The 72,089-nt window shown below is 40.3% G+C and overlaps 3 protein-coding genes and 2 long non-coding RNA genes across 7 annotated transcripts in view; 4 read left to right on the top strand and 1 right to left on the bottom strand.

Annotated features, from left to right (window-relative positions):
- Positions 1-14,580: 14,580 nt before the first annotated feature.
- On the bottom strand, positions 14,581-17,599 carry LOC121395728. Its single transcript, XR_005962647.1, has 4 exons — positions 17,541-17,599; positions 15,882-16,061; positions 14,979-15,040; positions 14,581-14,781 (listed from the first exon to the last, which is right to left on the bottom strand). It is a non-coding gene; the product is annotated as an uncharacterized LOC121395728 (long non-coding RNA).
- A 1,628-nt stretch (positions 17,600-19,227) lies between these two features.
- LOC108696211 lies at positions 19,228-35,501 on the top strand. Of its 3 annotated transcripts, none has more exons than XM_041568781.1 (19): positions 19,228-19,408; positions 26,534-26,586; positions 27,248-27,355; positions 27,467-27,547; positions 27,665-27,736; positions 29,206-29,277; positions 29,646-29,696; positions 30,322-30,369; positions 30,827-30,880; positions 31,092-31,148; positions 31,255-31,332; positions 31,439-31,516; positions 31,623-31,670; positions 32,284-32,334; positions 32,457-32,567; positions 33,101-33,163; positions 33,503-33,559; positions 34,161-34,208; positions 34,472-35,501. In XM_041568781.1, the coding sequence occupies exons 2-19, from the start codon at positions 26,541-26,543 to the stop codon at positions 34,537-34,539; spliced, it is 1,191 nt and encodes a 396-aa protein (XP_041424715.1). In that variant the 5' UTR covers positions 19,228-19,408; positions 26,534-26,540; the 3' UTR covers positions 34,540-35,501. The 3 variants fall into 3 exon arrangements, with proteins under 3 accessions (XP_041424715.1, XP_018080846.1, XP_041424716.1); XM_018225357.2 differs by having other exon boundaries at positions 19,229-19,408; positions 33,101-33,166; XM_041568782.1 differs by lacking the exon at positions 31,439-31,516 and having other exon boundaries at positions 19,229-19,408; positions 33,101-33,166.
- Positions 35,502-47,170: 11,669 nt separating this feature from the next.
- Positions 47,171-61,718, top strand: LOC121395391. The gene is made up of 15 exons (XM_041568783.1): positions 47,171-47,287; positions 55,199-55,251; positions 55,931-56,038; positions 56,169-56,249; positions 56,344-56,415; positions 57,885-57,956; positions 58,325-58,375; positions 59,048-59,095; positions 59,547-59,600; positions 59,815-59,871; positions 59,978-60,055; positions 60,162-60,239; positions 60,346-60,393; positions 60,859-60,909; positions 61,014-61,718. The coding sequence occupies exons 2-15, from the start codon at positions 55,206-55,208 to the stop codon at positions 61,316-61,318; spliced, it is 1,149 nt and encodes a 382-aa protein (XP_041424717.1). The 5' UTR covers positions 47,171-47,287; positions 55,199-55,205; the 3' UTR covers positions 61,319-61,718.
- A 739-nt stretch (positions 61,719-62,457) lies between these two features.
- Positions 62,458-63,126, top strand: LOC121395390. The gene is made up of 2 exons (XR_005962450.1): positions 62,458-62,750; positions 63,014-63,126. It is a non-coding gene; the product is annotated as an uncharacterized LOC121395390 (long non-coding RNA).
- Positions 63,127-70,229: 7,103 nt separating this feature from the next.
- The window catches only part of LOC121395462, a 5,920-nt gene continuing 4,060 nt past the window's right edge, over positions 70,230-72,089 (top strand). Inside the window, exon 1 of the mRNA XM_041569026.1 lies at positions 70,230-70,282. Coding sequence (XP_041424960.1) covers positions 70,230-70,282 — 53 coding nt within the window. The remainder of the gene's footprint in view (positions 70,283-72,089) is intronic.

Genomic DNA, 72,089 nt, shown 5'->3' with positions numbered 1-72,089 from the left:
AAAATTTTTTCTAAGTCCCAAAAAACGCTGGCGTGTTTTCTACATGATGGCTGATAGGCTGAAAAAGATCGAAAATTTTTTGGGGCTCCCCTTCCTCCCCCCTACATTTCCTGACTCATGGCAACTTACCTAGACAGTGGGCACATGTGTAGGGCAAAATAAAAATTTTATTTGCTGATTTGAAGGTTTTCTAGGCATTTGTAATGCAGATACGTGTTCCTCCATTGAAATTTGAATTTCGCGCCGTATGCAAATTAGCCTTCGCTAGCGCAACTTCGCTTTATATAGCGGATCAACGCTAGCGCAACTTCACAACCTTACGCTACCCCTGTGCGCAACTTCGGATTTTAGTGAATTTGCAGAGCCCTGGTGAAACTACGCCTGGCGAAGTGTGGCGAAGTGCGGCGAAGTTGCGCCTGGCGCAACTTCACATCTTAGTGAATTTGCCCCATAGTGTTTCTCTGCTAAGAGCACTACTGGTCTCACCTCAATAACAATATCTGAGAATCCGTGGCCCAACATTCAATCAATCACTTTTCCCCAGGAAACTGGGGACCTTTTTGTCACCATAGCACAATATACAATCCCTTGTAAAGGTTGGGGTTAGTATTGAACTCAATCTCCATTGTTTATTTGGTGTGGAAAATGGTCTCTGCTTTTATACATCATTATAATAGAATCCAGGGAGCTCAACGAAATATTTCTGGCAAGCAGTAACAATATTAAATTAGAATTTAGTATTTTTGCTTTTTATTCCCTTAGCTCCTGGAGAGGGATCCAAATCAGCGCCTTGGTGCTCATGGCAATATAAAATACCACCCACTCTTCTCTTCCATCGACTGGGTGGAGCTGGAATGGAAAAAAGTACCACCCCCTTTCCAGAAAAGAGCATTAACTACATGATTGCTGAATGCTAATTAATTAGAAATATAGTCCTGGATTAATATCATTACATACCCACATGTTAGCATATTCTATATCATCCTGGCTCCAGTGGAGCCTCTCATGCCATCTGAGGAAAATCCTCTGTCCTTCCTGTTGAAGGACCTTTGCTTTGTATATAATTATATTAAAGTTTTTTTTATAACACATTTTCCTTCCTACAGGTTCAGGTAAGTATAATTATTATAGTTACAGTTATTAGTTATAGTTACTGTTAAAGGACCAATAACACGTGCAGAACTAGCCCAGGAGCAGCTCTTTGGGAATTATACTTCTCATTCTGTATAGAAACATATAATGGTTTGGCATTATAACTGCAGGCTGGAGCCGGAGGTGGTGGAGGAGCTGGGCAGGGACAGGTTCAGTGTCCGCAGTGTCACTGTGGCCACGTCTGAGAGCGGCATGAGCTGGAGGAGAGAGAGAGGCCAGGGAGGAGAAATCGAGCGCCACAGGATGGATGGTCGCCCTGTCGCCTTTTCTGAAGAGGAGGGGAAATTTACTTTCTGTAAGTTATTTCTTAATAAAGGCTTTGCTATTTTAAAGTTTAATATGTCTTGGTGTTTTTTTTTCTTTGTATAGTAACAAATTTTTTTAAAAATGTTTTTGATGTTACTGGTCCTTTAATTGTCTGAAGTGAATGGTGTGTGAATGTGTCAGTGAATGTGAGATATGAAAGACCAAAGGTGTAACAAGAGGGCAAGGGGGTTCTAACATTTAACATTCAGCTTTGCCTTCATACACATATCTGTTGAACCCACGCCCTGATATTAATGCTTATAATTCAATCATCTATGCCAGATTTTTTCACCCTCCTGCAGATGAACTAGAAGTTTATTAAGAATATTCTGAGCAAAGGGTAAACTTCACAGACATGAGTAAGTCTCACTATTTCCTTATGATGTTATTTATTGACTGTTGCTAGAATATTATTAGGCCCCCTGAGGAACATTACACCCGGAGTGAATGGACAGTAACAGGGTTGAATTCAACCAATTATGTGACAGTTTGAGTGGTTGAATAGTCAGTAATAGTGACTGTAGTATCTTCAGTCAGAGCAGAATTTATTTTGGTGCAAATAGAGCTGTAACTGGTGACACTGTACATTTCCTGACCAATTTTGTGGTTTGTGTTTGAAGTTTTAATATGCATTGAAGTGGAAACATGAATACTTTGCAAACAAAATTTGTGTTGGGGTAAGAAATGAATAAGGAATATGGCATGGAAGATATTCCAGCAAACTCTGCTTTCTAAAGTTCTTTAAAGGGGTTGTACACTCAAATGTAACATTTCACATTATAAAAATCATATCTGATTCTAAGCAACTTTTCAATACAGTACAAATTAATAATGTTTTATGATTTTAACAGAATTGATATTGAAAGCATTATCTGTTTGTCCATTACTATATCCGCACTGCTTGTTCTGACTACATGCAACAGTAAAACAATCCTACAGTAGTGAGCTCTTCTCCAGTCAAGGCACAAGGCATTGTGAGAAATGCAGTTTTGGCTAGAAGGGAGTTGATTATTGAGACACTGTTTGCAGGGCCGGAACTAGGGGTAGGCAGAGTAGGCATGTGCCTAGGGCGCAAAGCTTAGGGGGCGCCCAGCACATACCTTTAACTGCTACCTACCCCTGTCCGATCTTCATTACTGTTCTTTGTGCGCATGCGCACGCTCCGTTGAGACAGGAGCGTGGCATGCGATGTCTGCGCGCATGTGCATGCGCGTGCCTAAGTGATTGAGAGTGGCGTGCGCTGTGACACTTTTGTCAGCGTGCCTGCGCGCGCTCAGTGTATGGGGCGAGGCGGCAGGTCGGGTTGCCTTGGGCACCTGCCCAGGCTGGCCCAGCCCTGACTGATTGGGTGGTAGTACAAATAGTCAGAACTAGCATTGGTGGAAATAGTAAAGAAGAGACCAAAGCAACAAAAGCCCTATAGCAGGAACTATCTGTGCCTTCCAAAATGCCCCAATAGTTCCATCTTCTTTTATGCTGATTCACTGCACATGCTCTGTGTTGCTGTCAGTTTCCAGACAGACATATAGATAGATAACTGATATATAGAACTGATATATACACACATACAGATACAGAGACACACTATTTAAACAAAAGGTAAGTGTCTGATACCTTATTATGAAACAAAGGATATTATTATCAGGTAGGTCCTCACATTGCTTCTATAACAGCCTGTAATCTTCTGAGGAGGATTTCCAAATGTGTTGTAAAATTGTGTGATTTGGTTGAAGTTGTACTTTCAGGCCTGGATCGTTATCAGCATTTCAATTGATCCTACAGGAGTTCCTTTGGGTTGAGAGCAGGACACTGTGCTATCTCAGTAAATTGCTGTAATTCTATATAGTCCTTGCTTTGTGTGTGAGGATATTATCATGCTTAAAGCGGAAAAGGCCTCCCAAAAACTGTTACCGTAATGCTGACATTGTCAAAATTGTCATTCTACACTGTAGAGTTATAGTTTGTTTTCAGTGGAACAAGAAGTCAAGCCATGGGAAAAAAACCAAGACCAGTATTCCTCCTCCTCCACCACCAACCTTTACAGTTGGCATTATGCATGCAAGCAGGTATTCTTCTACTGATATTTGCCACAACATAGAGGTAGTTCATGCCATTTATTGCTCCAGAGAAGGAGTATTCTGACAGCAGCACAAACACAGTTGGCATTGTGTATATTGACGTTGGGTTTGTGTGCAGCTAAATATAAACACATTAAGGGTTAAAAGGGGCAGAGAATCTCCTGTGGAATGCACAATCATTATTACAAGGTATATGTACAGGTGTAACTTGATTTAATGTTAGGATGATTTGTTTAGGAGGAGCTAAACACAAATAGATTAAGTTTTCTTAGATAAAATATCATGCAAAAGACAAAGAGTCAGATTCAATTTAATAAGTTATTTCATGGTTTATCATGTGAAAAGTCATCGACAAGATTCAATTCAAGGAGAAAAAACTTTTCTCCTAACTTAGTTCCATTCTTTTCCCCATACACTTCAATAGAGTTTTCATGTGATAAACTGTGAAATAAGATTATCTGAATTGAAATGCCTCTTAAATCTCATGTTTTTCACAAGATAAACCTTTTCCTCAATGAATTGAATCTGGCCCAAAGTCTGAAAACTGTTTAAGGGCAATGGCACACAGGAAGATTTAGACGCTGCTGCGTATGACAAATCTCCCTCTCTATTGCTGGGAATACATCATCATATCAGAACCTATGGCGAGGGGTGATTTCATCTTCATGAACATGCCCTCATCTCAAGGTATGTACTTATTGTATGTATATGGCTCCCTGGGCATTGAAACTGCTCCTCTTTCTTTCTGTAGGCTGGAGGTGCAGCTTTTTGTCACATGGGAGAATCTATTCAGATATGAATATGAAAGTGTGATGTTTTTGTTTGGTGATGAAAACTGGAGAAGTTTGGTCCAGGAAAGACTTTTCTGGAATGCTCATTTGGGTTGGTGGTGGGGGAAGGAAGGCCATATGGACAATCCAAGACTTTGCAAACTGGCCTTTGATTTGGTTTGTTTCATGGAAAAGGTACCAATGGACAGAGGGATGGACTCCAGGGGCTGGTGGGTGTATGGGTGGGTTTATGGGATTTTTGGTTATTTTTGTTTTGTTGTATGAACTGTTTATGAATTGATGATTATTTAATGTAAAGTGATCTTTTAAATAAAAAAATTTTCTATTGCTGGGAGTAGGAACTGCTGGTGGTATGTCCAACTTATATATCTGATATGGAATGGAAACAAAATTTTCTCTGGGTGACAATGGATGTAACAGCATTATATTCATCCATAAGACATGAAGAGGGATTGCATGCACTATATTACTGGTTAAGAGAAATTGATTTATACACATATGAACAGAATCAATTTATTATGCAAGCTGTGGAATATCTTCTGACCCATAATTATTTCATGTTTAACGGGGTATACTACCTACAAAAGTGCGGTACCGCGATGGGGGCACGCTTTGCGCCCTCATACGCAAATATATTTATGGGTTGGTTAGAAAAACATCATATTCTTAATGAACATGCCCCACAATTTTCAAAAATTTTAAAATATTATCGCTATATCGATGATTTGATATTGGTGTGGGGTGGGAATGAATTGCAATTACAAGAATATGTGAATTACTGTAACAACAACGGAAAGAATATTGCATTTACATACAAATGTGACCCTACCACCATTGAGTTTTTAGATATACAGTTTATTTCACAGGATGGTGTAGTACACACAGATGTCTATAGAAAAGTCATAAGTAGAAATTCTCTCCTACAAAGACAAAGTAGCCACCCGAGATCTTTGCTGGAGAGCATACCGACTGGACAATTCATACGTCTGAGACGGAATTGTTCCACTTGGGATGCTTTCCAGCAGAGATCTATGGAGCTATGGGATAGACTTCTAATCAGAGGATATAAAACAGATAATATAAAAAGAGCATATGAAAAGGCAGTATCAACTAACAGAGAAAAATTACTCTCAACCTATAGAAGTAAAAAAGAAAAACATTCAACACAAGGAACAGGGAGAATGAGATTTATTACTGCACATAACTTAGAAGCTGAGGAAATACGACGCATCATTCTAAGACATTGGAAGGTATTGAAGTTAGACCCGGTTTTATCTAGACTCGAGTTACAAGATCCACAATTTGTCTATAGACGTGGGTATAACCTCAGGGATAGAATATCACCAAGTATGTTACCCGAAAAAATCGACAGAAAGAATTGGCTACAGACAATAGGGACCTATAAGTGTGGGGCCAACATTTGTAAATGTTGCAGATTTATGAATGTTTCCAAAAAAATACAGAGTACAGTGACAGGACAAACATACCAAAATAAGACATATGCGAATTGTCGTACTACAAATATAATATACCTTGCTACATGCAGATGTAGAAAACAATATGTAGGAAAAACATCTAGGAAAGCTAAAGACAGAATATTAGAACATATAGCCTGCATAAATAGATCTGACATATCCTCAGCTATAGCAGCACATATAATTAATGAACATAGTGCTAATGAGAATTTTATCTCTTTTCAGGTTATAGAAACTGTAAGACTGGGAAAAAGGAAAGGAGACATAGACAAATTGTTATCTAAGAGAGAAATCAAGTGGATGTCATTATTGGAGACTGTAGTACCACATGGTTTGAACAAAGACTGTGAGATTAGGTTCTTCATTGATTAAGAGAAGTAAACCATATTCAATATATCTACAACCCGATGAAACAATTTCCGTAATAGCGTTAGGTAAAGAGGAATTAAAAAATACCAGAATTTGAATATTAATTAATACAATAAATGTCCTCTGAATATATTATTCACAAAATAAGTTATGAATTAATATAGAACCTTATCCATTGATATTATATTATATAAATTATATTTATTTTACAACATTACTACTTGAACGTGTTAAGAAATAACAACACAAAAACTGCATGATGGGTGTTTTCATTTCAACATCTTTATTTTTTCAAATTGATTATCTTTAAGATGCGGAAAAATAATAATTTAAACAAATTAAATAGACAAGACAGATAGATATGTTTATTGATATTAAATTCACTGTATGTACATATAACTTTGATTATGAACAATTATATGGGAATTCATGTAAAATTAACAAAAATTTTTTAACTTTTTTTTATATAATTCATAAATTGTGAACACAAATCAAATCATTTTATTTACTATATACAATATAAGCACTTGCACTTTAACAATAGATTTTATGCATCTTGATGTATTTTCATGAATGTACACATTATTATTAATTAATTGCACTATTGCACTTTTAGTCTCGAAATGATATGCACTTTGACCTTATTTGACCCTATTTAAACACTGAGACACGTGATGTAATTGTAACCCTGAGGAAGTGTCGTTTACCTAGACACGAAACGCGTAGGTTTGCACAGCACACCCACTGAAATTGTAACTCCGCACTGTGTGTACTAATAAAGCCGAATGATATTAAACAGTGGTATTCCTTCCGTTGAATGGCCGGCGCTGCTAGCGAGGAATCTATAGTATGTCCAACTTAGGCCCGGACTGGCAATCTCTCAGTTCGGGCAAATTCCCGAGGGGCTGCTGTATATTTTCTATAAATTGGCCGCTCCTGATCTTATCGCGGTATTAGAAAGTTCCTTTCAAAGAATCTGGCGGGCTCTAGGACCGCTCCTTCATCCTCTCTGCCACTGTGGCTCTGCCCCTCCCACTCCTCTGTTATCGTGCTGCCGTGCTGTGTGTAGGCCAAAGGGGGGGCCCAGCTGTGCGGCTATTTTAGGATTAGTCGGCCCCCCTGAAGATCGTGGACATCACTGAAGCTGAAGACCGGATCTCTCTCTGCACTCTCTGTGAGTCTTTGTCACGCTCTCTTATCTCTATGCACTCTCTGTCACTCTGTCCCTCTCTCTGTCTCTCTCTGTCACTCTCTCTTCCCCTCTCTCTGTCACTCTCTCTTCCCCTCTCTTTGTCACACTCTGTCTCTCTCTGTCACTCTGTCCCTCTATCTTCCCCTCTCTCTGTCTCTCTCTGCACTCCCCGTCACTCTGTCCCTCTCTCTGCACTCTCAGTCACTCTGTCCCTCTCTCTGTCTCTCTCTGCACTTTCTGCCACTCTGTCCCTCTTTCTATCTCTCTCTGTCTCTCTCTGCACTCTCTGTCACTCTGTCCCTCTCTCTGTTTCTCTCTGCACTCTCTGTTACTCTGTCCCTCTCTCTTCCCCTCTCTCTGTCTATCTCTGCACTCTCATTCTCTGCACTCTCTGTCACTCTATCTCTGTCTCTCTCTGCACTCTCTGTGTCTCTCTCTGTGTCTCTCAGTCTCTCTCTGCACTCTCTGTGAGTGCCTCTCTGTGAGTCTCTGCCCCTCTCTCTGATTCTCTCTGCCCCTCTCTCTGTCTCTCTCTGCCCCTCTCTCTGAATTACACTTAAAGGGGTGGTTCACCTTTAAATTAACTTTTTGATATATGTTATAGAATAGACAGTTCTTATCAACTTTTGAATTGGTCTTCATTATTTATTTTTTATAGTTTTTTAGTTATTTGCCTTTTTCTTTGGATTCTTCTTTGGTTTCAAATGGGGGTCACTGACCCCCATCTAAAAACAAATGTTCTGTAAAGCTATAACTTTATTGTTATTGCTACTTTTTATTACCCTTTTCTTTATTCAGTCCTCTCCTATTCATATTCCAGTCTCTTATTCAAATCAGCGCATGGTTGCTACGGGATTTTGGACCCTAGGAATCAGACGGCTGAAATTACAAACTAGAGAGCTGCTGAATAAAAAGCTAAATAGCTCAAAAACCACAAGTAATAAAAAATGAAAACCAATTGCAAATGGTCTCAGAATGTCCCTCTCTTCATTATACTAAAATTAAATTGAAGGTGAACAACCCCTTTAAGTGAGAAAGGCAGCTCTTTATGTGCATACATTTTTTCAGTTTACCCCAATATATGAGTGGATGTGTACAAGTCAGACCATTGCGTCTTTACATGTGGGCTGCTTTGATTTTTTTTGCCCGGGATGCTTTTTACCCCCAGTCTGGCCCTGGTCCAACTGATCTGGTGGTATGTCCAACATGCTAAATTGCCCAAAGTTTCCTCTGGAGGCATCTTCAGGCGATTTAGTGATCAGTTGGGCATACCACCAGCGATTTCAATTGCCAGCAATGGAGAGGCATTTTTGGTAGATTTGTTGTGTTTAAAAAATCGCAGGAGACAAAACTTCTCATGTGCCACTGCCCATAAAGACTGGTAAACTAGACTCCTCTTCTAACCATCAGATAAGTTTAGTAGTGAATGCACTACTGAAGAGACTAAAATGCAATTTGGCGACCATCTTCTTATGTTTGACTGCACGGGAAAGACTACTTACAGGCTCATGTATTGTGCACTATTATTGAAGCAATATTAAAGGGGATATAAACACTGTAATAGACAAACAGTAATGTAATTAACACTGTCTGGGCATTGTGGAGGATGTGCAACTGGTGTCCCCTCCAAATGAGAGAATTCTTAAAAATGAATATTCTTATCAAAGATGAAGAAAGCCACTTCATTTATTTTTTGGTGGGTCCAGAGGCGGTGGGGACTCTGGTGTGGTCACACCCCTTACACAGGCCTGGACTGGCAATCTGTGTATTTTGCCAAAAGACAGAGGGGCTGCTGTAAGTAGGGTTGACACCTGGTCGGTAAAAATTATGGTTGATCCCAACGGTATTAATAAGGAAAAAAGATAAATATATAGGAAGGCCGGTATTTTTTTTAGAAAAGGTGGCAACCCTAGCTATAAGATTCCATATACACTCACTATTTGTTAGGCTGGTGGGGCTGTTTAGGTCTATGTGTACTTGAAATGTCAGGGCCCATTTTGAATTCCACGTTTGTCCTTAGCACGTGTTAAAGGGGAACTCCACAAAAACATAACTTAAGCTTTTAGAAAATAAACACAATTTCATGCAACTTTGCAATATACATCAATAAAAAATATGCAGACTTTTCATAATTTTTAATGGTTTGGAACAGTTCCCTAAGCCTAGCCCCTTGCTCTCCTGCTGATCTGTCTGACTACTTTGCTGAGCTGTCTGACTAATGTTACTTTGTATCAACAGCCATCTGTCCTCAGCCTGCATCCTCCAAACCCCACAATTCCCTGCACACGTGATTTCAATAAGGAACGGAACATCATAGTGCAATGCATTGTGGGTTATGTAGTTCTTGCATGCTGTCTGTAAGCTGTGGAGAACTTGTTACAATTTGTAACATCAGTGTCTTAGTCCCTCCTTCGCTGCCAGGATTTCAAATGATGCAGAAAGAAAAGATCTGTTAAAAAGCTGGATTTCAGCTTTTATTCATACTTTTTGAAGAAACCGATAACGGTGATAGGTATATTAGTGGTTTCTGTATTATGTGAGCCTGTTTATCAAATTTTGGTTTGGAAGCTGGCGTTCACCTTTAATTTTGGGGCATCTACATGCCATATACAACAACCTCCTTTGACTTTTGGCCCTCATCTACCCAGGTGCAGTGGGGCAGTATGATGGCTGCTGACACAAGTACAGGGGGGAAGTATGATGGCTGGGCTTGCTGACACAGGTAGAGGGGGAAGCTTGACAAAGGGGCGTGTCCCGAAACGTTGCACTGCATTAATAAAATTGCAAGGGCTTGCCCTGCTTAACTAAACTCCTGTGTGCCGGTGATCCTTCCACGTACAGGTAGAGGGGGAGTCAGTATGATGGCTGCAGACACAGGTACAGGGGGGCAGTATGATGGCTGCAGACACAGGTACAGGGGGGCAGTATGATGGCTGCTGGCACAGGTACAGGGGGGCAGTATTATGGTGGCTGGGCTTGCTGACATAGGTACAGGGGGGGCAGTATGATGGCTGCAGACACAGGTACAGGGGGGCAGTATGATGGCTACTGGCATAGGTACAGGGGGCAGTATGATGGCTGCTGGCACAGGTACTGGGGGCAGTATTATGGCTACTGGCATAGGTACAGGGGGTCAGTATGATGGCTGCTGGCATAGGTACAGGGGGGCAGTATGATGGTGGCTGGGATTGCTGACACAGGTACAGGGGGGGGGGCAGTATGATGGCTACTGGCACAGGTACAGGGGGCAGTGTGATGGTTACTTGCATAGGTACAGGGGGGCAGTATGATGGCTGCTGGCACAGGTACAGGGGTGCAGTATGATGGCTACTGGCATAGCTACAGGGGTCAGTATGATGGCTGCTGGCATAGGTACAGGGGGGCAGTATGATGGCTACTGGCACAGGTACAGGGGGCAGTATGATGGCTACTGGCATAGGTACAGGGGGGCAGTATGATGGCTGCTGGCATAGGTACAGGGGGGCAGTATTATGGCTACTGGCATAGGTATAGGGGGCAATATCATGGCTGCTGGCATAGGTACAGGGGGACAGTATCATGGCTGTTGGCACAGGTATAGGGGGGCAGTATGAGTATGGCTGGCAAGGTAAAGGGGGGGCTGTATGATGGCTACTGGCATAGGTACAGAGGGCAGTATGATGGTGGTGGCTGGCACAGGTACAGGGGCGCAAGTATGATGGTGGCTGGCACAGGTACGGGGGTCAGTATGAAGGCTGCTGGCACAGGTAAAGGGCCCCAGGACTTACCGCACAAGGCATGGGGACACAGAACTTCCCATATCTATTTATGTTCCTAAAATAAATTATGTTTCTGATATATGTATAGCATGGATTTCATTTTTATTTTTTTTTAAAAATACTCAGACTCTAGTTATAAAAATGTTACACAAACATTCCAGCATATTTTTTGCTTGCAATAGATGTATCATGCATGGGCGTCCACATATAGGGGCATGGGGAGGCACCGGCCCCCCTGGACTTGTACTTCATGCCTATCTTGCCCATGTGCATCTGTAATGGCACAGCCCTGGCACAGCACAGCCAAGGGAGAAGGCACTTACCCCGTCACACAATGATCAGTGTCAGACTGAGATCCAGGGGCCCACCCAAAAACGTTAGACCAGGGCCCACTCTCAGTACTATTATTCTTCCTCTCCTCGCTCAACTGCTATTCTCCTAGTCTCTTTTCTTTGCATAATATAATACTATCATCTATTATTTTGTTCTCATAGAAATAAAGAATGACCATGAAATAGGCCAAATGTTTAGCAGCATGAGGGCCCACTGACACCTGGGCCCACCTGGAGTTCTCCTGGTATCCCAGTGGGCCAGTCGACACTGACACTAGGTAATTACACCTGGTGAAAACATTTTTATTATCATACCTCCTTTGTCTTTGTGTTGTCTGTGAAAATGTTATGTGCTGCTCAGACACCATATGACTTCAAGTATTTATATAACATAAATTATACACTTTGTCCCAACTGCAATGTTGCTTCATTCAATAGACATACCAGTATGCTGCACAATAAAAACCGCCTAGATAGATAGTATCTCAAAAATTTGTATATATATATATTTTTTTAAAAGGTATCGTGTTGAGTTGAAAACATGAAGTATAATGTGCAGCACTTTTGAGTAGTTAGGAGCCCCTGAAATGGTGCATTTTGGTGAAGAGAAATACCATTAAACTTCATCTTGGGCATTCCTCTGGGCTTACCAGAACTCTGCTGTAACATGTAAGTGTATAGAATCCCTTTTGGTGTACTTATCTAGATGTGCCAGAAAGAATCCAAGTACAGGTATCTCATTCCAGTGCTCTGACATACACACAATAGGCTTAACTTGAAACAATGGATATCACTTGCAAACAGAGATCAGAGCTTATGTACTATTCCATGTTCTCAAATAAATACCACAAGCAGTGCTGTTGGTTCCCTTTACTACTCGTAAAGATTTCATGTTATTGAATATTTTAAGGTACTAACATTTAATTTCAGATAATTTGTTTCTCTCCTAGGGTTGTATTTAATCCGATGCCACCCTAGGCACCTGACCTAAACACGCCCCCTACACTGTGCTCATGACATCACTTCCGCCAACCAATTGCCTGAGAGTTCCCTTTATCTATAATACCCTCATTCATACTGTATGTCTAAACTGCTGGTCTTGCTGTCATTTAACCACCCACAGTCTCAGTATTACCCTGTTGCTTTATCAGCTTTTTACAGAGGGAATTGTGTAATGCACTTTTAGCTTGTATAACCTTCCTCCATACAGTACAGCTAGCTATGTTCAACCCTGTGTTCATTCCAGGAGTCTGATTCTCAACATCTGTTTCATAAAATCTCTATAGATTATACCTTCTTACACTAATAAATGGGTGTGATAAAGGCTGGGCAGTGTCAAGTCTATATAAATATCCCACCTAATCCAGCTGCAGCCCAGTATAACTTGCCTTTGTTATCATCTACTGAAGAGTCTAAATTAGTAGATTCCTTCCTAATTCCAGGGAATTTTAGACAACTAAGGTCAAAAAAAGGATGAGATGATGATTCTAAAACAGAATTTGGTTGCAAATCTGCATGTAACTGGTTTTCTCTTTAAACATTCAATTTTCATGGCTTCCTTAAACCAACACAGACCATCAGGGCCCTTCTAAACTATGGGGCCGGCCCTTTTCCAAAGGCCCAAAGGGAAGACCAGTTAGGGTGAGATTTTGGAAGGATGTTTATTGGCTCTCAGTATTACATAGGTTCCTATAAGTCCTATGGAGGATAGTAGGACTGACACAGCACTTATATGTTGTTTCAGTTTCATTGTTAGGAACCAAGGAGAAACATAACCAATGCGACCATTTCCTGCTCTATAAGAGCCTTATTCCAACTTCTCTCCCTCCCTGTTATCCCTGCCAAATCCCTAGCCCAATACCCACAATAAAGATACACACAATGACTTTGTGGTTAATCTGTGTAATCCACAGCTTTATTAATAATTATATAAACTGCGCTTTTTGATCGCAAGGAAGGCAAAAAACCTCTGAAAAGTGAATTTCCTTCACTAGAGGGAAAAATTCCTTCCTGACCCCTTAAAGGCGATCGGATTTGCTCCCACGATTAACGCGTCACATTGAATCAAGGGAAGCAGAGGGGGGATATGGTACGGTAAGGGACTGCGGTGAAAGGATGAGAAAGAGAAGGCAATATGGCAGCATAAACATGGGCACATTTAAGCCGCACGATGAATGCTGCATTGCTTTCCATTCCATTGGACCACGGGCAGCCTGCAGACCCCAGCATTTGCAGTCTGAGGGATGGAATGAAAAAGAATGCAGGGTCGACCAAGTGGCTTAAAGGAGTTCCTGTATATAACACCATATTTTGGATAAAGGGGAGGAACCACTGGAGGAACTACAGCGGCTGAAAGCACCGCTGGTGAAAGTGCAGTGGATGAAAGGGGGGCATCACTGGTGGAATTGAGATGCCCCATACTTACTGCTGTTTCCTGAGGATGCGGTGCCTAGACTGTGGTGCATCGGTATTTGGTACCGAGGTAACTGCTGGTGGTACTGGTATAATGTGCCATTTGTAAGTTGTTCCGAGGACCATCTGTAAGACCAAACAATAACTCAGACTATGTATTTTTTTACCTTAGCAAGTGATATCCCTGTTAAATCCTTATACGGGTATGGGACCTGTTATCCAGAATGCTTGGGACCTGGGGTTTTCTGGATAACAGATTTTTCTGTAATTTGGATCTTTATACCTCAAGTCTACTAGAAAATCATGTAAACATTAAATAAACCCAATAGGATGGTTTTGCTTCTAATAACTATATCTTAGTTTGAATCAAGTACATGAAACTTTTTTATTATTACAGAGAAAAAGGAAATCATTTTAAAAAAATTGGATTAGTTGAATAAAATTAAGTCTATGGGAGATGGACTTTCCGTAATTTGGAGCTTCTTGGATAATGGGTTTCCGGATAACGGATCCCACACCTGTAATATTTAGGAGCATATTAAGCACAAATCAGGTGATTAAGCAAAATTAAATGATTGACCAAGTGTGGGAAAGATAAGAATGGATAATATACTGCACCTGAATATCTCTCATTGTTCTTAATCAGTATGGCCTTGTTGATCTTCTCTAGGTCTTGGTAGAGGTGTTTCAGGTGGGCCTTGATGTATCTGTAGTCCTGCCAAAACTCGTTCTTAAGATGTAATTTCCACCATTTTGTAATCTTTACACAGTCCTTGGCCATCCACAGATCATAGAGTGCAGTCCTGATGTCATAGGTGATCTTGTCCCTGATGCACTCGAGATAAGGGCCAGAGAGTGGATCCTCAAAATCCCTGATCTCAAAGATGCCCAGATCAGGCGAGATCCACCGTGAGTGCTAGAAAAATGTAAGAAGCAAGAAAACATTGAGGTCAGGGCACACACTATGCTAAACCCTGTCAAATTTCTGTTTCATTGTATTTACACAGAAGATTTGCCATGTTTAGCATTGGTTTAACCCCTCCTTAAACCCCTTGGATACCTTTCTCGGCAGTCAGAAAATAAAATGAGGAAATTAGCTGTGAGCACCTTTACCTTTTCATAGCGCAACTGGTAGTACATCCTGCTACTTGCACTAATGCCCATCTTTGATGTTCCTGTAATATAAAATAGAGATTTGGGAAGGTTAGAGTTAACGTAAAGATGTAAGACCCCCAAATAAACACAATAAAGAGGTAAAAACAGCAGCATAGTTACACCTTATTTAATAAGAACCCTTTTCATTCAGAAACTATGGTTTTACTATGGTTCCAATTAGAAACAAATGCTTAATTATGTATATAGAATGACCTCCTCACCAGCTCCCCACGTCCCCATTTTAAGACAATACCATCCTATTTTATTTGGTCCACAATATTGATGGTCAGTGCCCCCTTATAAGTTAAAAAAATTGGGGCCCCAAAGAATATTTTTTAAAAAAAAGATTGGTAGCAGGGGCCCCCCTTAGAAGTTAAAAAAATTTGGGGCCCCAAAACATATTTAAAAAAAAAAAACATTGGTGGAAGGGGCCTATAGAATATTAAAATAATACATTGGTGGCCAGGGGATTAAAAAAAACAAAACACAAATTTGTGTTCAGTAGAATTGAACTCATGGCTTCAGGACTTCAACTTCGCCTCCTTTCGTGACTTTGGGTCTTTTCGCTGCTTCAAGACTTCAATTTCAGCTGTTTTCGTGACTTCAGGTCTTTTTGGCGCTTCGGGATTTCGGCTTCGGCTGTTTTCGTGACTTTGGGTCCTTTAGCTGTTCGGCTTTTCGGCACTTCCGCATTTCGGCTGTTCGGGACTTGAAAAATGGCTGCACGGCTCGGGCGCTATCAAGGGGACCCAGCTCTTTCAAAAGTGCAGCACTGCTGGGCCCCCCTTCATGCCTGGGACACTTGTCCCCCCTGTCCCCCCCCTGATGGTGACCCTGGATGGGAAAATGCAGGACCCTTACCTTCCTCCAAATAACCCACAATGGGTTGGGCAAGTTGTTCTTCTGCTCCTAACGAAAGTTGATAGTCTTTAAAAAGACTTTTGTGTTTCTTCTTTATCTCCTTCTGCTCCTGAGAATCGCTGAGAATCGCTGAAAATCACTAGGGATCGCTGAGAATCACTAGGAATCGCTCGTATTTCACTTTATGGGGAAAGAAAGAGAGAGAAGAGATTGTGAACTGAACCCTCTCTGCCATATATATCTGTATATACTGGATTCTCCTTAATAGCTCAATACTGCGCTACTGAATATGGTTGTGCAGCTACTTTAATAGAATGAAGGAGCTGATTGGGAGAGACAGAATTTAATGGTGCAATCAAGGGCCCTAGACACCACTGCCAACCAAGGTTGGGTCCTGGTGACACAATGCACAAACTAATAATTAAATGAACACTTGGAATCACTCTCATCCATTTCTATGCCAATTGCTTCACCAGGGCTCAATTAAATTGAATTTAGAAATGAATGGGAGTGAACATTTTGGAGTGAGCATTTGGTTGGCCATACACTGAACTGGAAATCACATGGGGACAAAACATCCCAAATCCCCCTCTGTGCCATTACTGTAAAGCTGTATGTTACTGGCAGGGTGTTATGGGGCAGAAGACACTGGTTCCCATTAGAGGCCCAGGTGAATAATGGGCCCACTGGGGCTTTTCATAACCAGTCAAGCTCTGATCAGTGCCCCTGCACCCATAACACAAGGCACCCTAATTCTAGGCATGTAACTATTGTTCTGGTTTGTGCTACTTGTCTTTCTTCTCAGGTCCTCCCTTACCCATCATACCCCTCACTACTCTAATGCTGAGGCCACTAGGATGAGTGATCAGTGGGACAGTTGGCCAATGGCAGTTGGAAAATGGCAGTTGACATTAACAGCTAAAGAGCAGCAGAGTAAATGGTCTAACACTTTACTAACAAGTAAACAAGAAATACCAAACACACTATATTCTATAACTACAAGTCAGCCACAGGGGGTGCTGGGAATTGCAGTTAAGGCACAGCTAGATAAGCACAGGTTTAGAGTCAGTGGGACAGCAAGTTCTCATGTTGTCTCACTCCCCTTAGCAATGGCACACAGGCAGATTTTTCAGTACTTTGGCACCCACAACTTTTAGTTTGGGAAGGGGCAGGGCTACCACCAGGAACCATTTTCAAGGCCCCGTCATTGATTGTCCCCTTCCTTGTAGTTGTACCCCTTTGTACCCCCTGATGGCTTATCATCAAAAATGATCTTCCCACCCCTTTTCCAATGAAATTGGAAAAGATGGAACTGGAAAGACAAACTGATCTCTCTAATGGACAATTTCATGACAAGCACCTTCCCAGACAATTACAATAGCAGGCAATGGTGGGGCAATTTTGGGAGCTAAAGTCCGGACTGGGATTTAAAAATGGCCCTGGCATTTGAGACACACAGAGGCCCTCACAGCCCCTCCCCCCAGCAGTCCAATAAATAGTGTCTGTCTATTACAGAACCTCCTTTGGCATTCGCCAGAACCCACAGTCCGGGCCTAGCTCTAGTCCCCGAACTACTATAAATCATGGCCAAACACTGCCCAAACTATCCCCTTGTATCATTGACTATGCCCCCCCCCCCATAAAGTCTGCTCCACTTACCTCTGAATCCAGAAATGAAATACTGGTCACTTATGCCTGAGCCGTTAAGTCACCTTCCCTGGCAGCTTTCAGCCAATCAGTGCTGAGCTGGGAGTGATGTCATCCTCAAGTAAGGCATGATATACCAGTAATTGGCAGCCAATCACATCAGTCACACACATGTGCATTTATGAAAATACAACAAATAGACATCAAACATCAGCAGTCATAGAACCAGGGCCACCATCAGAACTCATTGGTCCCAGACTGGACTCTCCCATGCCCAATGAATGAAGGTCCTGCTGAGATCTCCTCTCTTAGCCCATCAGCTAAAACACTGCTACTGGTTCTGGCTTTGAATGCTGGGAATTGTAGTTTAGCAGTGGCTAGAGAGATACAGTTATGGGATCACTGAAGCAGACAGTAGTATTCTGTTGGGAATATTTTTTTTCACTTTACTCTTATGCAGCTCTTTATGTTTGAATTGGAATAGTTTTCTTGTTTTAAATGTTCTACCTCCCTAGCAACCAGGCAGAGGCTTAAAAAGACATAGAAAGGCATAGTATCCCTTGAAGCTTGCAGCCTATTGCCACAGCCTATTGTCACTTGTCTATAGAAACTGAGACTAGAGCTGCACCCAACAAATATGCTTTAGTAGGGTGCAGCAGACCCAGCAAGGGCCTAAACATTCCCCCTATGCAGTCACCACCTCCCCCCCAGCTCCATCACCGGATTTCCAATGGAAAGGAAAGGATATTATCTTGCCATATGTAAAAAAAATGGACCAGAAAATGGTGTAAAGTCAGAGAAATGTATTATGCATTAAATATTGGTGGGACCACAAAAAGTTGTATAACATATGGAAATAAAAAAAAATGTAAAATGGAGGCTTTACTGTATGTATCTAGTTGTAACTAGAACTCTAGAGGGAATAACATTCTACAAACCTCTGGCTGGTGATTTTGTTAAGAAAGTAGAAAATAGCAAGTGTTGTCCTGGCAAACAAGGAGTTTGTGTCACTAATAGAATGGCAATGCTATACATGTGCAACACTTACTACTTATTTATAGAAAAGCTGTTTTTAGGTTTGTGTGGAAACCAAAATGTGGGTACAAGTAATTTGTGTAATATGTTCTCTTGCCCCCCTGGAACATTTTCTGTGGACGCCCATGGTCTCATGTAGCAGAAGCTCCAACTATTCTGGCAATAGAAATTGTAAGGGTTAAGAGATTAGGGGGGTCTGATACAGGGCAGGAACTAGGGGTAGGGAGAAGAGGCACGTGACTAGGAGACAAAAGCTTGTGGTGCGCCAGGCACGTAGCTCATAAACAGCCTACCCCTAGTCCGCAATTGATAAAGGTTAAGCAGGTGCTGATGCAGGCCCTCCGCGCTCGTGCGTCCCCATTTGGGCATGCGCGTTCTCGTTTGCGCACGGCCGCGGAGTAGGGGGGCGCGCCCGGCACTGGGGGAGCAGGGCTGTAAGAGGATGACAGGCAGTGCTGAACTGTAGAGCCCTTGGCTTAGCTGGATGTCACTGTCATCGCCTTTTACAGATGCTCTCACTTAGCAATCCCTTCCCCTTTATTCCCTGCACAACAGCAACACATAGAGACTACACCAGCTTCCTGCGCTGGGCTGTCACGTGGTGCTGTCAGTGGAGGAAGAGTCTTAGCAGCAACAGCTGCTCACAGGACACGCCCCAATCTGGCATCACGCCTCTCCGTGGTCACGTGGCTGTGATGTCACGACTTCCTCAAAGCACCACTATGGAGCTTTTGCGGCCCATCCGGAGAAAGGAGACGAGCGCCTGAACGTAGCACACAATTGTGCTGCCGCTATGTTTAAATGTCAAAAAGAGTCAGCAGTAGACACGGAAGGGGTTGCTAAAGGTGGGTGGTGTTGTGAATATGAGGAGAGCCGCAAGGGAATATGTACTCTGCTTTTGTTCCTGGGACAAATCCTTGCATTGAGATGGGCAATAATACTTAGTCTAGCACACCCTGATATACACACTGATACACACATACACACACTGATACACACATACATACACACAGATACACACACACACACTGATACACACACACACACATATAAACACACACTGATACACACACACACACACACTGATACACACACACACTGATACACACACACACTGATATACACACACACATATAAACACACACTGATACACACACACACACACTGATACACACACACATATAAACACACACTGATACACACACACACTGACACACACACACACACACTGATATACACACACACACTGATATACACACACTGATATACACACACAGACACACACACTGGGTGTATGCACAGCAATGTGATTTGCACAGGACACTTGGCTGAACTACCAGGGGGACAGTTGGTGTGACCACATCTGGATTAACAATACCACAAAGGTGTCAGGTACAAAGTTTTTCTCAAATCCTGTGTTTGTTCCTGGTCAACTGGCAATATGAACAGGGCTCCTGGGGCAGCACAATGTTTTTGTAAGTGCCGTGTAATCTGATGTTCTTTTTTCTTTTCTATTGATGGGTTCTGCCAAATACAGGGATGTGTGGAATATGTACTGTGCATATTTACAGCTTCTAATTGTGTCATTCATTTATATTTATTTTTCTTTTGTTAGCTGCATATATTTATATGTACAATGTGTAATAAAGACTCTTTATTGTATTTGTACCTGGTCTGGCATTTTTATTTTCTGTTGCAGAAACTGAATACAAAGCAAACACAGATTGTGAGACTGCTGTAAAGCACCTGCTTCATGCTGCAAATTCAAATGGGCATCTGTAATATTTGTGAGAGCTGCCAAATCATTGTCAGCATGGACCTTAATAAGAGATGCTAAATAATATAGAATGTGCTAAAAACTTAATTGTAATAGTATTGCAACTGCTCCAGCTAATCTAATTGTTAGCAGAACGATGTTGAGATAAATAGGCAGGGTATTTTGTTTTTCATTTTTATTAGTTCCTTTTTCTAGTTAATTTGACAACATGCTTGTAATTTTTACTTTACAGACCAATTTAGGTTGACTTCATCTTCTTTGCTTGCTCCATAAATTCAGACCACTCCTGTAATAGCCGATCTATTCACAAGGCCTATGTCTTCACACTCGACACACAAGTAGTTCATAAGCATACACAGATTAATTAGTACAATTTGTCTTTACATCATGACATTATCAATGTAGCTTCTCCAGAAACTGCCTTTACCATCAATGATACTTAAAAATGTATTGGGAAAAAAAGGGTGGGAAATTGTGTGTATGTGTGTATGTGTGTGGGGGAGATGCTTTATTGTGAAGTACATGGCAAGATTGGTCCACAATTGCACCCTGCACTTGTGCTTGTAAATGACCCTTAAAGAGTGTGTTGGGAAAAAGTGAAGGGAGCCGAGATGAGTCCTGAGTATGCAGAATGCAGAATAATAATTTGATATGTAAAATAGCAGAAAGAACAAAGTTCAGGCAGTGATCCATTTAGGCTCCTCAGCCCAGATGACGCTTCCTTAACCAGAAAGCATAGCTAGAAAAGAGGACCCAGAAAATACATAAGGGGTCATTGGGGTAAAATGCATATGGGTGCCATTAGATCATTGGGTAGATGGAACTGTAACAGAAAGAAAGGGTCCACTGTATTTTGGGGATGATTGTATTAAGGTGGTTGATCACCTTTGAGTTAAGTTTGAGTATAATATTCTGAGACTATTTGCAATTGGTTTTCATTTTATATTATTTGTGGTTTTTAAGTTATTTAGCTTTTTATTCAGCAGCTCTCCAGTTTGCAGTTTCAGCAATCTGGTTGCTAGGGTCCTAAATAGCCTAGCAACACACACTGATTTGAAGAATAGACTGGAATATGAATAGAAGAGGCCTGAATAGATAAATGAGTCATTAAAAAGTAGCAATAACAGTAAATGTGTAGCCTTACAGAGCATTTGTTTTTTATATGGGGTCAGTGACCTCCATTTGAAAGCTGGAAAGATGTAGACGAGGAAGGAAAATAATTCAAAAACAATAACAAAAGAAATAATGAAAACCAACTGAAAAGTTGCTTCGAATTCGCCATTATATAACATACTAAAAGTTAACTAAAGAGTTACATGCAAAAAGGACATGTAAAATTGAGGTTTCACTGTATTATAATGATATAAGGGATAATGTACATCCTACTGTAAATGAGAAGGATATTAGAAGTCACTGAGAGGTTGCGTGACCATATAAAGACACAAGGCTGCAGGTTGAGTTATACAGGGAACTCTGAGTATTACTCATATATTATAAGGGATAATGTACCCCCTACTTTAAATAAGGATATGAGTTATATAGGGAACTTTTAGTATGTATTATTATATAAATGATAAGGATACATATAAATAATTAAAGACACAAGGCTTCAGGCTGAGTACCACTCATTTATTATAAAATATACTATTCAGGCCTGGACAAGCACTAGAGAGGGGAAAATTCCTTCCTGACTCCAAAATGACAGTGGGACCAGTCCCTGGATCAACTTGTACTATGAGCTATCTTCCTTAACCCTGTATTCCCTCTGAAAAGACATCCAACCCCTTCTTGAAGCTTATAGTTTGCATGTATGCATGACATACCTTGTTATCCAATTGACTCTTCTCTATTCTATTCTGCCTTTGCTCGATCTTCCACTTTTCCTCTTTACTTGTTCACTTCATTTATAGGAATACTTCTCCTTTTTTTGCCAGTTTTCCACCTAGCCAGCTTTAATAATTTAACATTTTTTCTTCACATTTTATTATTGTTCCCATCCCTCAGTGGATCTTTTCTGTTCCCCCTCCTCTACACTTTTTCTCTTCTGCTGTCCACAACTATTCCATTTTCTTTCTTTTATGCAACAATGTATCTACCCCTCTTTCTGTACTTGCCTTTTTAAATATATCTCCTTTGCCATTTGCTGCTGTTTTCATTTTCTCTCCACTTCTTCCTCAGTAGTCACTTTCCCACATGTAATTTTTGATCATGTTCTCTTTATGCAGTCACAATCTGTAATACTGGCAACAACAATCAGACACACACAGGCACACAAAGACTCAGGCACAAACGGAATCAGGTACACACAGACTCAGGCACACACACACAGGCACACACAGACTCAGTATGATGGCTAGTGTCACAGGTACAGGGGGTCAGTATGATGGCTGCTGGCACAGGTACAGGTACCTTATTTTTATTTGTACATATTCATATAAATAAAAACCTTATTTCAATAATGTCTTATAAGATTTCTTTATTTAAAAATAAAACCGTAATGTAATGGTCACTGATTGAAGACCTTGCCTAGGGTGCTAAAATACCTTGGCCCAGCACTGCTGTAACCTACAAAATTCTATTGGGAGAGTAACATGAAAGATAATAACTTATGATGTAGATGTATGCTGTAGAGAGTGATATTCTGAGACAGTTTGCAATTGGTTTTTATTATTTGTGGTTTTTGAGTTATTTAGATTTTTATCCTGCAGCTCTTCAATTTGCATTTTAAACAATCTTGTTGCTAGGGTCCAAATTACCATAGCAACCATTTATTGATTTGAATAAGAGTCTGGAATATGAATAGGAGAGGCCTGAATAGAAAGATGAGTAAAAAAAAAAAAGTAGCAATAACAACAAATGTGTAGCCTTACATAGCATTTGTTTTTAGATGGGGTCAGTGACCCCCATTTGAATGCTGGAAATAATCTGAAGAAGAAGCAAATAATTAAAAAAAACTATAAAAAAAAAGAAAAAAACCAAGGCCAATTGAAAAGGTTTATCCATTCTATATGATACTAAAAGTTAAGTCAAAGGTGAACCACCCCTTTAATGAGGATGAACCTGGCAATAAAGGGGACACAAATATATTCCTTTTGAAAAAAACACTGTAATTTCAACTGCTAGGTTTCTTAGGAAGGCACACCAAGCTTTATTATTCATGCAAAAAGATTAAGCAATGAGAATAACATCAGTAGTATATCATCTCATTATCATGTGGGGGTAAGTTTAGTTTAAGTACAAGGTATTGTCTTCTTTGTATTCATTAATTTAAAAAATGTTGAATTATTGTCTTAAAATGGACTCTCTGGATGATGGCATTGCTGTAATTTAGAGCCTGATGGGAAAAATAAAAATCTTATGTTCCTGGTACAGGTATGGCATCAGTTATCTGGAAACCCATTATCCACAAAGCTCTAAATTACGGAAGGGCCATCTCCCATAGACTCCATTTTATCCAAATAGTTCAAATTTTTTAAAATGATCTGTTATCTGAAAAACCCCAGGTCTTGAACATTCAGGTCCCATACCTGTATATACATTCCAAATCTACTTTACCTCCTACTCATCCAACAGTAAAATACAACCCCCCAATAACACAGCATTGTGGGCATATGTATATCATTCCACTGTTTCTTTAAATAAAAATGCTCTGTTGCTATTGGCTGAAGACAGCTGACATCACAATAAGAATAACATGTTTATGAATTAGCTGTTACTGACTGAAGACCGCTGACATCACAATAAGGATAAGTGTTTATGAATCAGCTGCTCTGTTGCTATTGGCTGACATCACAATAAGACCGCTGACATCACAATAAGAATAACATGTTTAGGAATTAGCTGCTGTGTAAGGCTCATTTCCGTTTGGATTTTGGAGAGAGAGTGATATTTGTTGTTTGGAGAGAGAGAGATATTTGTTGTTTGGAGAGAGAGAGATATTTGTTGTTTGGAGAGAGTGATATTTGTTTTTTGGAGAGAGAGATATTTGTTTTTTGGAGAGAGTGATATTTGTTTTTTGGAGAGAGTGATTTGTTTTTTGGAGAGAGTGATATTTGTTTTTTGGAGAGAGTGATATTTGTTGTTTGGAGAGAGAGATATTTGTTTTTGGAGAGAGAGATTTTTTTTTTTTTGAAGAGAGAGATATTTGTTTTTTGGAGAGAGAGATATTCATTGTTTGGAGAGAGATATTTGCTTTTTGGAGAGTTTTCAGGTAATTTTATATAAAAAATGTCCTATAGTATGACAGAGTAGCGCTATATCTAGCCATTATTCCATGGTTCAGTGTCTGAGATTTAGTTTTAGTATCAGAGTTTTGTTTAAATTTGTCACTATCACTATCACTTAGTGCTCCCTGCTAGTTATATCATTATTATTGCACTTCAGCAATGTATTTCATGAGAAATAAGGACTTTCATTTATGTTAAAATTGTAAACTATAAAAGAAAAAAGGCAATTCCCTGTCCTATTGCCCTGAATGCCAAGAAGGCTTTTTTATAAGGACATCAGGCTTTACTGGAGGGAAAGGGAGTTATTCAGCATGAGTTGCATGTCATGTTCTACTACACTAACCTTTAATATAGATGTGCTTCTTATTAGAACAAATCCCTAGATTACAGTCTGTATAGAGATGTGCTGCCCTTCTTACAGTTACTACCGGCTAAACCAACTGCCTTTAGCAATGGGCCTGAGTGAGAGTGATAGTTGATAGCAGCATGGATATAGACACTCACATAGAAAACACAAAATAAATAAACATGTACATTTAAACCTCATTGGTTAGGTTCCCATCCGGTATAGAGGTGGGAATGTATTTAGCTGCACCAAACATAAAATATACCATTAACCTCCATCTTCCTACCCATTATTATGTTCACTTTGGCTGCTCAGCCTATAGAATTATTGTACATTAGTAATGTATGTAATCATTGCTTTTCTGACCCATTAAAGTAGCAAATACCAGTAAGTTTTTAAAGGGGAAGTTCACCTTTACCATAACCTTTAGTATGTTATAGAAATTCTAATTCTAAGCAACTTTTCAGCTGGTCTTCATTTTTCTATAATTTTTGCATTATTTGCCTAACACTTCCCAGCTCTCAAATGGGGGTCACGGACCCCATCTAAAACAAATGCTTTGTAAGGCTACAAATGTATTGTTAATGCTCCTCTTTAATGTTCATCTTTCTATTCACGGGCCTTTCCAATACAGTTTCTCTTATTCAAATCAATGCATTGTTGCTAGGGTAATTTGGACCCTAGCAACCAGATTGCTTAAATTGCAAACTGTAGAGCTGCTGAATAAAAAGCAAAATAACTCAAAATCACATATTATAAAAATGAAAAACAATTGCAAATGAACTCAGAATAGCACGCTCTACATCATTCTTAAAACTGGACAACCCCTTTAAGGCCTATGTTCCAGATTTTCACCATCACTGACTGAGCTTCCTAAGGCAATATGTTTGCCATATAACTCTGTGGGAGGCAATGACAGTGAATGAGGCATTTCAGCTATTTTCTGCCTGAACACAGCAGTGGTGACATTGAGATTGAGTATAGTAAAAGATCTTTAGTTGCAGAGGTTAAACTTGACATTACTGGGCCCCAAAGAAATTATTTTTCAGGTCCCAAAAATGTCTAGAGATTGACCTGTTTTAGCAATATTTATTGAAATTGTATATGAATTAGGGCCTCATGGGGCCATTTACCTTGTGGTTTCCCTGCAGCCATGGGGTCTGCTTCCTCTGTAGTTACACCCCTGTTAATTTAGGGTTTTTTTAACACCCAATCCCAATGTTGAAACGGAGAACCACTTGATTCTCTATCCAAAAGTCTGGCCAGTTATGAAGCTCAAGATGTTGCACCACAGGCCATGCAAGCCTAAGACATGGGGTCTGAAGACAAAAGGGGTCCAAGACATGGCTGGGCATTCATCTAAAAATATGCAACACCCCATGCTACATCTCTCATTTACTTTGTATCCTACCCATTCCCACGCCTTCTCCTGTGCATTCTGGATAACAGGTGCCATACCTGTAAAGCATTGCGGAATATGTTGGCACTTTATAAAGACATAATAATAAATATGATTATGGTGTAGTATGAGTATGTATTTAATAAATGTCAAATAAAAATTATTTTCTGAAAGTGTTGCCATCATGAAATGTTTTAATTTCTTTTATTTTTTCTATGTTAGATAAAGAATGGAGAAACATCTTGAGGAGGAGATTGATGATGTTCTAGATTTAGGTAAGGGACTTTTTAAGTTACTTAAGGTATTTCTGGGATAATACAATATCTTTTTAAAATGTCTTAGAAAAATTGGCTTTGTGAAGTAGGAATGCACCAACCCAGCACCCAGTTTAGGGTTCAACCCGATTTTGCAACATTTGGCTAACCTTTGTATTAGTATGCTCTTTATACAGTATCTTTAAAGGAACAGTAACATCAAAAAATTAAACTGTTTTAAAGTAATAAAAATATAATGCAGTGTTGCCCCGCACTAATAAAACTTCTGTGTTTGCTTCAGAAACACTACTATTGTTTATATAAATACAGCTGCTGTGTAGCAATGGGGGCAGCCATTCAAAGGAGAAAAGGCTCAAGTTACACAACAGACAGCAAATAAGCTCTGTAGAGCATAATTTTATCTGTTATCCACTATTAATCCTGTGCCATATAGCCTTTTTTCAATTTCTGTCATTGCTACACAGCAGCTTGTTTATATGACTATAGTAGTGTTTCTGAAGTTTTACCAGTGCAGGGCAACAGTACATGATATTTTCATTACTATACAACACTTTCATTTTTTGGTGTTACTGTTCCTTTAAGTGAAGTTTGAGGACTCTTCTTATTAACTATACGTTAGATAATAGGAGGACTAACCATATCTCTACCTTCTCCTTGACAGACCAGGCCCCAGTGATGAGATCTTGGGGGTCTCTGATGGACCTTAGAGAGGGAGAAAATTCAGAAGGAGAACCAACAGATGTGGAAGAAAAGGAGAATGATAAATTAGGTATAATTATATCTATATTTATATGTACAAGTATGGGATCTCTTATCCAGAATGCTGAGTTTTTACCCATAATTTAGATAAACATACTTTTTTTTAACTTTTCCTTAACAGATCAAGCCCCAGTGATGAGGTCTTGGGGGTCTCTGATGGACCTTCAGAATGGCGAGCAGGCAGAAGGAGAAGAACCATCAGGTAGAAATCATAATATTATTTGCTAAAAAGTGCTTTGTATAGATTTGTATGGCTGTGTGGCTGATATGCTGTTAGACCTAATGAGAGCTAACCCTTCCTTCTCTTTTTTTTTATCAGCAAAGGACTGCAGTCCACAATTGGATCTGCCACATTCAGAGGTGAAAGAGGAGAAGAATGATGATAAAACAGGTATAATTATATCTACATTTATATATACAGGTATAGGATCCATTATCCAGAAACCTGTTATCCAGAAAGCTCTGAATTATGGAAATGCCATCTCCCATAGACTCCATTTTTTTCCAAATAATCCATATTTTTACAATGATTTCCTTTTCCTCTGTGATAATAAAACAGTAGCTTGTACTTGATCCAAACTAAGATATAATTAATCCTTATTGGAAGCAAAACCAGCCTTTTAGATTTATTTAATATTAATATGATTTTCAAATAGACTTTAAGTATGAAGTTCCAAATTATGGAAAGATCCCTTATCCAGAAAACAAAGAAGCAAATAAGCACAGGCAACTCCACATACGGGGTAAGGAGAGAGCTTTATCCCTCCGTCCAGTAGTTCCACTCTGGTCACGTGGTGCAAACAATTCAATTAGATTAATGGCGCATTCACTGGCTCAATGGTAGGGGTAGAGATTACCATGTAGGTAAGGATAATGGTAAAAATCCAAATTTATTAGTTCATTTAAAAACACATATGAAAAATCAAGAGTGGATGAAGCAAAGCAGGGGAGTGCATGGCTATACGCGTTTCGTAACTATAGCGGTTACTTTGCCAGAAGCCAAAAGTTCCCCCTGCTGACAACATATTTATACACATATTAAAAACATCAGGTGATTCCAGCAATATAATTAAAAACAATAACATAAATCAATTCATGAGATACATATAAATCTGATTTGCATATTAATTTGTTTTATTAATAGTTTTAATTTGATATTAATTTAATATTAATTTAATTTGATTTAATTTAATCTAATTTAATTCAATTTCATATAATTTATTTCAATGCAATCAACTTTTTAGTATTTGGACTTGATGAAATTGATTGATTGCATTGAAATAAATTATATGAAATTGAATTAAATTAGATTAAATTAAATCAAATTAAATTAAATTAATATTAAATTAATATCAAATTAAAACTATTAATAAAACGAATTAATATACAAAACAGATTTATATGTATCTCATGAATTGATTTACGGGTTTGTGACTATCATGTTTTTATTAAATTGCTGGAATCACCTGATGTTTTTAATGTGTGTATAAATATGTTGTCAGCAGGGGGTGCTTTTGGCTTCTGACGAAGTGACCGCTATAGTCACGAAACGCATATAGCCATGCACTCCCCTGCTTTGCTTCATCCACTCTTGATTTTTCATATGTGTTTTTAAATGAACTAATAAATTTGGATTTTTACCATTATCCTTACCTACATGGTAATCTCTACCCCTACCATTGAGCCAGTGAATGCGCCATTAATCTAATTGAATTGTTATCCGGAAAACCCCAGGTTCGGAGCATTTTGGATAACAGTTCCCATACCTGTACAAGTATATACTATATAAATGTTTCATACAGAGGTATATGTTTAAAACATAAGGAGAACTTACCCTTTCTTTCACTTTTTATTTTTTAGACCCAGCCTCAGTTATGTGTTCGGGGTCTGTTACAGATCTGCTGATAGAAAAAGAGCAGGAAGTTGAGGCAGGTAAGAATCTTTATTAAAAATAATAAGAAAAAGCCAAACAGAATTCGATGAATTGTGCTTGGCTCATCTAATCCTTTAGCATACGATCCAGTTGGTGGAGGAAGAGGTTCTGTGGGTTCATTTGTAGTTCTGGACTGTTCATTTATTGGAGTAGTTACATGTATTGGGGCCTATGTATATCAGGGAGTTGAGTCTAACTTTTTCACCTCTCTGACTATAGTATAGGGTTTACATTTTTGTTACCCTTGCCCATGGTTCTCTATATATACATTATTGATTCTGGATGTATTTATTGGATGATGGTGTTTTTTATCATGTGTGTTCAGCTTCTAAACAGTATTGACTTTTTATATATTTATACCTGCTAGATAACATCGATAAAGAAAAATCAGATGTCCTGCCAACAAAAAGTGACACTGGTAAGCTTTGGCTATTAAAAATTACATAATTGTTATTACTGGGAGGTACCAAGTTAAATACCCCTCTGTGATTTTAATCGCCTACCTATTACTCCTGGCTGGCACATCAGCACTATGCCACCATCTTATTCTTCTTCAAAGGTGTCCCTGGTGTGACTTCTAGTAGGGACATGTATAGGGATTTTAAAGTTCTGTACTGTTTATGCGCTTGCCCCAGCCAATATGGGACACTGGAAGACTGAGATTGCAGTGCCTAGTGAATTCAAATACATAAATAACATTTATTCCCTTTTTATCATTATGTCATAATTTTCATATAACCTGTTCCTTGGGAAATTAGGTGGAGAAGGGTCAAGAAGAAATTTCCTCTCAAATCATTGCCTTATTCTCAGATAAATGTATCTATATTTCCCCCATATGTAATAAAAGGCACAAAGCTTGCACAGGTGCAGTAACCCAGGTGTTTGCTTTTAAACTTGTGACAAGTACATTCAACCTGTTTATTGGTTGCTATAGGAGATAAGAACTGTAGTAATATTTGCTCCTTATATCTCATAACCCTCTTTGTATTTTATGTGCTGAGTTTATAAAAGTTAAAGTATCTCTGTACATTTCCCCATTCTAGATTCCACCAAATCAGAAGACAAAGGGGCTGTCGGAAAGAATACAATCAGTAAGATTTGTTTTTTAAATTTAAAAATGTTTATTGTTTGAGGCAGTGGGTTTTGCACTTTTTAGCTCCACATCCCCTCACCCTTTGCCCCATATTAAGAATATACAGAAATGTCCATTAGTCTTAACCTAATTATCCCATAAGCTGCACTTTTACAAATAAAAAATAGCAGATAGACAATCACCTTAATGTGCCACCAGGCTGCCCTTCCATCAGGTGCTTTTGGCCATATGTTTGTCATTTATGAAAATTGGGCAAATTTGCACCTTGGCAGTACCCCATAGCAACCAATCCTTTTTCCACTGGCTGCTAGTGATCTGATTGGTTGTCCTAGGATCCTGGCTAGATAATCTTTAATGAGGGTAAAAGAAATACAAATTACATTATGTTTATATAAAATAATATTTCTGCCGTTTATCATTATTATATGATCTTTATAATAAATATGTTTTCCCAGTCTTTCAGAACACCACTCGGGTATGGAAGCCCAAGTTGCGGCGCCCAACTTTTGGTAAGTGAAATTTCATTGATCTGTCTATAGGGATAATGTCGGTGTAGGCTTGTAGTACCTCAGTGAACTGTAAGGGGAAATGCATTCAAATTCACTGCCCATGTGCCTATGCCGTTGTCATTATACCCTGTTAGATGATTATCTTCACAACTATAATTTCCATTTTATCATTATCCTATGATTTTTATGGAAAATATTTCTTTTTATCCAGTCAACCAAAACTTTACACCAAGTTTGAAAAAAGGCGAGATAGAGCACCCAACTGCTGGTAAGTTATACCGTTATTATATACTGCCATGTACATAATAATATTTATATTGTATGCCATGTGTACTGAGCTCATAAAATGAATTATATCTATATTTTCCTACTAGATACCACCAAAGCAGACTATGGGCCTGTCAACTGCACGCCAAGATGCAAAAATGCCCAGTTAGAGCGCCCAACTGCTGGTAGGTTATACCATTATTATATTCTGCCATGTACATAATAATATTTATATTGTATGCCATGTGTACTGAGCACATAAAATGAATTATATCTATATTTTCCTACTAGATACCACCAAAGCAGACTATGGGCCTGTCAACTGCACGCCAAGATGCAAAAATGCCCAGTTAGAGCGCCCAACTGCTGGTAGGTTATACCATTATTATATCCTGCCATGTATATAATAGTATTTATATTGTATGCCATATGTACTGAGCTCATAAAATTAATTATATCTATATTTTCCTACTAGATACCACCAAAGCTGACTATGGGCCAGTCAAAAGAAAAAGAAAAATGAGTACGTTTTTAATTAGTCTTTAGATTTTTTACTATTTGTTTTTAGCCTGATTTTAAGGTCCGGGCATTCTCTAGCCACATAACAAAGTTGGGGATTAATAGATTTATACAAGTATCATTCTGTAGTTACAAGTATATCCAGTCCTGCAAAGAAGTGCCCCCCCCCCAGATTTACCAGGGACTAGGCGTTGAGGTCTGTGTCCATTCCGTTAAGGTAGAACACAGTGTGAAAAGTGCAAAAGAGTAGCCGATTGTGGTATTTTTATTTGCACGCTGCGTTCTGCACAGTAAATGACCCTATAGTTGTAAAATACATCATATTATAGAAGATATGCTTTTAACAATAACACTGACTACTACATAGCACCACATTGATTGCTATTATTAGATTTGAGGGTTCTGGGTTTGATCCCTAAAACCTTCTGCGGGTAGTCTGTATGTTATGATTTGTTTTTTTGGGGGTTTGCTCCCAAGCATGATTACACACATGTTAATTCGCTTTTTATCATAGTGACCCTAGAGTGTGTGGCAGTTCAAGTTTTACTCTATTGCTCAGCTTAGATAGGTCATTGTATTTTTCTAAATATACATATACATATTTATCTATCTTCTAGGCAACATCAATATGGAAGAAAGAGTCTGTCTGCCTACAAAGAGAAAGACAGGTAAGCTCTGTGCTGTTGATAATTCACAGTTCACATTCTTCAGAGAATTTGAATACATTTGGAAACTTGAATTTGAGCAATATTTCAATATGTATAGTTATATATCTTTATTTGTCTTTTAGGCCACATCAATATGGATGAAAGAGGCGGCATGCCCAAAAATATGGACGAAAGAGGCGGCATGCCTAAAGATATGGACGAAAGAGGCGGCATGCCTAAAAAGAGAAAAATAAGTAAGTTGTTGACTGTTATTAATTCGCAGTTCATTTTCTTACGAGAATCTACAAACATTTGGAAACTTGACATTTCAATATTATGGACGTTAATGCTCTGTGACCCCCTCCTATACACAAAACTATTGGAACTTGCGGCATTGAGATTGGAATTGCCGACATGCAGGGCTGTGATCCTTGGCTTGACTATGTAACTACTGACTACTACTACTGACTACTGCTACTACTATCTGTACAGGGATTATATGCTGTCCCTGTGCTTGCATGAAGTTCAAGTCAATAACACGGGTAGATTAAGTTGAGAAAGCCATATAGAGCATATACTATTACTTGAGAAATGGGAATGTAAGCTCTGCAGAGTAAATGGGGAAACATTCTATATAATAATAGTTCCACGTCCAAAGCATTCTGAATAACAAGTCCCATACCTGTACCTGTTGATGCTATAATGTTCTTAGATACAACGTGCATAAATCAAGCTATATGCAGAAATAACCTTTATTCACAATGCATTACTATCTTGTGATTTTTAGCCTTTGAAAAATTCACCCCAAAAAGAGAAGAGAGGAAGAGAGAAAGGCAACATCATTGGAACCGTGGTGAGATATTTTTTTTTATGTTTTTCATGTTTTAAGGGTTAATGTGAAGCAGTGGAAGTAGTTACCATGAATGTTCTATATGTAGGTCTGGGAATCTTAAATTAGTATGATATTAGTATCATGAATTTTATACATGGACAGCAGATATTTAGGGCAGGCCAGAGGGCAGAAAATGTAGCCCCATGTTAATGATTGCATCTACTTTACACAATGTCAGATTATATCCAACACAGTGGGGCAGCACACTTGTTTAAATCAATGGAATGGTTAAACTTTGTTCCTTTTTTACCATTATTTCATGATTTTTACTGAAACTATAATTTATTTCTTTTTCAGACCCTCAAAATCACACTGGCAAGTGGAAGAAAAACAAACAAGCATGGCTAAACAATGGTACAATATTTTTTTCTATATCTATTATAAAGGAATAGAACCCCAAAATTAATATTAGCATCCTCATATCCTAATTATTTTTTATAATACATGTATGGGATCTGTTATCTGGAAACCTGTTATCCAGAAAGCTCCAAATTATGGGAAAGCCATCTGCCATAGACTCCATTTTATACAAATTTTTTAAAATGATTTCCTTTTCCTCTGTAATAATAAAACAGTAGCTTGTACTTGATCCAAACTAAGATATAATTAATCCTTATTGTAGGCAAAACCAGCCTATTGGGTTTAATTAATGTTTACATGATTTTCTGGACTTAAGGTATGAAGATCTAAATTATAGAAAGATCAATTATCCAGAACACCCCAAGTCACTAGCATTCTGGATAATAGGTCTCATACCTGTACACAAATTTCAGTAAGTCACATGACACAAATTTTATCACTAAGACTTGATTATATCTGATGCTATAACTTGGCACCATTTATGAGTATATAATTTACAACATATTCGTGCCTCTTCTGAATTAAATGAAAATAAATCTCCTAGCTCTAGTTATTAGAATGTGTATTATGCCCTAACTGTTATTTTTTATTTCAGGATTCTTTACTTGGAACAAGCCAACGGTTCAAGTAACAATCGAAATGAGTAAGTGTCCTCAATGATATTCAAAGGCACCAAGGGGTTCTGTAATAAAATTCCAAGGGGAGTTTTCATATCCTAAGATTTTGGAAAAGAGGAATATTATTCCTTATAATACATATGGGGTTGTGATATAACGTTTAAAGTATGAAGGGGGAGGGTGAACAGAAGACAAGAAGTATGGGGAGATTGGAAGCAACCATGTAGTTAATAAACATTATGCCTGACGCTGTCTGTATTTACTATAAGCAATGTACTTTATGTTGCAGGGCCTGAAAGATCTTTCCAGCAAAAATGGAGCTGGCCTAAGAGCAGAAGCCGATTTCGTCCATATTAAGAATTAATATTAAGAATTCATTAATAAAATGTTGCAGGGCCTGAAGATCTTATCAAAAAAATGGAGCCGGCTGAAGACCAAAAGACGATTTCATCCATAGTAAGAATTCGTTGATAAAATGTTGCAGGGCCTGAAAGATCTTACCAGCAAAAATGGAGCCGGCTTAAGAGCAAAAGACAATTCCGTCCATATTAAGAATTCATTAATAAAATGTTGCAGCAGGGCCTGAAAGATCTTACCAGAAAAAATGGAACTGGCCTAAGAGCAGAAGCCGATTTCATCCGTATTAAGAATTCATTAATAAAATGTTGCCGGGCCTGAAGATCTTATCAGCAAAAATGGAGCTGGCTTAAGAGCGAAAGATGATTTCGTCCATATTAAGAATTACTTAATAAAATGTTGCAGCAGGGCCTGAAAGATCTTACCAGCAAAAATGGAGCCGGGCTAGAGCAGAAGACAATTTCGTCCATATTAAGAATTCATTGATAAAATGTTGCGGGGCCTGAAAGATCTTACCAGCAAAAATGGAGCCGGCCTAGAGCAGAAGACAATTTCATCCATATTAAGAATTCATTGATAAAATGTTGCAGGGCCTGAAAGATCTTACCAGCAAAAATGGAGCCGGCCTAGAGCAGAAGACAATTTCGTCCATATTACAAATTCATTGATAAAATGTTGCAGGGCCGGAAAGATCTCACCAGCAAAAATGGAGTCGGCCTAAGAGCAGAAGATGATTTAGTCCATATTAAGAATTCATTAATAAAATGTTGCAGCAGGGCCTGAAAGATCTTACCAGCAAAAATGGAGCCGGCCTAGAGCAGAAGACAATTTCGTCCACATTAAGAATTCATTGATAAAATGTTGCAGGGCCTGAAAGATCTTACCAGCAAAAATGGAGCTGGCCTAAGAGCAGAAGATAATTTCCATTTTAAGAACCCATTAATAAAATGTTCTTCAGTTTATTGAAACTGTTCTTTTTAGTTTAGTTTTGTAGAGTGTGACTGTAGAGGTAGTGGGAACGTTAGTGTGAATGTCAATAGATTGTTATGTCATTTATATAGGAGATATAAACATATTAGGGTTGGGAAGAAAAATTCCTGAAATATGAAAAATGTGAAGAAGACATGAAGGACAGTAGGTTTGAAGTGACAGACAATGTTCATTAGGGCTCACTGACCTTAAAGAAGAAGCTGTACTATAAGTTATATATGCTCCAACTAGCTAGAGATAAGATGAAGGGAGGGTGTTTCATCAGAGTGCATATGTTTATAACATTCCACCTTCTAAATAGGATCCCCCCATTCCCTCTCAGTACAAGCCATGAACAGGGCATGAGGTCGGAAATTGAGTATCAAATGCAAGATCCACTTATTATACATACACTTATTATGGGACCTGTTATCCGGAGACCCATTATCCAGGTTATTATCAGTGTGCATGGAAGTACTCATTCATGCACATGTGCCTACCTCCCAGTTGTCTGGTTTTCTGCGGTACAGTCCTGATTTTGACAGCTCAGCCCACAGTCCCGGTTTCATACTGAAGTGTCTCGCATGATCTCCTGCACTGGCGACAAAAAAAAGACACAACGTTTCTGAAATTTAATTAAATAAGAGGATTTTGGCAGAGGCCAGAATACCCAGCACTTAGATACAATTGTAATTAATAAGATAAACTGCTTAAAGGGCAATTTTATCTTTATTAGAAAAACTGTAATAATGAAACAAAACTGACCCTAAAACCACCAGAAATGTGTTCAAACTTTCCTTAACCTGACAAATTTTGCAATTGGACATGGTATTTAGGGGTAGGCAATAAAATGGTAGTGTCCATATAATTCTCTGTGCTGAGCGAGGCAGAACTTGTTTTTCCCTCATTCCATTTTTCAAATGTTGAGAGGTATGCGCGCGTCAGGGGTTGGAATAGTGAGGTGACTGGCCAGGTTGCCTAGGGTGCAGATGCAGGTGTGGATGCAGGTAGGTTTATCTGTGGGTCTCATGAAGGCCCGGACTGGCAATCTGTGGGTTCTGGCAAATGCCAAAGGGGCTGCTATAAGGTTCCATAGAAAGTCACTATTTAGTGGGCTGGTGAGGGCTGTTTGAGCCTCTGTGTGGGCTGATTGGGCCGCTGTGTACCTGAAAAGCCAGGGCCTATTTTAATTTTCAGTTCTCATGGAGGGGTTTGAGGGGCTTAATATAAGCAAGTTTTACTCCTTTAAATTCCTTTTTACCCCCTGTTTTTTTTTCATTCCTTCCCACTTCAGATAATGTCACTTCTTGTTTTTAGCAGCAACACTTTTGGTTTGTGGTGATCAGTGGGTTGGTCTCATCTGGGTAAAAATGCAGGTTTTGGGTCAGGTCCAGGTTTCAAACCCTGGAGGTCCTATACCTGTATACACAAGTTAATATATGGGCACTTGGATATCACAGTAGAATTCCCAATTATAGATTCTGAATGAACAATTCAGTGCTTTCCCAATGGTAATCTAATAAAAGAAACAGAGCAGAAATGTCTGCTTTTTATTATTAATATGATCTAGTTTATCTAGTGGCTAATGTTGATTAAACACTACAGTGGCCATTGCGTGCCCACATTCAATCAAGGTTTAACCAGTCAGTGTACATTAGGAAATCATAAATGATTAGACTAAAAGGAGTCTCCGTAACCCAGGGCCAAAACTAGGGGCAGGCAGAGTAGGTGCCTCTCTAGGTCGCAATCATTGTGGGGCCTTTAATAGTATCTGCATGCCCCAACCCTCTGTGGCATTATAAGACTAATACTGTGGGTGGAATCCACCTCCCCACTCACCGCCTCCCTTCTCAACCCTTTTGCCGGTGAATAGTATCACATTCTGTTGAACTTGCAGCAGTGCGGCAGATGCACAGTAGATGGCGCGGCTATGCTTGCATGCGTCAATAAAGTCAAAGACACGGGTTCGCGACAGAGAGAGGCAGACAGCTGGTGTGTTGGTGTGGCTCACAGTTGCACTGAAGACATATTAACAGCAGAGAATATCCACTTGTGCTTGTTTTCTGACAATTCCTGCTGAAACCGGTACAGGGGGGTCAGTATGATGGCTACTGGCACAGGTAACGGTGGGGCAGTATGATGGCTGCTGGCACAGGTGTACAGTGGGGGGCAGTATGATGGCTGCTGGCACAGGTAAAGGGGGGGTAGTATGATGGCTGCTGGCACAGGTAATGGGGGGGCAGTATGATGGCTGCTGGCATAGGTACAGGGGGCAGTATGATGGCTGCTGGCACAGGTACAGGGGCAGTATGACGGCTGCTGGCACAGGTACAGGGGGACAATATGATGGCTACTGGCACAGGTACAGGGGGGCAGTATGATGGTGACTGGCATAGGTACAGGGGGCAGTATAATGATCGCTGGCATAGGTACAGGGGGGGCAGTATGATGACTGCTGGCATAGGTACAGGGGGTCAGTATGATGGCTACTGGCACAGGTACAGGGGGTCAGTATGATGGCTACTGGTACAGGTACAGGGGGCAGCATGATGGCTACTGGCACAGGTACAGGGGGGCAGTATGATGGCTGCTGGCACAGGGGGGCAGTATGACGGCTACTGGCATAGGTACAGGGGCAGTATGATGGCTACTGGCATAGGTAGATGGGGCAGTATGATGGTGGCTGGCACAGGTACAGGGGGGCTGTATGATGGCTGCTGGCATAGGTACAGGGGGGCAGTATGATGGCTACTGGCATAGGTACAGGGGGCAGTATGATGGCTACTGGCATAGGTACAGGGGGCAGTATGATGGCTACTGGCATAGGTACATGGGGGCAGTATGATGGCTACTGGCATAGGTATAGGGGGGCAATATCATGGCTGCTGGCATAGGTACAGGGGGGCAGTATCATGGCTGCTGGCACAGGTACAGGGGGCAGTATGATGATGGCTGGCACAGGTACAGGGGCGACAGTATAATGGTGGCTGGCACAGGTACAGGGGGTCAGTATGAAGGCTGCTGGCACAGGTAAAGGGCCCCAGGACTTACCGCACGAGGCGCCAAACATATACTCTGGGAAAGGACCTTGTAAGTAAGGCGCTAGACATAGTCAGACAGGCTTATTGTTGCCGAGGCAGGATGCTATACCTAGGCACACTGGCCACCAAACTGTTTGGTAGACCCCTGGTATTCATATTTAAGATGTTTTATGTTGGCACCTAATTATGTGTAGGAGATAAGATGCTTGAAACTGAAAGCTTTGAGGTGATCTTTTAAATTTTTTCTATAAAAACTGCTAACTTTTAGAAAGCTTTGATCTTGGTAGTTTGATATAGAAATACATATTTACCCATTTTGGATTCGTAAGAATGGGTTCTTTCAAAAAGTCTATGGTTTCCTGGGGTAAACCTAACATTAATAGAGATTTTGGCCTAGAAATCTATGTATGCATATTTCTGAAGTGATGCTTTGGAAATTTATGGTCAGAAAACCCCATAAAACATATATATACACATATTTGCTATTGCTGCATTCTGGGGACACAGAACTTCCCATATCTTATGTATTTATGTTCCTAAAATAAATTATGTTTCTGATATATGTATAGCATGGATTTCATTTTTATTATTTTAGATATTCAGACTCTAGTTATAAAAATGTTACACAAACATTCCAGCATATTTTTTTGCTTGCAATAGATGTATCATGCATGGGCATCCACATATAGGGGCATGGGGGGGCACCGGCCCCCCTGGACTTGTACTTCATGCCTATCTTGCCCATGTGCATCTGTAATGGCACAGCCCGGGACCCTGAGGGAGAAGTCACTTACCCCGTCACACGATCATCAGTGTCAGACTGGGACACCAGGGCCCACCCTAAAGCCATAGACCAGGGGCCCACTCTCAGTACTATTATTCTTCCTAGTCTCTTTTCTTTACATAATATAATACTATCATCTATTATTCCATCTATTTAGTCTTTTTGTTCTCATAGAAATAAAGAATGTCCATGAAATAGGCCAAATGTTTAGCAGCATGAGGGCCCACTGACACCTGGGCCCACCTGGAGTTCTCCTGGTATCCCAGTGGGCCAGTCAACACTGACTCTAGGTAATTACACCTGGTGAAAACATTTTTATTATCATACCTCCTTTGTCTTTGTGTTGTCTGTGAAAATGTTATGTGCTGCTCAGACACCATATATAACATAAATTATACACTTTGTTCAAACTCACTGCAATGTTGCTTCATTCAGTAACTGCTTATACATCCCACAATGCTGCACAATAAAAACCGCCCAGATAGTATCTCAAAAATTAGTATATATATATATATATATATATAGATATATATAGATATATATATATACAGTATATATATTTTTTTTAAAAGGTATTGTGTTGAGTTGAAAACATGAAGTATAATGTGCAGCACTTTTGAGTAGTTAAGAGCCCCTGAAATGGTGCATTTTGGTGAAGAGAAATACCATTAAACTTCATCTTGGGCATTCCTCTGGGCTTACCAGAACTCTGCTGTAACATGTAAGTGTATAGAATCCCTTTTGGTGTACTTATCTAGATGTGCCAGAAAGAATCCGAGTACAGGTATCTCATTCCAGTGCTCTGACATACACACAATAGGCTTAACTTGAAACAATGGATATCACTTGCAAACAGAGATCAGAGCTAATGTACTATTCCATGTTCTCAAATAAATACCACAAGCAGTGCTGTTGGTTCCCTTTACTACTCGTAAAGATTTCATGTTATTGAATATTTTAAGGTACTAACATTTAATTTCAGATAATGTTTCTCTCCTAGGGTTGTATTTAATCCGATGCCACCCTAGGCACCTGACCTAAACACGCCCCCTACACTGTGCTCATGACATCACTTCCGCCAACCAATTGCCTGAGAGTTCCCTTTATCTATAATACCCTCATTCATACTGTATGTCTAAACTGCTGGTCTTGCTGTCATTTAACCACCCACAGTCTCAGTATTACCCTGTTGCTTTATCATCTTTTTACAGAGGGAATTGTGTAATGCACTTTTAGCTTGTATAACCTTCCTCCATACAGTACAGCTAGCTATGTTCAACCCTGTGTTCATTCCAGGAGTCTGATTCTCAACATCTGTTTCATAAAATCTCTATAGATTATACCTTCTTACACTAATAAATGGGTGTGATAAAGGCTGGGCAGTGTCAAGTCTATATAAATATCCCACCTAATCCAGCTGCAGCCCAGTATAATTTGCCTTTGTTATCATCTACTGAAGAGTCTAAATTAGTAGATTCCTTCCTAATTCCAGGGAATTTTAGACAACTAAGGTCAAAAAAAGGATGAGATGATGATTCTAAAACAGAATTTGGTTGCAAATCTGCATGTAACTGGTTTTCTCTTTAAACATTCAATTTTCATGGCTTCCTTAAACCAACACAGACCATCAGGGCCCTTCTAAACTATAGGGCCGGCCCTTTTCCAAAGGCCCAAAGGGAAGAGTTGTCCAAAGACCAGTTAGGGATGTTTATTGGCTCTCAGTATTACATAGGTTCCTATAAGTCCTATGGAGGATAGTAGGACTGACACAGCACTTATATGTTGTTTCAGTTTCATTGTTAGGAACCAAGGAGAAACATAACCAATGCGACCATTTCCTGCTCTATAAGAGCCGTATTCTAACTTCTCTCCCTCCCCCTCTATATGTTATCCCTGCCAAATCCCTAGCCCAATACCCACAATAAAGATACACACAATGACTTTGTGGTTAATCTGTGTAATCCACAGCTTTATTAATAATTATATAAACTGCGCTTTTTGATCGCAAGGAAGGCAAAAAACCTCTGAAAAGTGAATTTCCTTCACTCAAAGGAAAAATTCCTTCCTGACCCCTTAAAGGCGATCGGATTTGCTCCCACGATCAACGCGTCACATTGAATCAAGGGAAGCAGAGGGGGGATATGGTAAGGTAAGGGACTGCGGTGAAAGGATGAGAAAGAGAAGGCAATATGGCAGCATAAACATGGGCACATTTAAGCCGCACGATGAATGCTGCATTCCTTTCCATTCCATTGGACCACGGGCAGCCTGCAGACCCCAGCATTTGCAGTCTGAGGGATGGAATGAAAAAGAATGCAGGGTCGACCAAGTGGCTTAAAGGAGTTCCTGTATATAACACCATATTTTGGATAAAGGGGAGGAACCACTGGTGGAACTACAGCGGCTGAAAGCACCGCTGGTGAAAGTGCAGTGGATGAAAGGGGGGCATCACTGGTGGAATTGAGATGCCCCATACTTACTTCTGTTTCCTGAGGATGCGGTGCCTAGACTGAGGTGCATCGGTATTTGGTACCGAGGTAACTGCTGGTGGTGCTGGTATAATGTGCCATTTGTAAGTTGTTCCGAGGACCATCTGTAAGACCAAACAATAACTCAGACTATGTATTTTTTTACCTTAGCAAGTGATATCCCTGTTAAATCCTTATACGGGTATGGGACCTGTTATCCAGAATGCTTGGGACCTGGGGTTTTCTGGATAACAGATTTTTCGGTAATTTGGATCTTTATACCTCAAGTCTACTAGAAAATCATGTAAACATTAAATAAACCCAATAGGATGGTTTTGCTTCTAATAACTATATCTTAGTTTGAATCAAGTACATGAAACTTTTTTATTATTACAGAGAAAAAGGAAATCATTTTAAAAAAATTGGATTAGTTGAATAAAATTAAGTCTATGGGAGATGGACTTTCCGTAATTTGGAGCTTCTTGGATAATGGGTTTCCGGATAACGGATCCCACACCTGTAATATTTAGGAGCATATTAAGCACAAATCAGGTGATTAAGCAAAATTAAATGATTGACCAAGTGTGGGAAAGAAAAGAATGGATAATATACTGCACCTGAATATCTCTCATTGTTCTTAATCAGGATGGCCTTGTTGATCTTCTCTAGGTCTTGGTAGAGGTGTTTCAGGTGGGCCTTGATGTATCTGTAGTCCTGCCAGAACTCGTTCTTAAGATGTAATTTCCACCATTTTGTAATCTTTACACAGTCCTTGGCCATCCACAGATCATAGAGTGCAGTCCTGATGTCATAGGTGATCTTGTCCCTGATGCACTCGAGATAAGGGCCGGAGAGTGGATCCTCAAAATCCCTGATCTCAAAGATGCCCAGATCAGGCGAGATCCACCGTGAGTGCTAGAAAAATGTAAGAAGCAAGAAAACATTGAGGTCAGGGCACACACTATGCTAAACCCTGTCAAATTTCTGTTTCATTGTATTTACACAGAAGATTTGCCATGTTTAGCATTGGGTTAACCCCTCCTTTAACCCCTTGGATACCTTTCTCGGCAGTCAGAAAATAAAATGAGGAAATTATCTGTGAGCACCTTTACCTTTTCATAGCGCAACTGGTAGTACATCCTGCTACTTGCACTAATGCCCATCTTTGATGTTCCTGTAATATAAAATAGAGATTTGGGAAGGTTAGAGTTAACGTAAAGATGTAAGACCCCCAAATAAACACAATAAAGAGGTAAAAACAGCAGCATAGTTACACCTTATTTAATAAGAACCCTTTTCATTCAGAAACTATGGTTTTACTATGGTTCCAATTAGAAACAAATGCTTAATTATGTATATAGAATGCCCCTCCCCACCAGCTCCGCACGTCCCCATTTTAAGACAATACCATTCTATTTTATTTGGTCCACAATATTGATGGTCAGTGCCCCCTTATAAGTTAAAAAAATTGGGGCCCCAAAGAATATTTTTTTAAAAAAAAGATTGGTAGCAGGGGCCCCCCTTACAAGTTAAAAAAATTTGGGGCCCCAAAAAATATTTAAAAAAAAAAACATTGGTGGAAGGGGCCTATAGAATATTAAAATAATACATTGGTGGCCAGGGGATTAAAAAAAACAAAACACAAATTTGTGTTCAGTAGAATTGAACTCATGGCTTCAGGACTTCAACTTCGCCTCCTTTCGTGACTTTGGGTCTTTTCGCTGCTTCAAGACTTCAATTTCAGCGCTTCGGGATTTCGGCTTCGGCTGTTTTCGTGACTTTGGGTCCTTTAGCTGTTCGGCTTTTCGGCACTTCCGCATTTCGGCTGTTGACTTGAAAAATGGCCGCACGGCTCGGGCGCTATCAAGGGGGCCCAGCTCTTTCAAAAGTGCAGCACTGCTGGGCCCCCCTTCATGCCTGGGACACTTGTCCCCCCTGTCCCAAAATGCAGGACCCTTACCTTCCTCCAAATAACCCACAATGGGTTGGGCAAGTTGTTCTTCTTCTCCTAACGAAAGTTGATAGTCTTTAAAAAGACTTTTGTGTTTCTTCTTTATCTCCTTCTGCTCCTGGGAATCGCTGAGAATCGCTGAAAATCACTAGGGATCGCTGAGAATCACTAGAAATCGCTCGTATTTCACTTTATGGGGAGAGAAAGAGAGAGAAGAGATTGTGAACTGAACCCTCTCTGCCATATATATCTGTATATACTGGATTCTCCTTAATAGCTCAATACTGCGCTACTGAATATGGTTGTGAAACAACTTTAATAGAATGAAGGAGCTGATTGGGAGAGACAGAATTTAATGGTGCAATCAAGGGCCCTAGACACCACTGCTAACCAAGGTTGGGTCCTGGTGAAACAATGCACAAACTAATAGTTAAATGAACACTTGGAATCACTCTCATCCATTTCTATGCCAATTGCTTCACCAGGGCTCAATTAAATTGAATTTAGAAATGAATGGGAGTGATCATTTTGGAGTGAGCATTTGGTTGGCCATACACTGAACTGGAAATCACATGGGGACAAAACATCCCAAATCCCCCTCTGTGCCATTACTGTAAAGCTGTATGTTACTGGCAGGGTGTTATGGGGCAGAAGACACTGGTTCCCATTAGAGGCCCAGGTGAGTAATGGGCCCACTGGGGCTTTTCATAACCAGTCAAGCTCTGATCAGTGCCCCTGCACCCATAACACAAGGCACCCTAATTCTAGGCATGTAACTATTGTTCTGGTTTGTGCTACTTGTCTTTCTTCTCAGGTCCTCATTTACCCATCATACCCATCACTACTCTAAATGCTGAGGCCACTAGGATGAGTGATGAGTGGGACAGTTGGCCAATGGCAGTTGGAAAATGGCAGTTGACATTAACAGCTAAAGAGCAGCAGAGTAAATGGTCTAACACTTTACTAACAAGTAAACAAGAAATACCAAACACACTATATTCTATAACTACAAGTCAGCCACAGGGGGTGCTGGGAATTGCAGTTAAGGCACAGCTAGATAAGCACAGGTTTAGAGTCAGTGGGACAGCAAGTTCTCATGTAGTCTCACTCCCCTTAGCAATGGCACACAGGCAGATTTTTCAGTACTTTGGCACCCACAACTTTTAGTTTGGGAAGGGGCAGGGCTACCACCAGGAACCATTTTCAAGGCCCCGTCATTGATTGTCCCCTTCCTTGTAGTTGTACCCCTTTGTACCCCCTGATGGCTTATCATCAAAAATGACCTTCCCACCCCTTTTCCAATGAAATTCGAAAAGATGGAACTGGAAAGACAAACTGATCTCTCTAATGGACAATTTCATGACAAGCACCTTCCCAGACAATTACAATAGCAGGCAATGGTGGGGCAATTTTGGGAGCTTTGGCTCTAGACTAAAGTCCGGACTGGGATTTAAAAATGGCCCTGGCATTTGAGTCACACAGAGGCCCTCACAGCCCCTCCCCCCAGCAGCCCAATAAATAGTGTCTGTCTATTACAGAACCCCCCTTTGGCATTCGCAAGAACCCACAGTCCGGGCCTAGCTCTAGTCCCCGAACTACTATAAATCATGGCCAAACACTGCCCAAACTATCCCCTTGTATCATTGACTATGCCCCCCCCCCATAAAGTCTGCTCCACTTAACTCTGAATCCAGAAATGAAATACTGGTCACTTATGCCTGAGCCGTTAAGTCACCTTCCCTGGCAGCTTTCAGCCAATCAGTGCTGAGCTGGGAGTGATGTCATCCTCAAGTAAGGCATGATATACCAGTAATTGGCAGCCAATCACATCAGTCACACACATGTGCATTTATGAAAATACAACAAATAGACATCAAACATAAGCAGTCATAGAACCAGGGGCACCATCAGAACTCATTGGTCCCTGACTGGACTCTCCCATACCCAATGAATGAAGGTCCTGCTGAGATCTCCTCTCTTAGCCCATCAGCTACAACTCTGCTACTGGTTCTGGCTTTGAATGCTGGGAATTGTAGTTTAGCAGTGGCTAGAGAGATACAGTTATGGGATCACTGAAGCAGACAGTAGTATTCTGTTGGGAATATTTTTTTTCACTTTACTCTTATGCAGCTCTTTATGTTTGAATTGGAATAGTTTTCTTGTTTTAAATGTTCTACCTCCCTAGCAACCAGGCAGAGGCTTAAAAAGACATAGAAAGGCATAGTATCCCTTGAAGCTTGCAGCCTATTGCCACAGCCTATTGTCACTTGTCTATAGAGACTGAGACTAGAGCTGCACCCAACAAATATGCTTTAGTAGGGTGCAGCAGACCCAGCAAGGGCCTAAACATTCCCCCTATGCAGTCACCACCTCCCCCCCAGCTCCATCACCGGATTTCCAATGGAAAGGAAAGGATATTATCTTGCCATATGTAAAAAAAAATGGACCAGAAAATGGTGTAAAGTCAGTGAAATGTATTATGCATTAAATATTGGTGGGACCACAAAAAGTTGTATAACATATGGAAATAAAAAAAAATGTAAAATGGAGGCTTTACTGTATGTATCTAGTTGTAACTAGAACTCTAGAGGGAATAACATTCTACAAACCTCTGGCTGGTGATTTTGTTAAGAAAGTAGAAAATAGCAAGTGTTGTCCTGGCAAACAAGGAGTTTGTGTCACTAATAGAATGGCAATGCTATACATGTGTAACACTTACTACTTATTTATAGAAAAGCTGTTTTTAGGTTTGTGTGGAAACCAAAATGTGGGTACAAGTAATTTGTGTAATATGTTCTCTTGCCCCCCTGGAACATTTTCTGTGGACGCCCATGGTCTCATGTAGCAGAAGCTCCAACTATTCTGGCAATAGAAATTGTAAGGGTTAAGAGATTAGGGGGGTCTGATACAGGGCAGGAACTAGGGGTAGGGAGAAGAGGCACGTGACTAGGAGACAAAAGCTTGTGGTGCGCCAGGCACGTAGCTCATAAACAGCCTACCCCTAGTCAGCAACTGATAGAGGTTAAGTAGATGCTGATGCAGGTCCTCCGCGCTCGTGCGTCCCCATTTGCGCATGCGCGTTCTCGTTTGCGCACGGCTGCGGAGTAGGGGGGCGCGCCCGGCACTGGGGGAGCAAGGCTGACAGGCAGTGCTGAACGGTAGAGCCCTTGGCTTAGCTGGGTGTCACTGTCATCGCCTTTTACAGATTCCCTCATTTAGCAATCGCTTCCCCTTTATTCCCTGCACAATAGCAACACAGAGAGACTACAGCTTCCTGCGCTGGGCTGTCACGTGGTGCAGTCAGTGGAGGAAGAGTCTTAGCAGCAACAGCTCACAGGACACGCCCCAATCTGACATCACGCCTCTCCGTGGTCACATGGCTTTGTTGTCACGACTTCCTCAAAGTACCACTATGGAGCTTTTGCGGCCCATCCGGAGAAAGGAGGCGAGTGCCTGAACGTAAAACACAATTGTGCTGCCGCTAGGTTTAAATGTCAGTAAGATTCAGCAGTAGACACGGAAGGGATTGCTAAAGGTGGGTGGTGTTGTGAATATGAGGAGGGGGGATGCAGAGGGGCCGCAAGGCAATATGTACTCTGCTTTTGTTCCTGGGACAAATCCTTGCAGTGAGATGGGCAATAATACTTAGTCTAGAACGCACTGATATACACACTGATACGCACATACACTGATACACACACACACATATAAACACACACACACACACTGATACACACACACAGACACACACACTGATACACACACACACACTGATACACACACACACTGATATACACACACAGACACACACACTGATACACACACACTGATATACACACACACAGACACACACACTGATACACACACACACTGATATACACACACAGGCACACACACTGATATACACACACACACTGACAGGCGCACACACTGATATACACACACACACTGATATACACACACACACTGACAGGCGCACACACTGATATGCACAGGATCCCTGAGAACAGGCACTTTAGTCTGCACAGGACACCTGGGTGCACGCACTCACATTGCTGGGCACTTGGGTACATGTACCGTGTTATTTGCAGGGCATCTGGGTGCATTTACTGTGGTATACATAGGGCATTTGGGTGTATGTGCTGTTATATGCCCAGGGCACCAGAAAGAATGCACCTGGGTGTATGCACAGCAATGTGATTTGCACAGGACACTTGGCGTAACTACCAGGGGGACAGTTGGTGTGACCACATCTGGATTAACAATACCACAAAGGTGTCAGGTGCAAAGTTTGTCTCAAATCCTGTGTTTGTTCGTGGTCAACTGGCAATATGAACAGGGCTCCTGGGGCAGCACAATGTTTTTGTAAGTGCAGTGTAATCTGATGTTCTTTTTTCTTTTCTATTGATGGGTTCTGCCAAATACAGGGATGTGGAAATTTCTTTTTTTCGTTATGTACTGTGCATATTTACAGCTTCTAATTGTGTCATTCATTTATATTTATTTACCTTTTGTGAGCTGCATATATTTATATGTACAATGTGTAATAAAGACTCTTTATTGTATTTGTACCTGGTCTGGCATTTTTATTTTCTGTTGCAGAAACTGAATACAAAGCAAACACAGATTGTGAGACTGCTGTAAAGCACCTGCTTCATGCTGCAAATTAAAATGGGCATCTGTAATATTTGTGTGTTGGGAAAAAGTGAAGGGAGCCGAGCTGAGTCCTGAGAATGCGGAATAATAATTTGATATGTAAAATAGCAGAAAGAACATAGTCCAGGCAGTGATCCATTTAGGCTCCTCAGCCCAGATGACGCTTCCTTAACCAGAAAGCATAGGTAAAAAAAGGACCCAGAAAATACATAAGGGGTCATTGGGGTAAAATGCATATGGGTGCCATTAGATCATTGGGTAGATGGAATTGTAACAGAAAGAAAGGGGCCACTGTATTTTGGGGATGATTGTATTAAGGTGGTTGATCACCTTTGAGTTAAGTTTTCATATGATGTAGAGAATAATATTCTGAGACTATTTGCAATTGGTTTTCATTTTCTATTATATGTGGTTTTTAAGTAATTTAGCTTTTTATTCAGCAGCTCTCCAGTTTGCAATTTCAGCAATCTGGTTGCTAGGGTCCAAATTACCCTAGCAACCACACACTGATTTGAAGAATAGACTGGAATATGAATAGAAGAGGCCTGAATAGATAAATGAGTCATTAAAAAGTAGCAATAACAGTAAATGTATAGCCTTACAGAGCATTTGTTTTTTAGATGGGGTCAGTGACCCCCATTTGAAAGCTGGAAAGATGTAGACGAGGAAGGAAAATAATTCAAAAACAATAACAAAAGAAATAATGAAAACCAACTGAAAAGTTGCTTTGAATTCGCCATTATATAACATACTAAAAGTTTACTAAAGAGTTACATGCAAAAAGGACATGTAAAATTGAGGTTTCACTGTGTTATAATGATATAAGGGATAATGTACATCCTACTGTAAATGAGAAAGATTTTAGAAGTCACTGAGAGGTTCCGTGACCATATAAAGACACAAGGCTGCAGGTTGAGTTATACACTGAACTCTGAGTATTACTCATATATTATAAGGGATAATGTACCCCCTTACTTTAAATAAGGATATGAGTTATATAGGGAACTCTTAGTATGTATTATAATATAAATGATAAGGATACATATAAATAATTAAAGACACAAGGCTTCAGGCTGAGTACCACTCGTATTATAAAATATACTATTCAGGCCTGGTCAAGCACTAGAGAGAGGAAAATTCCTTCCTGACTTCAAAATGACAATCGGACCAGTCCCTGGATCAACTTGTACTATGAGCTATCTTCCTTAACCCTGTATTCCCTCTGAAAAGACATCCAACCCCTTGTTGAAGCTTATAGTTTGCATGTATGCATGACATACCTTGTTATCCAATGGACTCTTCTCTATTCTATTCTGTCTTTGCTCGATCTTCCACTTTTCCTCTTTACTTGTTCACTTCATTTAAAGGAATACTTCTCCTTTTTTTGCCAGTTTTCCACCTAGCCAGCTTTAATAATTTAACATTTTTTCTTCATATTTTATTATTGTTCCCATCCCTCAGTGGATCTTTTCTGTTCCCCCTCCTCTACATTTTTTCTCTTCTGCTGTCCACAACTATTCCATTTTCTTTCTTTTATGCAACAATGTATCTACCCCTCTTTCTGTACTTGCCTTTTCTAATATATCTCCTTTGCCATTTGCTGCTGTTTTAATTTTCTCTCCACTTCTTCCTCAGTAGTCACTTTCCCACATGAAATTTTTGATCATGTTCTCTTTATGCAGTCACAATCTGTAATACTGAATTCTCCAACAGACCGCAGCACACTGACACGCTGTTTCAGTAAATTTTCTTTGTGATGCTTGATAAAGAGTCCTGTGTGACTCGAAACGTCGCATTATTTTGTCTACTGCAAATGAGCCAATAAATCACAAAGAAAATTTACTGAAACAGCGTGTCAGTGTGCTGCGGTCTGTTGGAGATTTCATATGATTGGAACCCATGGCAGAGTGGGAATTTGACTGCTAAGCACCTGGTCCTAAAAAGGAAAAGAAGCAGAGGTGAGCGCTTCATACTTGTGTGGGACAATCTGTAATACTGGCAACAACACTCAGACAAACACAGGCACACAAAGACTGAGCACACATAGTGGCCGATTCACAAAGGGTCGAATATCGAGGGTTAATTAACCCTCGATATTCGACTGGGAATTAAAATCCTTCGACATCGAAGTCGAAGGATTTTAGCACAGATAGTTCGATCGAACGATTAAATCCTTTGAATCGAACGATTCAAAGGATTTTAATTCAACGATCGAAGGAATTTCCTTCGATCAAAAAAAGTTAGCCAAGCCTATGGGGACCTTCCCCATAGGCTAACATTGAGTTCGGTAGCTTTTAGATGGCGAAGAAGGGGGTCGAAGTTTTTTGTTAAAGAGACAGTACTTCGACTATCGAATGGTCGAATGATTTTTAGTTCGATTTGAAGTCGTAGTCGAAGGTCGAAGTAGCCCATTCGATGGTCGAAGTAGCCCAAATAACACTTCGAAATTCGAAGTTTTTTTACTTCGAATCCTTCACTTGAAGTTAGTGAATCGGCCCCATAGACTCAGGCACAAACGGAATCAGGTACACACAGACTCAGGCACTCACACACACAGACTCAGTATGATGGCTGCTGGCACAGGTACCTTATTTTTATTTGTACATATTCATATAAATAAAATCCTTATTTCAATAATGTCTTGTAAGATTTCTTTATTTAAAAATAAAACTGTAATGGTCTGTTGGGAAATGGTAACGCTGAGGGGGGTCACTGATTGAAGCCCTTGCCTAGGGTGCTAAAATACCTTGGCCCAGCACTGCTGTAACCTACAAAATTCTATTGGGAGAGTAACATGAAAGATAATAACTTATGATGTAGATGTATGCTGTAGAGAGTGATATTCTGAGACAGTTTGCAATTGGTTTTTATTATTTATTATTTGTGGTTTTTGAGTTATTTAGATTTTTATCCTGCAGCTCTTCAATTTGCATTTTAAACAATCTGGTTGCTAGGGTCCAAATTACCATAGCAACCATTTATTGATTTGAATAAGAGTCTGGAATATGAATAGGAGAGGCCTGAATAGAAAGATGAGTAAAAAAAAAAAGTAGCAATAACAACAAATGTGTAGCCTTACATAGCATTTGTTTTTAGATGGGGTCAGTGACTGCTAGGTTTCTTAGGAAGGCACACCAAGCTTTAGTATTCATGCAAAAAGATTAAGCCATGAGAATAACATCAGTAGTATATCATCTCATTATCATGTGGGGGTAAGTTTAGTTTAAGTACAAGGTATTGTCTTCTTTGTATTCATTAATTTAAAAAAATTTGAATTAATGGCTTAAAATGGACTCACTGGATGATGGCATTGCTGTAATTTAGAGCCTGATGGGAAAAATAAAAATCTTATGTACCTGGTACAGGTATGGCATCAGTTATCTGGAAACCCATTATCCACAAAGCTCTAAATTACCGAAAGGCCATCTCCCATAGACTCCATTTTATCCAAATAGTTCAAATTTTTTAAAATGATCCGTTATCTGAAAAACCCGAGGTCTTGAACATTCATGATTACAGGTCCCATACCTGTATATACGTTCCAAATATACTTTACCTCCTACTCATCCAACAGTAAAATACAACCCCCCAATAACACAGCATTGTGGGCATATGTATATCATTCCACTGTTTCTTTAAATAAAAATGCTCTGTTACTATTGGCTGAAGACAGCTGACATCACAATAAGAATAACATGTTTATGAATTAGCTGTTACTGACTGAAGACCGCTGACATCACAATAAGGATACGTGTTTATGAATCAGCTGCTCTGTTGCTATTGGCTGACATCACAATAAGACCGCTGACATCACAATAAGAATAACATGTTTATGAATTAGCTGCTGTGTAAGGCTCATTTCCGTTTGGATTTTGGAGAGAGAGAGATATTTGTTGTTTGGAGAGAGAGATATTTGTTGTTTGGAGAGAGAGATATTTGTTGTTTGGAGAGAGAGATATTTGTTGTTTGGAGAGAGTGATATTTGTTTTTTGGAGAGAGAGATATTTGTTTTTTGGAGAGAGTGATATTTGTTTTTTGGAGAGAGTGATATTTGTTGTTTGGAGAGAGAGATATTTGTTTTTTGGAGAGAGAGATATTTGTTTTTGGAGAGAGAGATTTCTTTTTTTTTTTTGAAGAGAAAGATATTTGTTTTTTGGAGAGAGATATTTGTTTTTTGGAGAGTTTTCAGGTAATTTTATATAAAAAAATGTCCTATAGTATGACAGAGTAGCGCTATATTTAGCCATTATTCCATGGCTCAGTGTCTGAGATTTGTCACTATCACTATCACTTAGTGCTCCCTGCTAGTTATATCATTATTATTGCACTTCAACAATGTATTTCATGAGAAATAAGAACTTTCATTTATGTTAAAATTGTAAACTATAAAAGAAAAAAGGCAATGCCCTGTCCTATTGCCCTGAATGCCAAGCAGGCTTTTTTATAAGGACATCAGGCTTTACTGGAGGGAAAGGGAGTTATTCAGCATGAGTTGCATGTCATGTTCTACACTAACCTTTAATATAGATGTGCTTCTTATTAGAACAAATCCCTAGATTACAGTCTGTATAGAGATGTGCTGCCCTTCTTACAGTTACTACCAGCTAAACCAACTGCCTTTAGCAATGGGCCTGAGTGAGAGTGATAGTTGATAGCAGCATGGATATAGACACTCACATAGAAAACACAAAATAAATAAACATGTACATTTAAACCTCATTGGTTAGGTTCCCATCCGGTATAGAGGGGGGAATGTATTTAGCTGCAACATAAAATATACCATTAACCTCCATCTTCCAACCCATTATTATGTTCACTTTGGCTGCTCAGCCTATAGAATTATTGTACATTAGTAATGTATGTAATCATTGCTTTTCTGACCCATTAAAGTAGCAAATACCAGTAATTTTTTAAAGGGGAAGTTCACCTTTACCATAACCTTTAGTATGTTATAGAAATTCTAAGCAACTTTTCAGTTGGTCTTCATTTTTCCATAATTTTTGCATTATTTGCCTTCTTCTTCTAACACTTCCCAGCTCTCAAATGGGGGTCACGGACCCCATCTAAAACAAATGCTTTGTAAGGCTACAAATGTATTGTTAATGCTCCTTTTTAATGCTCATCTTTCTATTCAGGGCCTTTCCAATACAGTTTCTCTTATTCAAATCAATGCATTGTTGCTAGGGTAATTTGGACCCTAGAAACCAGATTGCTTAAATTGCAAACTGTAGAGCTGCTGAATAAAAAGCAAAATAACTAAAAATCACATATTATAAAAATGAAAAACAATTGCAAATGAACTCAGAATAGCACGCTCTACATCATACTAAAAACTGGACAACCCCTTTAAGGCCTATGTTCCAGATTGTCACCATCACTGACTGAGCTTCCTAAGGCAATATGTTTGCCATATAACTCTGTGGGAGGCAATGACAGTGAATGAGGCATTTGAGCTATTTTCTGCCTGAGCACAGCAGTGGTGACATTGAGATTGAGTTTAGTAAAAGATCTTTAGTTGCAGAGGTTAAACTTGACATTACTGGGCCCCAAAGAAATTATTTTTTAGGTCCCAAAAATGTCTAGAGATTGACCTATTTTACCAATATTTATTGAAACTGTATATGAATTAGGGCCTCATGGGGCCATTTACCTTGTGGTTTCCCTGCAGCCATGGCATCTGCTTCCTCTGTAGTTACACCCCTGTTAATTTGGCGGGAGTTTAACAGCCAATGTTGAAACGGAGAACCACTTGATTATCTATCCAAAAGTCTGGCCAGTTGTGAAGCTCAAGATGTTGCACCACAGGCCATGCAAGCCTAAGACATGGGTTCTGAAGACAAAAAGGGCCCACGACATGGCTGGACATTCATCTAAAAATATGCAACACCCCATGCTACATCTCTCATTTACTTTGGATCTTACCCATTCCCACACCTTGTGTCTCAACGCCTTCTCCTTCTAGATCATAAGCTCTTTTAGGCAGGGCTCCGCACTTCTTGCTATGTATGTAATTCAATGTATCTTCAATATATAAACCCAATTATTGTTACAGGTATAGGATCCATTATCCTAAAACCCATTATCCAGAAAGCTCTGAATTAAATGAAGGCCATCTCCCATAGACTCCATTTTAACCAAATAATTCACATTTTTAAAAATGATTTCCTTTTTCTCAGTACAGGTATGGGATCCGTTATCCAGAAACCCATTATCCAAAAAGTTCCAAATTACGGAAAGGCTGTCTCCCATAGACTCCATTATAATCAACTAATCCAAATATTTAAAAATGATTTCCTTTTTCTCTGTAATAATACAAATGTAGCTTGTACTTGATCCCAACTAAGATATAATTAATCCTTATTGGAAGCAGAACCAGCCTATGGGATTTATTTAATGTTTACATGATTTTCTTGTAGACAAGGTATGAAAGATCCATTATCCAGAAAACCCCAGGTCCCAAGCATTCTAGATAACAGGTTCCATACCTTTAATAATAAAACAGTACCTTGTACTTGATCCTAATTAACATATAATTCATCATTATTGGAGACAAAACAAACCTACTGGGTTTATTTAATGTTTACTCTTATGGGAAAGGTCAGGTGCATTCTGGATAACAGGTGCCATACCTGTAAAGCATTGCGGAATATGTTGGCACTTTATAAAGACATAATAATAAATATGATAATGGTAGTATGAGTATGTATTTAATAAATGTCAAATAAAAATTATTTTCTGAAAGTGTTGCCATCATGAAATGTTTTAATTTCTTTTATTTTTTCTATGTTAGATAAAGAATGGAGAAACATCTTGAGGAGGAGATTGATGATGTTCTAGATTTAGGTAATGGACTTTTTAAGTTACTTAAGGTATTTCTGGGATAATACAATATCTTTTTAAAATGTCTTAGAAAAATTGGCATAAGAAGTAGGAATGCACCAACCCAGCATCCAGTTTAGGGTTCAACCCGATTTTGCAACATTTGGCTAACCTTTGTATTAGTATGCTCTTTATACAGAGGAGTATCTTTAAAGGAACAGTAACATCAAAAAATTGTTGTAACATCAAAAAACTGTTTTAAAGTAATAAAAATATAATGCAGTGTTGCCCCGCACTAATAAAACTTCTGTGTTTGTTTCAGAAACACTACTATTGTTTCTATAAATACAGCTGCTGTGTAGCAATGGGGGCAGCCATTCAAAGGAGAAAAGGCTCAAGTTACACAGCAGACAGCAGATAAACTCTGTAGAGCATAATTTTATCTGTTATCCACTATTAATCCTGTGCCATATAGCCTTTTTTCAATTTCTGTCATTGCTACACAGCAGCTTGTTTATATGACTATAGTAGTGTTTCTGAAGTTTTACCAGTGCAGGGCAACAGTACATTATATTTTCATTACTATACAACACTTTCATTTTTTGGTGTTACTGTTCCTTTAAGTGAAGTTTGAGGACTCTTCTTATTAACTATACGTTAGATAATAGGAGGACTAACCATATCTCTACCTTCTCCTTGACAGACCAGGCCCCAGTGATGAGATCTTGGGGGTCTCTGATGGACCTTAGAGAGGGAGAAGAGTCAGAAGGAGAACCAACAGATGTGGAAGAAAAGGAGAATGATAAATTAGGTATAATTATATCTATATTTATATGTACAAGTATGGGATCTCTTATCCAGAATGGTGAGTTTTTACCCATAATTTAGATAAACATACTTTTTTTTAACTTAAAATCTTTTATTCAACTTTTCCTTGACAGATCAAGCCCCAGTGATGAGGTCTTGGGGGTCTCTGATGGACCTTCAGAATGGAGAGAAGGCAGAAGGAGAAGAACCATCAGGTAGAAATCATAATATTATATGATTTTTTGCTGTGTGGCTGATATGCTGTTAGACCTAATGAGAGCTTACTCATCCTTCTCTTTTTGTTATCAGCAAAGGACTGTAGTCCACAATTGGATCTCCCACATTCAGAGATGAAAGAGGAGAAGAATGATGATAAAACAGGTATACTGTAATTATATCTACATTTATATATACAGGTATAGGATCCATTATCCAGAAACCTGTTATCCAGAAAGCACTAAATTATGGAAAGGCCATCTCCCATAGACTCCAGTTTTTTCCAAATAATCCATATTTTTAACAATGATTTCCTTTTCCTCTGTGATAATAAAACAGAAGCTTGTACTTGATCAAAACTAAGATATAATTAATCCTTATTGGAAGCAAAACCAGCCTTTTGGATTTATTTAATATTTATATGATTTTCAAGTAGACTTTAAGTATGAAGTTCCAAATTATGGAAAGATCCGTTATCCAGAAAACAAAGAAGCAAATAAGCACAGGCAACTCCACATACGGGGTAAGGAGAGAGCTTTATCCCTCCGTCCAGTAGTTCCACTCTGGTCACGTGGTGCAAACTATTCAATTAGATTAATGGCACATTCACTGGCTCAATGGTAGGGGTAGAGATAACCATGTAGGTAATGATAATGGTAAAAATCCAAATTTATTAGTTCATTTAAAAACACATATAAAAAATCAAGAGTGGATGAAGCAAAGCAGGGGAGTGCATGGCTATACGCGTTTCGTAACTATAGCGGTTACTTTGCCAGAAGCCAAAAGTTCCCCCTGCTGACAACATATTTATACACATATTAAAAACATCAGGTGATTCCAGCAATATAATTAAAAACAATAACGTAAATCAATTCATGAGATACATATAAATCTGATTTGCATATTAATTTGTTTTATTAATAGTTTTAATTTGATATTAATTTAATATTAATTTAATTTGATTTAATTTAATCTAATTTAATTCAATTTCATATAATTTATTTCAATGCAATCAACTTTTTAGTATTTGGACTTGATGAAATTGATTGATTGCATTGAAATAAATTTTATGAAATTGAATTAAATTAGATAAAATTAAATCAAATTAAATTAATATTAAATTAATATCAAATAAAACTATTAATAAAACGAATTAATATACAAAACAGATTTATATGTATCTCATGAATTGATTTACGTTATTGTGACTATCATGTTTTTATTAAATTGCTGGAATCACCTGATGTTTTTAATGTGTGTATAAATATGTTGTCAGCAGGGGGCGCTTTTGGCTTCTGACGAAGTGACCGCTATAGTCACGAAACGCATATAGCCATGCACTCCCCTGCTTTGCTTCATCCACTCTTGATTTTTCATATGTGTTTTTAAATGAACTAATACATTTGGATTTTTACCATTATTCTTACCTACATGGTAATCTCTACCCCTACCATTGAGCCAGTGAATGCGCCATTAATCTAATTGAATTGTTATCCGGAAAACCCCAGGTTCGGAGCATTTAGGATAACAGTTCCCATACCTGTACAAGTATATACTATATAAATGTTTCATACAGAGGTATATGTTTGAAACATAAGGAGAACTTACCCTTTCTTTCACTTTTTATTTTTTAGACCCAGCCTCAGTTATTTGTTCGGGGTCTGTTACAGATCTGCTGATAGAAAAAGAGCAGGAAGTTGAGGCAGGTAAGAATCTTTATTAAAAATAAGAAGAAAAAGCCAAACAGAATTCGATGAATTGTGCTTGGCTCATCTAATCCTTTAGCATACGATCCAGTTGGGGGAGGAAGAGGTTCTGTGGGTTCATTTGTAGTTTTGGACTGTTCATTTATTGGAGTAGTTACATGTATTGGGGCCTATGCATATCAGGGAGTTGAGTATAACGTTTTCACCTCTCTGGCTATAGTACAGGGTTTACATTTTTGTTACCCTTGCCCATGGTTCTCTATATATACACTATTGATTCTGTATGCATTTATTGTATGATGGTATTTTTTATCATGTGTGTTCAGCTTCTAAACAGCATTGACTTTTTATATATTTATACCTGCTAGATAACATCGATAAAGAGAAATCAGATGTCCTGCCAACAAAAAGTGACACTGGTAAGCTTTGGCTATTAATAATTACATAATTGTTAACACTGGGAGGTGCCAAGTTAAATACCCCTCTGTGATTTTAATCGCCTACCTATTACTCCTTCCTGGCACATCAGCGCTATGCCACCATCTTCTTCCTAGGTGTCCCTGGTGTGACTTCTAGTAGGGACATGTATAGGGATTTTAGAGTTCTGTATTGTATATGCGCTTGCCGCAGCCAATGTGGGACACTGGAAGACTGAGATTGCAGTGCCTAGTGAATTCAAATACATAAACAACATTTATTCCCTTTTTATCATTATCTCATAATTTTCATATAACCTGTTCCTTGTTTTCAACTTCATCCCTAAAAATCATCACTTCAAGCTGACTCTAGCGGGTCTGGGAAATTAAGTGGAGAAGGGTCAAGAAGAAGTTCCCTTTCAAATCATTGCCTTATTCGCAGATAAATGTATCTATATTTCCCCCATATGTAATAAAAGGCACAAAGCTTGCACAGGTGCAGTAACCCAGGTGTTTGCTTTTAAACTTGTGACAAGTACATTCAACCTGTTTATTGGTTGCTATAGGAGATAAGAACTGTAGTAATATTTGCTCCTTATATCTCATAACCCTCTTTGTATTTTATGTGCTGAGTTTATAAAAGTTAAAGTATCTCTGTACATTTCCTCATTCTAGATTCCACCAAATCAGAAGACAAAGGGGCTGTCGGAAAGAATACAATCAGTAAGATTTGTTTTTTAAATTTAAAAATGTTTATTGTTTGACGCAGTGGGTTTTGCACTTTTTAGCTCCCTTTCCCTTTGCCCCATATTAAGAATATCCAGAAATGTCCAATTAGTCTTAACCTAATTATCCCATAAGCTGCACTTTTACAAATAAAAAACAGCAGATAGACAATCACCTTAAAGTACCACCAGGCTGCCCTTCCATCAGGTGCTTTTGGCCATATGTTTGTCATTTATGAAAATTGGGCAAATTTGCACCTTGGCAGTACCCCATAGCAACCAATAGTTTTTCCACTGGCTGCTAGTGATCTGATTGGTTGTCCTAGGATCCTGGCTAGATAATCTTTAATGAGGGTAAAAGAAATACAAATTACATTGTGTTTATATAAAATAATATTTCTGCCGTTTATCATTATTATATGATCTTTATAATAAATATGTTTTCCCAGTCTTTCAGAACACCACTCGGGTATGGAAGCCCAAGTTGCGGCGCCCAACTTTTGGTAAGTGGAATTTCATTGATCTGTCTATACTATGGATAATGTCGGTGTAGGCTTGTGGTACCTCAGTGAACTATAAGGGGAAATGCATTCAAATTCACTTCCCATGTGCCTATACCGTTGTCATTATACCCTGTTAGATGTTTATCTTCACAACTATAATTTCCATTTTATCATTATCCTATGATTTTTATGGAAAATATTTCTTTTTATCCAGTCAACCAAAACTTTACACCAAGTTTGAAAAAAGGCGAGATAGAGCACCCAACTGCTGGTAAGTTATACCGTTATTATATCCTGCCATGTACATAATAATATTTATATTGGATGGCATGTGTACTGAGCTCATAAAATGAATTATATCTATATTTTCCTACTAGATACCACCAAAGCAGACTATGGGCCTGTCAACTGCACGCCAAGATGCAAAAATGCCCAGTTAGAGCGCCCAACTGCTGGTAGGTTATACCATTATTATATCCTGCCATGTACATAATAATATTTATATTGTATGCCATGTGTACTGAGCTCATAAAATGAATTATATCTATATTTTTCTACTAGATACCACCAAAGCAGACTATGGGCCTGTGAACTGCACGCCAAGATGCAAAAATGCCCAGTTAGAGCGCCCAACTGCTGGTAGGTTATACCATTATTATATTCTGCCATGTACATAATAATATTTATATTATATGCCATGTGTATTGAGCTCATAAAATTAATTATATCTATATTTTCCTACTAGATACCACCAAAGAGGACTATGGGCCAGTCAAAAGAAAAAGAGACATGAGTACGTTTTTAATTAGTCTTTAGATTTTTTACTATTTAGATTGTTTGTTTTTAGCCTGATTTTAAGAAGGCATTCTCTAGCCACATAACAAATTTGGGGATTAATAGATTTATACAAGTATCATTCTGTAGTTACAAGTATATCCAGTCCTGCAAAGAAGTGCCCCCCCCCAGATTTACCAGGGACTGGGTGTTGAGGTCTGTGTCCATTCCGTTAAGGTAGAACACAGTGTGCAAAGTGCAAAAAAGTAGATTGTGGTATTTTTATTTGCACGCTGCGTTCTGCACAGTAAATGACCCCATAGTTGTAAAATACATCATATTATAGAAGATATTCTGTTAACAATAACACTGAATACTACATAGCACCACAGTGTGTGGCAGTTCAAGTTTTACTCTATTGCTCAGCTTAGATAGGTCATTGTATTTTTCTAAATATACATATATATATTTATCTATTTTCTAGGCAACATCAATATGGAAGAAAGAGGCTGCCTGCCTAAAAAGAGAAAGACAGGTAAGCTCAGTTCACATTCTTCAGAGAATTTGAATACATTTGGAAACTTGATATTTGAGCAGTATTTCAATATGTATAGTTATATATCTTTATTTATCTTTTAGGCCACATCAATATAGACGAAAGAGGCGGCATGCCCAAAAATATGGACGAAAGAGGCGGCATGCCCAAAGATATGGAAGAAAGAGGCGGCATGCCTAAAAAGAGAAAAATAAGTAAGTTGTTGGCTGTTATTAATTCACAGTTCATTTTGTTTAGAGAATCTAAAAACATTTGGAACCTTGACATTTCAATATTAAGGAAGTTAATGCTCTGCGACCCCCTCCTATACACAAAACTATTGGAATCGGCGGAATTGAGATTGGAATTGCCGACATGCAGGGCTGTGATCCTTGGCTTGACTATGTAACTACTGACTACTACTATTACTGACTACTACTATCTGTACAGGGATTATATGCTGTCCCTGTGCTTGCATGAAGTTCAAGGCAATAACACGAGTAGATGAAGTTGAGAAAGCCATATAGAGCATATGCTATTACTTGAGAAATGGGAATGTAAGCTCTGCAGAGTAAATGGGGAAACATTCTATATAATAATAGTTCCAAGTCCAAAGCATTCTGAATAACAAGTCCCATGCCTGTACCTGTTGATGCTATAATGTTCTTAGATACAACGTGCATAAATCAAGCTATATGCAGAAATAACCTTTATTCACAATGCATTACTATCTTGTGATTTTTAGCCTTTGAAAAATTCACCCCAAAGAGAGAAGAGAGGAAAAGAGAAAGGCAACATCATTGGAACCGTGGTGAGATATTTTTTTACTTTTTTCATGTTTTAAGGGTTAATGTGAAGCAGTGGAAGTAGTTACCATGAATGTTCTATATGTAGGTCTGGGAAGCTTAAATTAGTATGATATTAGTATCATGAATTTTATACGTGGACAGCAGATATTTAGGGCAGGCCAGAGGGCAAAAAATGTAGCCCCATGTTAATGATTGCATCTACTTTACACAATGTCAGATTATATCCAACACAGTGGGGCAGCACACTTGTTTAGATCAAAGGAATGGTTAAACTTTAATTCTATTTTACCATTATTTCATGATTTTTACTGAAACTATAATTTCTTTCTTTTTCAGACCCTCAAAATCACACTGGCAAGTGGAAGAAAAACAAACAAGCATGGCTAAAAAATGGTACAATATTTTTTTCTATATCTATTATAAAGGAATAGAACCCCAAAATGAATATTAGCATCCTCATATCCTAATTATTTTTTATAATACATGTATGGGATCTGTTATCTGGAAACCTGTTATCCAGAAAGCTCCAAATTATGGGAAAGCCATCTCCCATTGACTCCATTTTATACAAATTTTTAAAATGATTTCCTTTTCCTCTGTAATAAAAAAACAGTAGCTTGTACTTGATCCCAACTAAGATATAATTAATCCTTATTGTAGGCAAAACCAGCCTATTGGGTTTAATTAATGTTTATGTGATTTTCTAGTAGAAGATCTAAATTATAGAAAGATCAATTATCCGGAACACCCCAAGTCACTAGCATTCTGGATAAAAGGTCTCATACCTGTACACAAATTTCAGTAAGTCACATGACACAAATTTTATCACTAAGACTAGATTATATCTGATGCTATAACTCGGCACCATGTATGAGTATATAATTTACAACATATTCGTGCCTCTTCTGAATTAAATGAAAATAAATCTCCTAGCTCTAGTTATTAGAATGTGTATTATGCCCTAACTGTTATTTTTTATTTCAGGATTCTTTACTTGGAACAAGCCAACGGTTCAAGTAACAATTGAAATGAGTAAGTGTCCTCAATGATATTCAAAGGTACCAAGGGGTTCTGTAATACAATTCCAAGGGGAGTTTTCATATCCTAAGATTTTGGAAAAGAGGAATATTATTCCTTATAATACATATGGGGTTGTGATATAACGTTGAAAGTATGAAGGGGGAGGGTGAACAGAAGACAAGAAGTATGGGGAGATTGGAAGCAACCATGTAGTTAATAAACATTATGCCTGACGCTGTTTGTATTTACTATAAGCAATGTACTTTATGTTGCAGGGCCTGAAAGATCTTTCCAGCAAAAATGGAGCTGGCCTAAGAGCAGAAGCCGATTTCGTCCATATTAAGAATTAATATTAAGAATTCATTAATAAAATGTTGCAGGGCCTGAAGATCTTATCAAAAAATGGAGCCGGCTTAAGAGCAAAAGACGATTTTGTCCATATTAAGAATTAATTAATAAAATGTTGCAGCAGGGCCTGAAAGATCTTACCAGCAAAAATGGAACTGGCCTAAGAACAGAAGCCGATTTCGTCCGTATTAAGAATTCATTAATAAAATGTTGCAGGGCCTGAAAAATCTTACCAGCAAAGATAGAGCTGGCTTAAGAGCAAAAGATGATTTTGTCCATATTAAGAATTACTTAATAAAATGTTGCAGCAGGGCCTGAAAGATCTTACCAGCAAAAATGGAGCCGGCCTAAGAGCAGAAGACGATTTCATCCATATTAAGAAATCATTGATAAAATGTTGCAGGGCCTGAAAGATCTTACCAGCAAAAATGGAGCTGGCCTAAGAGCAGAAGACAATTTCATCCATATTAAGAAATCATTGATAAAATGTTGCAGGGCCTGAAAGATCTTACCAGCAGAAATGGAGCCGGCCTAGAGCAGAAGACAATTTCGTCCATATTAAGAATTCATTGATGAAATGTTGCAGGGCCTGAAAGATCTTACCAGCAAAAATGGAGCCGACCTAGAGCAGAAGACAATTTCGTCTATATTAAGAATTCATTGATAAAATGTTGCAGGGCCTGAAAGATCTTACCAGCAAAAATGGAGTCGGCCTAAGAGCAGAAGATGATTTCGTCCATATTAAGATTTCATTAATAAAATGTTGCAGCAGGGCCTGAAAGATCTTACCAGCAAAAATTGAGCCGCCCTAAGAACAGAAGACGATTTCGTCCATATTAAGAATTCATTGATAAAATGTTGCAGGGCCTGAAAAATCTTACCAGCAGAAATGGAGCCGGCTTAAGAGCAGAAAATGATTTCCATTTTAAGAACCCATTAATAAAATGTTCTTCAGTTTATTGAAACTGTTCTCCTTTTTAGTTTAGTTGTGGCTGTAGGTGTAAGAGACGGGAGTGTGACTGTAGAGGTAGTGGGAACGTTAGTGTGAATGTCAGTAGATCGTTATGTCATTGATATAGGAGATATAAACATATTAGGGTTGGGAAGAAAATTCCTGAAATATGAAAAATGTGAAGAAGACATGAAGGACAGTAGGTTTGAAGTGACAGACAATGTTCATTAGGGCTCACTGACCTTAAAGAAGAAGCTATACTATAAGTTATATATGCTCCAACTAGCTAGAGATAAGATGAAGGGAGGGTGTTTCATCAGTGTGCATATGTTTATAGCATTCCACCTTCTCAATAGGATCCCCCCCAATTCCCTCTCAGTACAAGCCATGAACAGGGCATGAGGTCGGAAATTGAGTATCAAATGCAAGATCCACTTATTATACATACATTTATTATGGGACCTGTTATCCGGAGACCCATTATCCAGGTTATCAGCGTGCATGGAAGTACTCATTCATGCACATGTGCCTATCTCCCAGTTGTCTGGTTTTCTGCGGTACAGTCCTGATTTTGACAGCTCAGCCCACAGTCCCGGTTTCATACTGAAGTGTCTCGCATGATCTCCTGCAATGGCGACAAAAAAAAGACACAAAGCTTCTGAAATTTAATTAAATAAGAGGCTTTTGGCAGAGAGGCCAGAATACCCAGCACTTAGATACAATTGTAATTAATAAGATACGTTGTTTAAAGTGCAATTTTATCTTTATTAGCAAAACTTTAATAACGAAAAAAAAAACTGACCCTAAAACCACCAGAAATGTGTTCAAACTTTCCTTAACCTGACAAATTTTGCAATTGGACATGGTATTTAGGGGTAGGCAATAAAATGGTAGTGTCCATATAATTCTCTGTGCTGAGCGAGGCAGAACTTTTTTTGCCTCATTCCATTTTTCAAATGTTGAGAGGTATGCACGCGTCAGGTGTTGGAATAGTGAGGTGACTGGCCAGGTCGCCTAGGGTGCAGATGCAGGTGTGGGTGCAGGTAGGTTTATCTGTGGGTCTCATGAAGGCCCGGACTGGCAATCTGTGGGTTCTGGCAAATGCCAAAGGGGCTGCTATAAGGTTCCATAGAAAGTCACTATTTAGTGGGCTGGTGAGGGCTGTTTGAGCCTCTGTGTGGGCTGATTGGGCCGCTGTGTACCTGAAAAGCCAGGGCCTATTTTAATTTTCAGTTCTCATGGAGGGGTTTGAGGGGCTTAATATAAGCAAGTTTTACTCCTTTAAATTCCTTTTTACCCCCTGTTTTTTTTTTCATTCCTTCCCACTTCAGATAATGTCACTTCTTGTTTTTAGCAGCAACACTTTTGGTTTGTGGTGATCAGTGGGTTGGTCTCATCTGGGTAAAAATGCAGATTTTGGGTCAGGTCCAGGTTTCAAACCCTGGACTGTACTTTGTGTATACCAGGCACAATACTAAAAGTCATAACTGTCTAACAGTGCCTTGTACTTGATCCAAACTAAGATATAATTAATCCTTACTGGAAGCAAAACCAGCCTATTGGGTTTATTTAATGTTTACATGATTATGGAAAGATCTGTTATCTGGAAAACCCCAGATCCCAAGCATTCTGGATATTAGGTCCTATAACTGTATACACAAGTTAATATATGGGCACTTGGATATCACAGTAGAATTCCCAATTATAGATTCTGAATGAACAATTCAGTGCTTTCCCAATGGTAATCTAATAAAAGAAACAGAGCAGAAATGTCTGCTTTTTATTATTAATATGATCTAGTTTATCTAGTGGCTAATGTTGATTAAACACTACAGTGGCCATTGCGTGCCCACATTCAATCAAGGTTTAACCAGTCACTGTACATTAGGAAATCATAAATGATTGGACTAAAAGGAGTCTCCGTAACCCAGGGCCAAAACTAGGGGTAGGCAGAGTAGGCGCCTCTCTAGGTCGCAATCATTGTGGGGTGCACTTTTTTTAAAAAAAAAAGAATTGCTTGGCCTTTAATAGTATCTGCATGCCCCAACCCTCTGTGGCATTATAAGACTAATACTGTGGGTGGAATCCACCTCCCCACTCACCGCCTCCCTTCTCAACCCTTTTGCCGGTGAATAGTATTACCTTCTGTTGAACGTGCAGCAGTGCGGCAGATGCACAGTAGATGGTGCGGCTATGCTTGCATGCGTCAATAAAGTCAAAGACACGGGTTCGCGACAGAGAGAGGCAGACAGCTGGTGTGTTGGTGTGGCTCACAGTTGCACTGAAGACATATTAACAGCAGAGAATATCCACTTGTGCTTGTTTTCTGACAATTCCTGCTGAAACAGGTACAGGGGGGTCAGTATGATGGCTGCTGGCACAGGAACAGGGGCAATATGATGGCTGCTGGCACAGGTAATGGGGGGGCAGTATGATGGCTGCGCGGCTTGTTGGCCCAGGTACAGTGGGGGCAGTATGATGACTACTGGCACAGGTACAGGGGCAATATGATGGCTGCTGGTACAGGTACAGGGGGGGCAGTATGATGGCTACTGGCACATGTACAGGGGGCAGTATGATGGCTACTGGCATAGGTACAGGGGGTCAGTATGAAGGCTGCTGGCACAGGTACAGGGGGCAGTATGATGGCTGCTGGCACAGGTAAAGCGGGGGCAGTATGATGGCTGCTGGGCTTGTTGGCACAGGTACAGGGGGGCAGTATGATGACTACTGGTACAGGTACAGATGTAATATGATGGCTGCTGGCACAGGTACATGGGCAATATGATGGCTGCTGGTACAGGTACAGGGGGATGTATCATGGCTGCTGGGCATGTTGGCACAGGTACAGGGGGGGGGCAGTATGATGGCTGCTGGCATAGGTACAGGGGCAATATGATGGCTGCAGGCACAGTTAAAGGGGGGGCAGTATGATGGCTGCTGGCACAGGTAAAAGGGGGCAGTATGATGGCTGCTGTCACAGGAACAGGGGCAATGTGATGGCTGCTGGCACAGTTAAAGGGGGGGCAGTATGATGGCTGCTGGCACAGGTACAGGGGGACAGTATGAAGGCTGCTGGCACATGTACAGGAGGACAGTATGATGGCTGCTGGCACAAGTACAAGGGGACAGTATGATGCTTGCTGGCACAGGTATGGGGGGTGCAGTGTGATGGCTACTGGCACAGGTACAGGGGTCAGTATGATGGCTGCTGGCACAGGTACAGAAGGGCAGTATGATGGCTACTGGCACAGATAATGGGGGGCAGTATGATGGCTGCTGGCACAGGTACAGAAGGGCAGTATGATGGCTACTGGCACAGGTAATGGGGGGGCAGTATGATGGCTGCTGGGCTTGTTGGCACAGGTACAGGGGGGCAGTATGATGACAACTGGCACAGGTACAGGGGCAATATGATGGCTGCTGGTACAGGTACAGGGGGGCAGTATGATGGCTGCTGGCACAGGTAATGGGGGGGCAGTATGATGGCTGCTGGCACAGGTACAGGAGGTGCAGTATGATGGCTACTGGCATAGGTACAGGGGGTCAGTATGAAGGCTGCTGGCACAGGTACAGGGGGCAGTATGATGGCTACTGGCATAGGTACAGGGGGTCAGTATGAAGGCTGCTGGCACAGGTACAGGGGGCAGTATGATGGCTACTGGCACAGGTAAAGCGGGGGGGCAGTATGATGGCTGCTGGGCTTGTTGGCACAGGTACATGGGGCAGTATGATGACTACTGGTACAGGTACAGATGTAATGATGTAATATGATGGCTGCTGGCACAGGTACAGGGGGATGTATCATGGCTGCTGGGCTTGTTGGCACAGGTACAGGGGGGCAGTATGATGGCTGTTTGCACAGGTAAAAGGGGTGCAGTATGATGGCTGCTGGCACAGGAACAGGGGCAATATGATGGCTGCTGGCACAGGTAAATGGGGGGCAGTATGATGGCTACTGGCTTAGGTACAGGGGGTCAGTATGATGGCTGCTGGCACAGGTACAGGAGGTGCAGTATGATGGCTACTGGCACAGGTACAGGGGGTGCAGTATTATGGCTACTGGCACAGGTACAGGGGGCAGTATGATGGCTGCTTGCACAGGTAAAGGGGGGATGTGTCATGGCTGCTGGGCTTGTTGGCACAGGTACAGGGGGCAGTATGATATCTGCTGGCATAGGTACAGGGGGCAGTATGATGGCTGCTGGCACAGATAAAGGGGGGGGCAGTATGATGGCTGCTGGCACAGGAACAGGGGCACTATGATGGCTGCTGGCACAGGTACGGGGGGGCAGTATGATGGCTACTGGCATAGGTACAGGGGGTCAGTATGAAGGCTGCTGGCACAGGTATGGGGGGTGCAGTATGATGGCTGCTTGCACAGGTACAGGAGGTGCAGTATAATGGCTACTGGCACAGGTACAGGGGGTGCAGTATGATGACTACTGGCACCTGTACAGGGGTAGTATGATGGATACTGGCATAGGTACAGGGGGTCAGTATTAAGGCTGCTAGCACAGGTGCAGGGGGGGCAGTATGATGGCTACTGGCACAGGTAAAGGGGGCAGTATGATGGCTGCTGGCAAAGGTACAGGGGGCAGTATGATGGCTACTGGCATAGGTACAGGGGGTCAGTATTAAGGCTGCTAGCACAGGTGCAGGGGGGGCAGTATGATGGCTACTGGCACAGGTAAAGGGGGCAGTATGATGGCTGCTGGCAAAGGTACAGGGGGCAGTATGATGGCTACTGGCATAGGTACAGGGGCAGTATGACGGCTGCTGGCATAGGTACAGGGGGGCAGTATGATGGCTACTGGCACAGGTACAGGGGGGCAGTATGAAGGCTACTGGCACAGGTACAGGGGGGCAGTTTGATGGATTCTGGCACAGGTACAGCGGGGCAGTATGATGGATACTGGTACAGGTACAGGGAGGGCAGTATGATGGCTACTGACACAGGTACAGGGGGGGCAGTATTATGGTGGCTGGGCTTGCTGACACAGGTACAGGGGGGTCAGTATGATGGCTACTGGCACAGGCACAGGTCACAGAACCGCTCGGTAACTTCTAATATCCTTATCGTTTACAGTAGAGGGTACATTATCCCTTATAATACATGAGTGATACTCAAAGTTGCCTGTATAACTCAGCCTGCAACCTTGTGCCTTTATATGGTCACAGAACCCCTCAGTGACTTCTAATATCCTTATCATTTACAGTAGGGGTTGCATTATCCCTTATAATACACTAGTGATACTCAGAGTTCCCTGTATAACTCAGCCTGCAGCCTTGTGCCTTTATATGGTCACATAACCTCTCTGTGATTTCTAATATCCTTATCATTTACAGAAGGGGGTACATTATCCCTTATATCATTATAATACAGTGAAACCTCAATTTAACATGTCCTTTTTACATGTAACTTTTAAGTTAATTTTTAGTATGTTATATAATGGCCAATTATAAGCAACTTTTCAATAGGTTTTCATTATTTCTTTTGTTATTGTTTTTGAATTTTTTTCCTTCCTCTTTTACATCTTTCCAGCTTTCAAGTGGGGGTCACTGGCCCGTCTAAAAAACATATGCTCTGTAAGGCTACAAATTTATGGTTATTGCTACTTTTCAATGACTCATTTATCTATTAAGGTATCTCCTATTCATATTCCAGTCTCTTCTTCAAATCAGTGCATGGTTACCAGGCGAATTTGGACTGCTGAAATTCCAAACTTAAGATCTGCTAAACAAAAAGTTAATAACTCAAAAACAACAAATAATAGAAAATGAAAACCAATTGCAGATTGTCTCAAAATATCTCTCTATACATCATACTAAAAATCAACTCAAAGGTGAACAACCCTTTTAGCGGGGCCCAGTTGTAAATTTCTGTACCGGGGCCCTTAGGGGTCTAGTTACGCCACTGAGTATGATGGCTGCTGGGACAGGTACAGGGGGGCAGTATTATGGTGGCTGGCATAGGTACAGGGGGGCAGTATGATGGTGACTGGCACAGGCACAGGGGGGCAGTATGATGGCTACTGGCACAGGTACAGGGGGCAGTATGATGGCTACTGGCATAGGTACAGGGGGGCAGTATGATGGTGACTGGCACAGGTACAGGGGGCAGTATGATAACTGCTGGCATAGGTACAGGGGGGCAATATGATGGCTGCTGGCACAGGTACAGCGGTAGTATGACGGCTGCTGGCACGGGTACAGGGGGTCAATATGATGGCTACTGGCACAGGTACAGGGGGGGCAGTATGATGGCGGCTGGCATAGGTACAGGGGGGCAGTATGATGGCGGCTGGCATAGGTACAGGGGGGGCAGTATGATGACTGTTGGCATAGGTACAGGGGGGGCAGTATGATGGCTACTGGCACAGGTACAGGGGGCAGTATTATGGTGGTTGGGCTTGCTGACACAGGTACATCGGGGGCAGTATGATGGCTGCAGGCATAGGTACAGAGGGCAGTATGATGGGTATTGGCATAGGTACAGGGGGGGCAGTATGATGGCTCCTGGCACAGGTACAGGGGCAGTATGATGGCTACTGGCATTGGTACAGGGGGGCAGTATGATGGCTGCTGGCACAGGTACAGGTGCAGTATGATGGCTGCTGGCACAGGTACAGGGGCAGTATGACGGCTGCTGGCACAGGTACAAGGGGACAATATGATGGCTATTGGCACAGGTACAGGGGGGCAGTATGATGGTGACTGGCATAGGTACAGGGGGCAGTATAATGATCGCTGGCATAGGTACAGGGGGGGCAGTATGATGACTGCTGGCATAGGTACAGGGGGTCAGTATGATGGCTACTGGCACAGGTACAGGGGGTCAGTATGATGGCTACTGGCCACAGGTACAGGGGCAGCATGATGGCTACTGGCACAGGTACAGGGGGGCAGTATGATGGCTGCTGGCACAGGGGGGCAGTATGATGGCTACTGGCATAGGTACAGGGGCAGTATGATGGCTACTGGCATAGGTAGATGGGGCAGTATGATGGTGGCTGGCACAGGTACAGGGGGGCTGTATGATGGCTGCTGGCATAGGTACAGGGGGGCAGTATGATGGCTACTGGCATAGGTAGAGGGGGTCAGTATGATGGCTATTGGCATAGGTACAAGGGGGCAGTATGATGGCTGCTGGCACAGGTACTGGGGGCAGTATGATGGCTGCTGGCACAGGTACTGGGGCCAGTATGATGGCTGCTGGCACAGGTACAGGGGGCAGTATGATGGCTATTGCCATAGGTACAGGGGGCAGTATGATGGCTGCTGGCACAGGTACTGGGGGGCAGTATGATGGCTACTGGCATAGGTACAGGGGGGCAGTATGATGGCTACTGGCATAGGTACAGGGGGCAGTATGATGGCTACTGGCATAGGTATAGGGGCGCAATATCATGGCTGCTGGCATAGGTACAGGGGGGGCAGTATCATGGCTGCTGGCACAGGTACAGGGGGCAGTATGATGATGGCTGGCACAGGTACAGGGGCGACAGTATAATGGTGGCTGGCACAGGTACAGGGGGTCAGTATGAAGGCTGCTGGCACAGGTAAAGGGCCCCAGGACTTACCGCACGAGGCGCCAAACATATACTCTGGGAAAGGACCTTGTAAGTAAGGCGCTAGACATAGTCAGACAGGCTTATTGTTGCCGAGGCAGGATGCTATACCTAGGCACACTGGCCACCAAATTGTTTGGTAGACCCCTGGTATCATAGGCGGATCTTCATTAAGGCTTAGGGAGGCTTAGCCTCCCCAAATGTGCCTGGCAGCTCAAAAACTAAAAACTAAAAACTGACGTTGAAGAAATTTTTCTCACCTCTATCGGCAGCTTGTTATACTTTAGCAGCATACAGCAGGCTTTAGGACCGCTCCTCCAGCCTATCTCCCACCATGGCTCCGCCCCTCCCACTCCTGTGTTCTCGTGCTGCTGCAGCCGGTGCTGTGTGAGTGTTTCTAGTCCAGGCCCTTGTCTCCTAACTACCCAACGCTGTCCTGCTACTGTCCCATAGGCAATTCACATGCAAAAGCACCTGTTC

Source organism: Xenopus laevis, chromosome 7L, assembly GCF_017654675.1.
Source record: "Xenopus laevis strain J_2021 chromosome 7L, Xenopus_laevis_v10.1, whole genome shotgun sequence".
Lineage (NCBI taxonomy): Eukaryota > Metazoa > Chordata > Amphibia > Anura > Pipidae > Xenopus > Xenopus laevis.
Note: the sequence above shows the minus strand (reverse complement) of the source record. Positions and strands in the feature narration are given on the sequence as shown.

Bases quoted from the DNA above. Each gene is read 5' to 3' on its own strand.
- LOC108696211 (XM_018225357.2), top strand. From the start codon at position 26,541: ATGGAGAAACATCTTGAGGAGGAGATTGATGATGTTCTAGATTTAG. The intron at 27,548-27,664 runs GTAGAAATCATA...TTTTTTTATCAG, and splicing joins AGAAGGAGAAGAACCATCAG to CAAAGGACTGCAGTCCACAA. The intron at 34,209-34,471 runs GTAAGTGTCCTC...TTTATGTTGCAG, and splicing joins TCAAGTAACAATCGAAATGA to GGCCTGAAAGATCTTTCCAG.
- LOC121395391 (XM_041568783.1), top strand. From the start codon at position 55,206: ATGGAGAAACATCTTGAGGAGGAGATTGATGATGTTCTAGATTTAG. The intron at 55,252-55,930 runs GTAATGGACTTT...TCTCCTTGACAG, and splicing joins TGATGATGTTCTAGATTTAG to ACCAGGCCCCAGTGATGAGA. The intron at 56,039-56,168 runs GTATAATTATAT...TTTCCTTGACAG, and splicing joins AAAGGAGAATGATAAATTAG to ATCAAGCCCCAGTGATGAGG.